This window comes from Rhinolophus ferrumequinum, chromosome 16, assembly GCF_004115265.2.
Source record: "Rhinolophus ferrumequinum isolate MPI-CBG mRhiFer1 chromosome 16, mRhiFer1_v1.p, whole genome shotgun sequence".
NCBI classification, from domain to species: Eukaryota; Metazoa; Chordata; class Mammalia; order Chiroptera; family Rhinolophidae; genus Rhinolophus; species Rhinolophus ferrumequinum.
The window spans coordinates 23,545,398-23,607,381 of NC_046299.1; the positions used below are offsets into that span (position 1 = coordinate 23,545,398).

The 61,984-nt window shown below is 49.7% G+C and overlaps 1 protein-coding gene and 1 long non-coding RNA gene across 3 annotated transcripts; one reads left to right on the forward strand and one right to left on the reverse strand.

The window, feature by feature from the left end:
• Window positions 1-32,031: 32,031 nt before the first annotated feature.
• TLX1 (T cell leukemia homeobox 1) lies at window positions 32,032-37,747 on the reverse strand. Of its 2 annotated transcripts, none has more exons than XM_033129746.1 (3): window positions 36,898-37,747; window positions 34,627-34,864; window positions 32,032-32,291 (listed from the first exon to the last, which is right to left on the reverse strand). In XM_033129746.1, the coding sequence occupies exons 1-3, from the start codon at window positions 37,466-37,468 to the stop codon at window positions 32,069-32,071; spliced, it is 1,032 nt and encodes a 343-aa protein (XP_032985637.1). In that variant the 5' UTR covers window positions 37,469-37,747; the 3' UTR covers window positions 32,032-32,068. The 2 variants fall into 2 exon arrangements, with proteins under 2 accessions (XP_032985637.1, XP_032985638.1); XM_033129747.1 differs by having other exon boundaries at window positions 34,627-34,828; window positions 36,898-37,727.
• Window positions 37,748-37,942: 195 nt separating this feature from the next.
• Window positions 37,943-48,478, forward strand: LOC117035756 (uncharacterized). The gene is made up of 3 exons (XR_004425266.1): window positions 37,943-38,272; window positions 41,450-41,600; window positions 46,851-48,478. It is a non-coding gene; the product is annotated as an uncharacterized LOC117035756 (long non-coding RNA).
• The last annotated feature ends 13,506 nt before the right edge of the window (window positions 48,479-61,984 follow it).

The following is a 61,984-nucleotide window of genomic DNA, read 5'->3' on the forward strand; positions in this document are numbered from 1 at the left end:
GCCTCAGCGGGTCTGGGTAGCACTTTCCTGGGGCTTGGAGATACAGGTATTGCCAAGAGGCAGGAGAGTGAGCCAGAGAAGCATTCCTGCTTCTCAATCAGTACCTTTTCTGTTCGCAAATCCCTTAGCACAAATCACACTTAATACATGTGGACAAATCTGTCCAGACTCTCAAGGTACAATTCTTGGGAGTGAGGAAAGAGGAAAGACTGTCTTCCCCACACTCTTGGGCATCACTTCCTATTCCCCACCTCTCTGCTCTGGTTGGGAAGATTCTGAGAGGACAAAGGCAGAAGCTTGGGGATGTCGGTGAAATAAGATGGTGGGTAAAGACCTGGCCCCTGGGTCTCAGTGGGAGGCTGAGATTGCGCTGCCTTTGGGACCTGCTGTCCTGCAAAGGTGTGAACTAGCATCTATCAAGGTCTATGTTAGTGCCAGCCTGTGTTAATTCAGTAACTCCCTTTTCATTTTGAAAAAATTTAAACCTACAGGAAAGGTAAAAGAATAGTATAATAAACTCTCAAATGCCCTTTACCAAGTTCACTGGTAACTAATATTTTACTACATTCGATTTATTCTCTCTTTCTCTTGCACATACATACACAGAGAGATAATTATCTTAGTATTATTTTTTCTGAACTATTTAAAGATAAGTTTCAGACATCCTAACACTTCATCCCTAAATACTTTAGCATGTATCTCTTAAGAATGAGAACATTTTCCTACATATCCTTAGGACAGCTTCCAAATGTCACTGATACACACTGTTATCTACCATATGGTCCATATTCAAATTTTGCCCTTTGTCCCATATTGTCTTTTATAGTTTTTTTTTTTTTTTTTTTTTTTTTTCCTGATCCAGGATCTGATCCAGAATTATGTGTTGTGGTTATTGTCATGTCTCTTTACTCTTCTTTAATCTGGAAAAGTTCTTAGTCTCTTGCCTTTCATAATATTGACTTTCTGGAAGAGTTTAGATGTCTGACAGTTTTCTCACGATTTAATTCAGCTTACGTACTTTGGACAAGGATGTCACACGAGCAATTCTGTGTCCTCCTTGATGTATCAGTAAGGAGGCACAGGATGTCATTTGGCTCCATTATTGGTGATGTTAACTTTGATCGCCTGGTTAATGTGGTTCCTGCCAGATCCATTAAATTACCCTTTGAAATTAACAAATGCTCTGTGGACAGATAGTTTGAGACTGTCCTTTCCCCTAGTAAATTCTTGTCCAATAGTTTTAACATCCATTGATGATTCTTTCCTGAACCAATAATTACTAAGACAGTTGCAAAATGGACTAGTCTCCTTTCAACATCTAGAATTAGCTCTTATTTATTATCTCATTTTACAGATTGAACCACTGAGGCGCTGAAGGTCAAGTAACTTGCCAATGCCACAAAGCAGTGAGATTCAGACTCAGGCCTGTCTGATTCCAGAGCCTGTGCTTTTGCCCTTTTTCTATCCTGCTGTCATGTTGCCCCTCGAGCCATGAGACTGGGAGGTGATGAGATGTTCTCTCACCCCATCTCCTCCATATCATACACATCCTTGCTCCCCTCCTTAAATGTGAGCCTGAGGCTCTGGTCACAGCTGGATGAAAAGAAATGGGCTGCAGGGTTACCTTTGCACCCCGCCCCCACCCTTCAGCCTTTTCCTTTTAGTCCCCTCCTGAACGTTCCAAAGGTGATGTCCAGAGCAGAAATCTCACAAAGAAGTCATGTCAATTATCAATTATCCTGCCCCTTTTCCCAACACACACACACACACACACACACACACACACACGCACGGACGCACGCACGCCAGAGCTAAGAGGCTCTTTCCTCTCCTGATCTTAGAGAATAAGGAGAGGCTTTGCAATATGAAATAGAAGTGCCCGTGAGAGCCAGAGGCAAAGCTATGGGGCAACTGCAGTGTCACAGGTACGTGTGAGTGAGTGTGTGTATAGTTGGGAGTCCTAAAAGGGGAGTAGAGGAGAAAGGGAGGGGAATATGGGTAGTGCTTAAAAGTACTGAGTCTGGAGTCGGACTGCTGGAATTTGAACCTCGGTCCACTATTAACCCGTGTAACTTTGGGAAAGTCACTTGACCGCCCTAGGCTTTGTACCTGTAAAACACACCTGTAGGACATAATAGTACCTACGTCACAAGGTTGTGGTGAGGATGAAATGAGCTAACCCACGGAAAGTGCTTTGCCCAGGTGAGTTATTCTCCATCGATGGTGGAGGTGTGCTGAAGAGGAAAATGATGTGGGTGACAGCGGACAGCGGAGGAGACTTCAAGGGTCCCAGCTCCAGGACAGCATCGCCGGAGGAGAGAGCCAGTGGTTTGTTATCCCAGAGGCTGGTGCGTGAGACTGAGGCAGGAAGGCTATTCCTGTCATGCGGGGCTGGGGGGCCAGGAGAGCCAGGATGACTCACTCACTCACTTGTTTACACTTTGTCTCTCACCTGCTTCCAGAAAGGCTTTGAGGAGCTCATAATTAAAGCTTCAAGTGCCTCAGCCTGCTGAGACGGAAAAGACCGTGTCATCTGGAGCATGGCTTGGGCGAGGCTGCCATAGCTTGGCAGGTTCCGGGTTTACCCGGATGGATGGAGAAGGGCTGACTTCTGTGGTGTGAGGGATAGAGGACAGCAGGAATGAAAGACTGAGGAAGAAAAGCCAAACCAAGCCCTGACTGACCGCTGGCCCAGATGGACAGAAGGACTGGAGGCTAGGAATGTCTGATTTGGACAAAGAATTGTGGGAGGAGGAGTTTGGGGGATCACTGAGAAGGGGCTCCCAAAGCTCTTGTGATCTGTCCGGACCCATTTTGGTATTTGCTCAGTTACTGTCTTTGGGCTTAGACCATCCTGTTGGATATTCTTACGGGCCAGTCCTGAGCCCTCCCTCCAGCTGCCTCAAGGCTCGGGCCTTTTCCACCAGGAACCAACCACTTTACCAACTTCTCATCTCTGGAGGGAGGGCTTTTCTCTCCAGGTCCAGGTCCAGGTGCCTCTGGCCTCAGGGTGGAACACTTGTTGGAGGAAATCCTGTCTTCCCCTCACCTCCCTACCCGCACCTCGACTCCCAGCACGAGTTGGCCCCGCCATCCCCCTCTCTCTTTCTCCTCTCTCTCTCTCTCTTTCTCTCTCTCTCTCTCTCTCTCTCTCTCTCTCTCTCTCTCTCTCTCACACACACACACACACACACACACACACACACACACACACACACAGTCAGAACATCCTGATGGTCCCTGTGCCTTAGTCTGAAAGCAATGACAAGGCAGTTCCTGGCCCCACCCCGGGAGCCCTTCTTCCTCCGTCCACCCAGGACCTGAGCTGTGTCTGCCCCTCCCCCACACCATTTCCTGCCTCTTACCTTGAGCAGCCCCACCTGCCCCAGCTTCAGCTCAGCTCAGGTTTCCTTCGGAGGTGCACTGACAGCATCCCCATATCATACCAAGTTTTGGCAAGTCCAGCTCAACTCTGACAGTCTTTCTGTCACACTTCCCTCCAGCTACTTAAACCAAACTTTACCGGTTAATGGAATACCTTCCGTTTAGGGAGGTGGAGGAGGTCTCCCCCAGGCAGGATTCAACATGATGACAGTTCCTAAAGGTACGGGCTGGAATTCAGGCTCAAAGCTAAGGCAGCAAGACTGGGGGTGGGGGGTACGGTCAGAAGTTCCAGAGCCGGTCTGGCTTGTGGCGCTGCCCAAGCAGCAGAGGTGGACAGGACGCTGTGCAGCGTCTCCTCCAGGGTCCCTGCCTCCACCCCTGCTCTGCAGAAGGAAAATCCACCCCTGAGGTCAAAGGAGGGGGCAAGGGAAACAAAGTGAGAGGGAGCTGCACGAGAAGAGGAGGGAGCATCAGGACTAAAAATGCATTGGCCGCAAATCTTGAGACCAGAAGACCTGCTTTACTGTGGGGTGTAGGGTGGGGGGTGGGCAAGGCAGGAGGTACCTGGGTGGACAATCATTGCCACTGTTTGGAAAAAAAACCCTTATAAGTTGAGATACATCCAGGTGGGAACAAAGTTCCCTATTAGAAAGAGGAATCTGGCTGCAAGGAGCAGAAACTTACTCAACTTGCTCAATACTCAACTTGCTCAACCCAAACGAGGTGTTTACTAGAAGGAACAGCAGCATGTCACGGACTTCAAGTTGCAGGGATGGAGCTGAGCCCTCTAAGGGTCTCCATACAGGAACTTGAAAGGATAACTGGGGTTACTCTCTCCCTAAATCTCTTCCAAGCTTTCCCAGTTGTGTGTTCATTTCTCTCTCCCTCTCCCTCTCCCTCTCTCTCTCCCTCTCCGTCTCCCTCTCCCCCTTTCTCTCTTGGTTTTAGCTGCTTCTCTTCGCACTCATATAGCGGACATTTGTCATTTTGGGGCCACTCAGCATCTATATCCCCTTCCTAATAGCACTCTATTTCCTATGGAGGACAGTTTAAAATATACCCTGGGTTTTGTGTTTATTCAGGTGTGATTAGACCAACTGATCAGGAGATGACTGTCACTGAAAGGATAATTTGTTACTCAGAGTTCCCTGTGTGGGTCTGCCCACCACACAGGGCCACATGGGGAAGCCCCAGGGTCAGTCAGGAGGCAGAGGAGTAAGAGGAAAGCACAGGCACAAGACTTTTCTGTGGTTTCCATGGGAAAGGCAAGGCAAGGGAGGGTAAGTAGATTTAGGATTGGCGAATTCGCATAATTTGGGTGGGCTCCAGCCTACAGGGCTGTCCCTAGTTGTCTGGTACCTGGCCCTAGGGTGATTAGGGCACAGGAACATTGTCTCCTGGAGTGTAAGAGCCAGAGAGAGGAGGTGGTTTGGAGCATGGGTTCTGGATTCGTTAGTCTACACATGAAAGACACCCACCCCGTTTGCTGTCTCTAAGAATGAGTTAACCCCAGGATGAGCCGGCTCTCCCCAGTCAGTGAGGCCCCATTTACCAGAACATCAGGAATACAGGAAATAAGATATCATAGTTAATACAGGGACTGAGCCCTCTCACATTCAATGTGACCTTGGTGGGATGATAAATACAGATATTCCTCCTCCCTCTACAAAACCAGAGGGATGGGAGTGAAGTCAGAGCTCTGGGCACTCTTTCCGTGTCTCAGATTCACACTTTTCTTATGTATGTATGTATGTGTGTGTGTGTGTGTGTGTGTGTATTTATTTATTTATTTTCAGATTTATTCTTAAGGAATCGAGACATTCATCTTTCACAATGTCAAAAAACCTACGTTGTGTCCTACCTGCCACCCCAGCTCCTGCAACACAAAGGCCCAAGACACCAGGGTTTATGGGACACAGTCCATGCAGCCGTCTCACCTGCAGCTACAGGCAGGGAGGAACCTGGGCACTAACAGCCAGGTCATGGTGTCTTTTCGTATTATGAGTCCAAAACCTCAAAGGTAAGCCCCTCCTGCCCTACATGAGGTAGAGTAGAAAGGTCTAGGACCACGTAAAGTCTTCCAACCCTCATCTAAAGTTATGGGAGATTGTCAAGATTATTAGTGGCATATGGTAAGATCTCACTAATGAAGAGAAACAAGGCTATTTAAACAAATATGATGCAGAAAATATAGAGTAGCATGAATCTATGAAGCTCTATCGTAATTCCCCCACATACCGTGCTTACACAAGGGCCAAAAGTCATGCAGCAGCTGCTTTAGAGGAAGATAGAGACAGCCTCACATGGAGAAGGGAGACGCTTACATGAGCATTCAGCCTGCTGCAGGTCCAGGTGATTATGACAAAGTCTTTTAAATTAATTATTTAAATACTCCTCTTACGAGCAGTCTTTGGTTCACAGCAAAACTGAACAGAAACTACAGAGCGTTCCCGTAGACCCCCTACCTCCCCACAACCTTCCCACCAGAGTGGGTCATCTGTTACAATGACACATCATAATCACCCAAAGATCATAGCTTACATTGGGGTTCACTCTTGGTGTGAACTCCATTCCATGGGTTTTGACAAACGTATAATGACATGTCTTTACCACTGTAGTTATCACACAGAACAGTTTCGCTGCCCTAAAAGTCCTCTGTGCTCTGCCTGTTCATCTCTCCCTTCCCATTAACCCCCGGCAACCATCGATCTTTTTACTGTCTCCATAGTTTTGCCTTTTCCAGAATGTCGTATAGTTGGAATCATACAGTATATGGCCTTTTCAGATTGGCTACCTTCACTTAGTAATGTGCATTTAAGTTTCCTCCTTGTCTTTTTGTGGCTCATTTAGTTTTGGTGCAAAGGACATTCCATTGTCTGGATGTATACATTTATCCATCACCTACTAAAGGACACCTTGGTTGCTTCCATGTTTTGGCAATTATGAATAAAGCTGCTATAGACATCATGTGCAGGTTTTCATATGGACGTAAATTTTCAAATCATTTGGGAACCAAGATTGAAACACAATGGGCTCATCCAAAGGCATGTCTTCTTCACCTAAACAAACAGTTTGGACGTGGGGGCAAAATTAAGGACCCAGATAGTAGTTCTCTCCCTAGGCACACACCACCAGCCAAAGGAAAGATACCACAGGGGAACATGACATTTCAGAAGGGCAATCCCTATAAAATAAAATCCAAACACTGAACAACGCATGTGAGATGAAGCAGAATTAATGGACCAGTGAGAATAAGAACTTAAACAATCACAATAAAAATCCTCTAAGAGATCATGGAGAATATTATAAATTCAAAAAAGGGACTGAGAAAACTATAAACAAGCTATTGAGTATGAAAAACATAATAGCTGAGCCTTACCTCATACCATATACAAAACAAAATTTATTAAAATGTGAAAAGCAAAACTAAAATTTTTAGGAAAAAAATATAGGAGACTACTTTTCAATATCTTAGAGGTAGGGCAAGATTTCTTAAACAAGGAATAAAAGCTCAAATTATTAATAGAAATATTGACATATTTGCCTCCATTCAAATTTTAAAATTGCACATAAAAATAACATAGACAATACTGAAAGACAAGCCATGGGACACAAATTTGCTAGCACGTAACTGACAAAGGATCAGAACATAGACTACATAGACTACATGAGGAACTCCCGCAAGTCAACAAGAAACAAACAGCCCAGCAGAAAAGGACCAAACTCAATGGCCAATGCACATGTGAAAGAATGTCCAACCTCACTAGGAACCAGGAAAACGTACATTTAAAAAAATGAGATACCAACTCAAATAGATTAGACTGGAAAATTGTTGAGCATCTGACCAGACCAAGTGTTGTCAAGGCAGTAGGGAAAGAGGAACTCACATGTTGGTGGGAGTATAAATTCATACATTAGTTTAAATGGAAGATGTGCATGCCCACATCCAGCATTTCACTCTGGGTGTACACCCCAGAGAAACTCTCACGTGTGTTCACAAGAAGACATGTACTAGAATGTTCACCATTCACTGCAACAAGTTTAAAACAATCTAAACATCCATCAACAACAGAGTGGAAGAACTACAGTACAGCCACATGATGGACTATAAACAGCAGTTAAAATGAACTGGAGCAGCATCTATTAACGTGTAATCTCCACAACATAATTTGGAAAACCAGAGAAAAGTTACCAAATCATATACATGTTATATATTATTTATACTGAGTTTAAACCCCCCGAAACCAAAATCATATTATAGTCAAAATGAAAGTATAAAAGTGTACATGGGAATGATAAACACTATACTAATGATTGTGGTTTCTTCTGGTAAAGAAGGGAGTCGGGGTAGAGGAGAGGTACACAATAGCTATAGTGGTATCTATAATTTTTTCAATAAAAGTTCTGAAGCCAATATTTTACAATATTAAAATTTGACAAAGTTGGGAAATCCAAGATGGTGAAGTAGATAAACACTGCGCTTGCTTCCTTCCGTGAACAAATTGAAATTACACCTAAATTATAGAACAATTAACCTGGAGAACCATCTGAAGTCTGGCTGAACAGAAGTTTTATAATTAAGTATAAAGAAGAAGCCATGGCAAGACTGGTAGGTGGGGCAGAGATGCAGAACTGGCTAACCCCAAACCTCCGTGTGGCGACCGAGAAGAGGAAGGGATATCTTGGCCTTGGAGGTTCCCTGCAGAGGAGCAAGGGACCTCAGCCCCATACCAACCTGCCCAGCCCAGAGTACTGGTGGCAGGAAGAGGAGCCCCCATAACATCTGGCTGTGAAAAACAGTGGGGATTCCGACCGCCCAGGTGGGAAGGAAGGCTGCGGGAAACCTAGGTGTCCTCTTAAAAGGCCAGCGCACAGACTCTCTCCCAGGCACTTACCTTGGGTTCCAGCGAAGGGAGAGTAACTCGGGGGGATGTTGGAGACATACGGAGGGCAGACTGAGTTGTTTGGCTCCTGGACAAGGGCTGGAGGACAGTCAGCATTTTCCCTGTGAGGGGTCCTTAGCCTATGCTGCCAGCACACTGGCGCCATGTTTCCTGTGTTGAGCCCGCCCCCTACGCTTACGGCCAAATCTGAATGTGATTGGTCTGGTGAGCTCCACAGCCCCTCCCTGCTGACTCACTGGGACTCCACCCCACCCAATGCAGGAGGCACTGTCTCCAAGAGCAGCCACCCCCAACTGCATTGCACTCTTTCTTGGAAAACTATCAGAGTCTGGCAGACCCCAGGTGGGCAGCAACTAACCTCAGTGTGCTCTGAGACCTTTGCTGAGGAGCTTCAGGCTCAGCACTGGCACCAAACCAGAATTTAGCCCCATGAAGTCCATCCATGGCTGTGCTTCCTCCACCCAGAAATCCTTCTGCTGTCCCTTTTCTGACCTTGTCAGGTCCTGTACTTGTCAGTCCTCAACCTCAGCCAGACTCCTCTTGGGAGAGAGTTAAACAGGGAGTGTGCCGACTTCCTGACAGCCCCGACCTGAACCCAGGTTTATCTCTTTGGCTTTAAGCCATCTGTCAGGAAACAGCCCCCTCTCATTTTCAGTGTACGTCTGTCTCAGTGTATGTTTAAAGCTCTTCCATGGGTTAGGGGAGAAAAGAAATAAGGTGGCTTGTGAATATGCCTTTTTCCTGGGAGACATGGTCCTTTCAAACAGCTCATAAAGTAAGATGTTAGATCTTCTTTTAAGCTCTATCTCATGGATGATGACCATTGAGTTATGACTTGTCACCAGCAGAGTGAGGACGAGACAACAGAGCGGTCTCACTCCAGAGCATGTAGCTATTAAATCCTCCCCAGAAGCCACCAGGGCAGAGACCATGGGGTTCAAAACAAAGAGAACATTCCTAACTCTGGAAGGAGATCTATGGGAGAACACCTTTTCATCCCCTCCGGAGAGGGACTAGAGGCCTGGCTGGGGGTTGACAGACACAGAGAAATGAGGCTCTGTTGGCCTAGATGGCTCAGAGGCATCAGCAGCCAGTATCTGGCTCTCAATCAGTGCTGCTCTTGGGGATGGGCCAATGGATGCCAGTGTGGGTAGGAAGAACAAGGAAAGGTGAAAAGAACATAATTGGTGGCTATTTTGGGGAATTAGAACTATTTTGAGGTGGCAAGAGTTCAGAGGAACAAATCCTGGGCTTTAAGAGAAGACGGTAGGACAAGGCTTTCGGGAATCACTTAGGCTGTGGCACGCGAAAGACTTAGCAGGGGACCTTTGTAGATGTTTTGTAAGGTGCGAAAACCCAGCCTGTAATGGGGAGAACCGCTACATTCCAGCTGGAGAGACAGGAGCCCCAACACACAGTAACAGGGGGTGAGCGCCCCCTTGTGGCATTTCAGGGTGATGGCAGCCCTGAACTCAAGACTTGGGATCTGGGGACATTCCTTCTTCTACTGTCTAGAACTGATGGAGTGCTCACAGTGTGTTGGGCCTTGCAGTAACCATTTACATCCACCGTTTCACCTTCACAACAGCTGGCAGAAAACTGCTTCCCTTTACGAGGGTTTATCCTCCATCCTCTACCCTCAGGTGCGAGCTGAAGCCTCACTTCCTCCCAGAGGAGTCAGCTGACCCCTGCTCCTGGGTCCTGTACCTCTCCTTGGTACTTCCAGAAAGCCTGGCCATCTCTCTGACACTTATAACACTTTACTATGATTAGTTTATCTAATTGTTTACCTTCACCAATGGACGGTAACTTCCTCAGGCAACTTACTCTCCATTACATTCCTGGCAGAGAAAAGGGACTGAATTAATTTTTGTCAAATGAATAAATGATGAATGAGAGAGTATTCCTGGCATGTATAGCTTGGACACAGGGTTAACATAACAGCCTGGAGTTATGCAGTGCCCCAAGCTGCCACTCACCTTAGGGAGAATGTCTCTAGAGACCATTAACCTTGAAATCTCGAGCACTTCCCCTTGCAAAACCTCACATGACTACATGTTACATCCCTTTGTATCTTCACCATTCCCTCACTGGTAAGATATAGGGAGCGAAGAATCAAGGAAGGAATTTTATGATATAACCATCTGGTGTTGGGACAGAATCTCTGAGCGTTGGTCCTGAGCATGGCTGCTGAAACGGGGAAGAAAGTCCACCAGAGAGCATTACCCAACAGGTGAGCCCCAAGAGGACGTTTAAGCTGGCTCTCTGAACTTGGGGCCAAGATCAGTGGGGTCAGGGATCACCCATCGATTTCTCACTGTGTTACCTTTTGTGAGATTTTAATTAGTGACCTTGGCTTCTCCCAGTCAGAGGTTTCCCCTCATTTGTCATCTGTATGTAGTGGTGAAAATGGCAGCAGTGCCAGTAAATCCCTGGGCTCCCCAAATGTGTCACAGAAACACCTTTTGAACACTCTCAGAGAACTGGGAAGACTTCTAACAGTCTATTTTTACAGATGAAAATATTCAGACTCAAAGAATAATATAACTTGCTCACAGTCACACAGCTAGGAAGTGGCAGAGCTGGGATGGCGAATGCAGTCTGTGGTCTCAAATGTGTGCTCTTACGATACAAAATGCAAACAGTTCAGAGCAGTGGCAAGTCCACATTCCTTCCACCCCCTCTCTCAGGCTCTCTGTTGCTCTCCCCAAAAAGCCAGAGCTATAATTTTCTCCAGTGTCCTTCCTGAGCTTTTCTATACGTATTCAGACCTATGTATTTTCTCCCAACACATGCACATGTGGAGGGCAGCCTCGCATGCACCCTGTTCTGTATCTTGTTCTTTACACCTAACAATATATATTTTAGAGTTTGCTCCATATCAATGTACTTAGAGCTGTCTCATTCTTTTCATGGCTGCACACTATTACACTGATGGATATACAATAATTTATTCTCCCAGTCTTCTACTGATGGACATTTGAGTTGTTTCCAATCTTTCAAGATTACAAATAATGTTCAATTGAATATATTTGTATACATATCATTTCACACACGTGCATGTATGTATGGACCAAAGCCTCTTAAGTATTATACTTTGTTTGCTCATTTGCTTGTTTGGTCATTCATTCATCCAGGCCCTGAGGACACAGAGACAAATAGTACTGGGTCCCCCTCCCTGGAGGAGTGTGCACCTTGGCAGAGATGGTGAACAGGGCATGGAAGGAGTGCTGCCACTGTCTCTGGAAACCTGAGGCTGAGAGCTCGTCTGAGGACCAACCTTCTCCGAGTTCCTGGATGGATGCTGGGAATCATGCAGACCACACTCTTCTTCATACCGCACTGGATCCTTCCTAAGCCTTTCTGTGTGTGGCAGTTATCTGCTCTATTTGTCAGTCTTCAGGTGAGTAGCGTTTTGGAAGGCCCGGTGGAGACTAGAAACAGGTGCAGCATGGAGAGCGCCCTCGTGTGGACGCAGTATGGGAAGACACAGGATCACTGGCCTCTCAGTCTTCTGGCGTGGAGGGGTGCAGTCTCAAGACTCATCCTTTGGCTTGGGTGCTAAAGGCGGAGGGGACGAGTCCTTCCAAATCTGCCGTCCCCTACTAGAGACGGGAGGCTCAATTTTAAGCTGTGCTCTGGACTTTAGGGTGTGAAATCAAAGAAGAGATATGGAGTTCTAGAAATGGGAATATGGAAAACAAAAAACAAAAATGAAGGGAGGATCAGATATGGAAAAATGAGTCCACCAAAATGGGATGAGATCATCCCTAGAAGGAAATAGCAAAGACTGTGCTTTCTTCATTCTCCAGGATCACAAACCTCTGTGAGTTCCCGTATACCCCCTTTTCTGCAACTGAGACTGTGCCACTCAAACCAGCACACAGACAAGTGTGGCTGAAACCCAGCCAAGTTGGACATGGTCAGCCTTTGAGGGGAGCAAACCCTGCAGCCCCTCTGCATTTGGGAAAGACTCTGAGTTGGACTTATGGCTTAGTGTGGCTTTGCGCATCTAAGCAGGCCCAAGAGAGATAGCACCTCCAGGCCTAGTCTGGTCCCTGGTTCTTCTGCATATCCGGCCTGTCTGCTAACCAATGACAATAGCTATGATAAATATATTTATCTATTCCATGAGCCAGGGCACCTGTGTTCTGGGTCTCTAACTTCGGAGACCAAAATCCTTTTGAGGCTGTCCTGAATCCTCACTTGAGAGAGGCATCCTGGGCTATGGGGAGGCTGTGGCTTGTACAGCCAGGGTTATAGGGAGAGAATGGGGGTGCAAATGGGAAGAGAAAGGAGTTCGCCCTGTACTGGGGGCTTTTCCAAGTGAGGGGTGTGGTAGGTAGTCTCTGCAATGTCCCCCAGTGATCCCTGCTTCCCATGGAATCCCCCTTCCCCTGTTGGCTCACCTCCCCTTGAGTGTGAGCTGTACTAGAGACTTGCTTCTAAGGAATAGAATATGGCAAAAGTGAGTGGATGTCACTTCTAGAATTAGGTAACAAAAAGACTGACTCCCATCTTGCTTGCTCTATCAGGCTCTCTTGCTTACCTGCTCTGATGAAGCCACCTGCCATGTTGTGAGCTACCTTATGGAGAGGATCACTTGGCAGGGAACTGAAGGAAGCTACTTGCCAACAGCCAGTGAGAAATTTATGTCCTCAGTCCTCAGTCCAATTACCCACAAGGAACTGACAACCATGTAAATTAACTGGGAAGTAGATCCTTCCCCAGCCAAGCCTTCAAATGAGATTGCAGCCCCAGGTAAATCCTTGATTGCATGTTGGAAGAAGGTTGGATGAGTATAGAACAGGCTACTTCACAGTATCCACTGAACCTTCCAAACTGATGGTGGAACTCTATCATCTCTCCCCAAAATCCCATGGACTCAACCCAGCTAGCCCACACCCACCATCCTCCTCCATCTTCCCTAGCCCCAGCCTATCTCAGGAAGGACTCTCTCTATCCCACCCAACTATAAAGATGCCTTATCTGTTTAGTCAAACATGGCCTTGTCCTCCAGGTAGAACCATTGTTCATTCTACCTACCTTTAAAATGCAAAGGTCAGGCTGGTGGGCTTGAGGTAATTGTTATCCTTATCCCCAACTATTCTTATCAAAATTTCTGCCCTTATTCCACAGGTTCTACTTGGGAGGAACCAGAAAGGGCCCCAAAGGGAAGGGGATCTTGAGTCATTTTCACTCAGAGCACCCCCTTGACTCCAACCAGCCTTGGAGAATCTCATCTTTGGTCCTCTCCAACTCTTGTCTCCCAGTATCCTTATGTCTCAGTGATGGGGACGGCAATGTCCCTGCCTCTCTCTTCCCTTAAGATGTCATTGGTCTCTGTTGATGGGAGAAGGAGCCCAGTAACAACCATTTATGAAGTACCACTTCTGACAGCCCTGAGGCCAGCTCTGGGACAGAGCTGATCCCATAGAGGATGACCTCCCGATCCCATAGTCTAGTGGGAGAAGAAAACAAGTAAAGGAGCACCCAACAAACTCTGTGATAAGAGAAGAATACGAGGAGCATTTTGGGAGCTGGGAAGAAAGCATAATTCTTACCCGAGAGCAGGGAAGCCTTTGCAGAGGGTGAGTAAGAGTTTATTGGGTCCCATAAAAGAGGAGAACGCATTCCAGACAGAGGAAATGACATGTGCATGGCCACAGAGGTCTGAGAGAGTGCAGTGCACTGGAAGAATTGTTCGCTATTTGATAGAGATGGCACTTCAGTGAGAGGATGAGACAGGAAGAACCACTGCAGGATTTTTTTTTAACTATTCCCCCCCTTCTTGCACCTCCCACCCCCACTCCGGTTCAAGCCGTTGTTTTTCAGTCTAGTTGTGTAGGACACAGCTCCCTGGCCCATGCTGGTATTATGAGCCTTGCGCGCCCCAGCCCAAGGCAGCACTCAGCAGCCCAGCTCCAGGGAGAGCTGTTGTTCACAATCTTAGCTGTAGAGGGCACAGCTCACTGGCCCATGTGGGCATCGAACCTGTGACCTTGGCATTAGGAGCACGGTGCTCCAACCACCTGAGCCACTGGGCCAACCTTTTTTTTTTTTTTGACATGGAAAGATGTCCAAGATAGGTTATCAAATGAATAAAGCAAGTCACATGAGAGTGTGTGTGTGGTGTGATCCCTTTGTATTCTGTGTTAATAAATGTACCTGCTTGCATGTGAATGTCTGGAAAAATATTATTTTTGAATAATATTGGAAAAAAACACATGAAAGCAACAATTGATACTTTGAAGAGATGGACAGGACTGGAAAGGAGAAGAGAGAAGAGAAAGGAGAGGAGGAAGAGAAGTGCTTTCCCATTTTATTTCATACCACTTTGTACCATTTGCATTATTTTACAATGTTGCTATATTGAAATAATTTGATGAAGGAAGTGATATAACCGTCGTTGCCTTACAGAAAGATTGCCTTCACAAGATTTGGGGAACAGTTTGAATGTGGGGTGGATATTAGATGCTATTAAAAAATACTGTTAATTTTAGCCATGTACAAAAAGAACCTTATTTTTTTTTTTAGAGGTAAATATTATGACATCTAACATAAAAGAGTATCTAAGCTTTGGTGAGATTCAACAAAAGCTGAACCCTATGAATTTACCTGTCCTCCAGCAGTGTGATTTTCTCCAGCAAAGCTCTGTGGCCTGGTGAAGAGAGAAAGTAGGAGGTGGTGATACAGCTCCAGGCCTGGGGTTTGTCAGTGGCTTGGGTTAGATGAGAGGACAGGCTGAGTTGTAGAGGATACATAATGGATACATAAATTGGAGAGGGATTCTTAGGGGTGTGGAGAAGGAAGGGGGGAAAGCCAGGAATTCCCAACTACAGTGAACAGGTGTGTGTGTGTGTGTGTGTGTGTGTGTGTGTGTGTGTGTGTGTGTGTGTGTGTGGCTACTCCACATCTGAACACCCTCTAATTTGGGAGGAACCCCACGTCGTGTGCTTTAGTAGGGAGGCAGCATCGCATCTGCCACTAGAGAAGCGAAGAGGCCAGAGCTTTCTCTTTCCACCCGACTGTCAGGTAGCTTGTGGGCACATGACCCAAGTTGAGCCAATTGATGCTCCTACCCAGGATTACTCAAAGATATAGGGACAGGTGAAACCGTATTCAAAGTGGGGACCATGGGCCTGGGAACACAGAGCCAGCAGCACTGAGTGCTCGGAGGCTGTAACAACAGTAGGGACTCTCAGCCAGAATATTCTTGTGGTTTGACCTTGGCTGTATTTGCTGCCTTCCTGGTTCCTGCACACTTTTTTTTTCTAATGTGGATTCTATGAGCTACCTAAACTGTTTCCCCCAAACTCTCCTTACTCTTTTGTCTTTAGGGTAGCTTAAGTTAAATTTCATGCTTGCTGCCAAGAACCCTAACGGATACATAAATTGGTACCAGGCAAATGACGGTAGGCGAAAGATTATCAAGGAAATGGGGGAAATGGGGATCAGTTATTTGGTTTAGTTTATAGGGATTCTGGAATGGGAATTTGTAGCCTATGCCATACAATACAAATCAGCTGATTAAATTACTACCTGTGGTCACCTAGGATGAAGTGTCCACTGAGGAGAAGCATTAGACGACCACATGGGATAGATTGCCTGCTTCTAAAACCACAGGACAGCCTATAGAAATTGGATAATAAGCTCAAGCCCTAAATTCTCAGCTCGAAGTTATGACTTAAGCCCATGGAATTTCTATCGTTACTGGGAAATATACCTTATCTCTTGTAGCAACAGTGCTGACATAAATGAAAACCAATCTTGCAATTTGATCCTATGGTTTTTGAACTATAATGTCAGACAAATCACAGTCTTATAAAATAAGACATTGATTAGGAAACAATGGAATTCCAAGAACTGAATTGGACTATATAAGAAATATTTAGAGGAAACCCCCAAGTCTCACTGAGCTTCTCCTCCTAGCTAGCTGCTCCTCGCCATTGTCTGGCAATGCACCTCCCTTGACTGATGATGCTGTGACATCTCTGGCGGTCCCTTGCAAGAGGACACCATTTATCCTCACCCCTCCTACCCAGCATTTTCTTCAGATATGTCACATCTCAGCAGGCAAATTTTGGGGGGTGGTTCTGTTTGAAGAAGCAGTTGACAGAAACCTGGACTCCCAGCTGCTCAAACCAGAACAGCAACTCCAGAATCTTTGCTAAGTGCTTGCACATCTTTAAACTCAGCCTGATCCAAAGGTACAATGTCAGACAAAGTGTGGCTTCAAGGGAACCTGAAGTTCTGTGAAGATAGGAACATTAGAGAAGATTCATTGTGTGCAACTCTACCACCCACCCATTATGTCCCTGGAAGAAGGGGCCCCAGGTGTTTTGTTCTCAAAGAATTTGAAAAATACTTTGGTGAAAGGAATAACAGAAGAACCTGGCAGAGTATTAGTAAGTTGTTCTCTGTAGGCTAAGGATGTTAGTGGGAGATGGTGTGTGACTCTCTGTTTAAAAGAAAATGAAGGGGAGGTAGAAAAGGGTAAAGGGGATCAAATATATGGTGACGGAAATAGATTTGACTTTGGGTGGTGAACACACAGTGCACTATATAGATGATGTATTATAGAATTGTACACTTGAAACCTATCTAATTTTATTAACCAATGTCACCCCAATAAATTTAATTTAAAAAAGAAAGAAAATAAAGAACTCTGTGTGCTTTAGACCAAGTAACAACACTTAAGGAGTAGAGAATAATGAACATAAATAACACATTAGTCAATGGAGCTGACAGATACTCCATGGACAAAGATCCCTAACCATTATCATTAATTTTGCTTCTTCTAATAAGTGCCTGGAATCAAAATAGCCCATCCAGTTTCCACTTGATCAGTACTTTTTAAAAATGGTAAAAACTCATGAACAGAGGCTTGAGTTGAGTTACTGTATCAAAGAATACTAATTGTTTTCCGATACCTATTCCCCCCTTCTCTCTCATAGTAACTGGACCTTTGGATTTTAGCTGAACACATGGCTACCCAGAATACAAACTACATTTCCCAGGCTCTGTTGCAGCTAGGTATGGCCATGTGAATCAGCTCTAACAAATAGGATGTGAGTGTAAATAATATGTATAATTTTCAGGTGTGTCCTTAAAGGTAGGGGTTATCCTCTTCTTCCTCACCTTTTTCCATCCTGCTGCTCAGAATAAAGAAGCAGTTATGAGGTATTTTGGAGGGTGGAGAAGGAAAATACTCTAGTGATGGTGAGAGAACAATATAAAAAGGAGCATAGGTCCCTGGATGGCCCTGTGGAATAGAGACCAGCTCTGGACAACCTACATTTGGACTATTACATGAGAGAGAAATGAACTATCATGTATAAGTGACTATTATTTTAGGTTTCTATTACTTAGGTTTCTATGTACTATTATTTTAGGTTTCTATTACTTAGGTTTCTATGTACTATTCTATTACAGGTAAGTAAGTGATGATAGATAGTAAGTCCCAATGATAAAGAATGTAGGCACCTCCCTCAATTCCCAGAACTGAGTTATGTCATAGATCTAAGGTCCCTTAAGTAAAAGGGAGATTGAGCATCCTCAGAGAGGAACACTGTAATAGCATCAAAAGAATGTTCTTTGATAATTATAGCTATCATTTATTGAATTTCATTATGTGCCTTACAGGGCCCAGTGGGACTCCAAACCCATTCCATGGCTATCTTCTATTCTATCCTCAATAACTAGCAAAAAAACCACATACTGGCAATCCAGTAATTGGAAACGCAAAATGGAAGCCACTAGAGCTCTCACTTCCTGCTAAAATAGTAGATCAAAAGCTACGTCCTGGGGGAATTGCAAAGATTATACCATAAAAGACTATAAAAGCGAAGAGTAATGATTCCTATCATATCTCTATTAATTATCAAGAGAACATGGATGAGTCTTGGAGAAAGTTCAAAGTTTCTATGGCACATCAAGGTGCTACATGGAGCCTGTGGCACGTCACAAGAGATGAATCGCAGTAGAGGCACCTCTTATGGCCCAATAAAGAACCAGGAGTCTTTATTTTTCCTGAAAGAAAATAGCTACTTACAGAAGGGGCCTGGGTTTGCTCGAAATCACTAGGTGTACAAGAGACACTGAAATGGATTGAGCTAGCTGCTAGCTGATCTACCTAGCCACGTGTCAGCTGTGCCCTTTAGAGTCCATCATCAAGTGGAAGTGGAACCTATGGAAGAAGGTCCATGGAGGTCCTGAAGGCGTAAACAAGTAAGTGTCCAGTGCAGGCCACTCACCATGGCCTGGACAGGATGAGGTTGGCACGATGCCAAGGTGTGAAAGTTAAGGAGGTACTCACTCAGGTGCTGACCCTGTATTTGCATGACACTAAGTGTGAGTGTATCCTTATATTTCTCACCATAAGCAGCCAACTTGCCTCATCATCACACATATCACAAAGTGCCACCCATCGCTCCACATCTCCGATCTCCTAGGAAATATACTAACACCGGATGATGGAGGGAAAATAATGTCAAGTCTAGTTTATAGTGCAATATACCAACCGTGGCCAGAAACAGACCACTGCTGTGTAGTCCCATTTAGGGATGGCTCTGAAATACAACGGAGAAGATAAACCTCCCCAGTATGCAGAATGTTGAACAGTATATTTTGTGGCTCACTGTCTGGAAGGGGAGATGGCCTGATCTGCAGTAAATGTATGGGCAGAGGCTAATGGTTTAGACAGATGGTAAAGGGCTTGAAAGGAATGAGATTAAAGATTTGGGGCAAGGAAGTAGAAGGAAAAATACAAAAAAAGAATCTTTTGGAGGGTATATAGAATGTGAAAATACTTGTGTTTTATGAAATGATCACCAGAAGACTCCCACTATGAAAAGCATTCTCAATAATCAGGTGGACAAGATGACCCACTCTGGATCTCAGCCAGTCCCCTTCCCTCAGCACCCCAGGGCTTGCTCAGTGTTCTCCTGAACAGATGGCCACAAGAGTGAGATGAAAGCTATGCATGAATCACCATCTCAGCAAAGCTAACTTGGTTACCATCACTAAAGTGTCCAACTGTCAGCAGTGGCAATCAACCCCAAGTCCTCTATACTGTTCTATAACCGCAGAAGGCCCAGTGAAGTATCTAGTGGAAGATCTGGGTATGTCTTCTCTAAGCATCAAGCTTCTGCCAATACTATCATCCACTGACTTACTCTATGACTTATAACTGTCTGATTTCCCACACAACATCGCTTCTTAACAAGAATTCATTTTGCAAATTTAAAAAACAGGCTAATATCCATGAGATTCACTACTTTATTTATATATTCCATCATTCAGAAACAGCTAACTTTATAGATCAATGGAGTGGTGTAATAGAGATAATGGCTTGTCCCCTCAAACACTTTCTCCCTTTCTCCTGAGCATATGGTTGTCCACCTAAGGACTACATTTCCCAGCCTCCCTTGTAGCTAGTTCTCCTCAATGGATGTAAGTGGAATAGGTACAGCTTTCAAGTCATATTATTAAAGAGCTTACCTTGGAGTTGCTGAATCCTTTCCTTCCTGCTGCACAGGACTGACGACTTTGGAAGGTACCTCTTGAAGATGGCAGAGCTTCCTCTTTAGTTTGGGTTTCCAGATGTGTCCATAGAGCAGAATGACCTCTCTTCCCAGATATCTCTCTTCCCTGGATGTAAGAAAAAGAGTAAACTTTTATCATGCTTAAGAAATTGCATTTATGGACTCTTTGTTAGCACAGTTTGGTATTATGAGGGTATGGTGCAGCACTTCAAGGATGAGGTCCATGCTGTGAGCTAGTGATTAACTCGTAGGATGTTATTTCACCCATAGCCTCATGGGCACTTCCTACAAGTACCCAATGACACCCTCACTTCCTGTGACTCTTGTTTCTGCTGGATTAGGATTAGAGAGTCCTCAAGGGAAGAAAGTTCTCACCAGAAAAAACAATATTTTTATAGAATTGGAAGCAGAAATTGCTACCTGGTCACTTCTGGTTGCTCATACCAATGGATGAACAGATTAAAGGGGGATTACAGAATTGGCCAGGGTGGTTGATGCAAAATATTAAAGTCAAGTAGGATGTTTTTCTCTGGGTAATAGGCAAAAAAAAATATTCGTGAAACCAAGGGGCTTCCTTGGGGTGCCTCCTAGAACTGTTATATCCAGTGGTAAAAGTTAATGAAAGACCCCTACAACCCTTCATAGACAGGACAACCCAGGGCTCCAATCCTTCAAGGAATAAAGGCTTGCTTCTCCCCCAAAGAATGCAAAGCAGGGCTGGCCCGGTGGCTCAGGCGGTTAGAGCTCCAGGCTCCTAACTCCGAAGGCTGCCTGTGCGAGTCCCACATGGGCCGGTGGGCTCTCAAACACAAGGTTGCCAGTTTGATTCCTCGAGTCCCCGAGTCCCGCAAGGGATGGTGGGCTGTGCCCCCTGCAACTAGCAACGGCAACTGGACCTGGAGCTGAGCTGCACCCTCCACAACTAGGACTGAAAGGACAACAACTTGACTTGGGAAAAGAAAAAAGAGAATGCAAAGCAGCTCCTGACCTTCTGTCATGTTAGACATTTATATGTTTTAACTTATTTCCATTTATTTCAGTTCTTATTCCCTTGCTATTGTATTATTATGTGTGATGATGATTAACTTTACACTTTAGTCCACAGGTTGCAGAATACTGACACAGGATTCCAATAGAACTAGAAGAAGAATAGAATGAAGATCCTAAACTTAGAGCTGTGAGGATTTGGGTTGTCTCCCTTGGGGGCAAGTTGAATACATTCTGTATGAGTGACGTTGGATGGGAGCATTTTGTAGGGGAAAGGACTGTAAATTTAGGGGGAAAAGGCATATGTGGAATATTGGGCAACTAAAGGAGTGGACTGTAGTGGCATTTATTTTCCTTTTTTTTTTTTTTTAATCTAGCATCTGAGCACTCTTCCTGATTGGGGAGACTTTCTCCAAACAACGTAAATATTGGTGGAGGAGTTTTATAGGAAAACATAGGAACCTAAGGAACTTTGTTCTCTCCCTATCTTTGACAGCCAGTGCCTGGGATATGTCTTACGTTTAGCCAATCAAATTATCTCACAGGAGCTTTGAATCTTGAGGGAGTAAAGTAAGAACAGGAGACTTGAAAAATTACACCTAGTGATGTTCATGCCAAGAGTTTAGTACCAGGGGTGCCAGCAGCAGTGCCCTAACCCGCTTTTCCTACGGTGTGACCTCATGATATTTTCTGAAGCCAGTCTTCCTTAATTCTTCAGATGTTCTATTGATTCTGTAAACTACTTAAAATCAAGGGTTCAAGGAAGGGGAGTCTTCTCTGCAGTCTAGTGTTGAGAAGTATTTTCTTCTGTAGGTAAGAAGTCTCCTGTCCTGTATTGGTTGGAAAGGGATACTGTTTCCTACAGTTCTCTTTTGTGGACTCTGGTCACTAAAAAGACCCATTTGTCAGGACAACTGCAGTGATTGTTGACAGTTGCTAGGCCTGTGGCCCAGAGAGATCCAAAGGACTCAGCACAGCTCCTCCTGCTCTGCATCCAAGACCCATAAAGGCAGAGATGGAGGGTAAGTTCAGCTCTCTGGGGAGGAGCAGTCAGAGCGGAGTTAGCTCTTCCTTTTCTTGGGATTCCTGACCTTTCTAAGGAATGTGAAGAGGAGGCAGCAGGGCTCACTGCTCCCTGAGATGAACCCCACAGCACAGTCGCAGGAGGGCTTCCCAGGGACACAGGAGCCTCAGTGTTTTCTCCTAAACAAAAAGTAACAGCACCTGAACTCTTCCATCAGCCTTGCCCTTGCCGAGATCCGTCATAGATGCCACAAGCTGGGTCATGTGACGGGAGAACTCATTGGGGGGTGGGAGGATGGACATGAAGCTGGCTGATTCCATAGTTGCCCCCTTGGGGCTGTCATCTATCTAGAGTGGAGTAATGCCCTCTCTAGGTCCTCCTGGAGCCTCACAGAGCCCAGGACCGCAGAGAGGAAGCTGAGTGGTACTTATTTGCCCCCGAAAGCCATGGGAAAGTGTATGTTTCTCCTTCCAGGTTCTCGCCTTGGGACCCTGTAGCCTCCTCCTCCTGGTTACAGGATGAATCCTGACCTGAAGGACCTTGCCTCTCCCATGGGCTTCCAAGCACCTGCCTTTCTGCTGCTAGGCGGTCGGGATCTCCAGTGAGGCGCGATGTAGGATCACGGTACGCTGAGCTCTGCTCGTGGGTCTCTGCCCCAAGCCCCCCGGGAGCAAATCCGTGGTCCCGGCGCTCCCCAGGTCATACAGAGCGGGGCACAGACGCTGGCTTCCCACAATTTCTGGAGGCGGGGAGAATCCCAGAGCCGCAAGAAAAAGCTGGCGCGCCGCGCACTGTCCTGCCCCGCTCGGGTCTTGGGTCCCCAGAAGGGATGAAGCCGACAGGAGAAACCGGTGGCCGAGCTCGCTGAGTCTGGAGCCGCCAGGGACGTGTGTACCTGGAGCGCTGGGATGAAACGAAAGCCCTTCTCTGCCAGGACTGAGGGCGCCGCCTCTCAGGCCGCTCTGCAGCTCAGGACAGGGCCGGGTGGCCGAATTCACTCTCATCTCGGGGCGCGGCGGAGCAGAGCGACTCACCTCGGGAGAAATTCCAGCTCGGCCGAATTCTCCAGCTTCTGTGGCGACCTTGCAGCTGGGATCGAACCACCCCAAGCCCCCGAAGTCTGGGTCCGAGCTAGGTGGAGGCTCCAGTTTGCGGAGGGGTTAGATCCAAGCAGTTGGACGCAGGCTGCGTTTTCTTCCCTGCTGCCCCGCCCTTGGAAATCCCCGGAGGACCCGATTTGGGGGCGGTGGTGCAAGATGTCCTTTCTCACCAGAAACCTGTTTATACTATGAATCCCGGATCCTGGCGGGACCAGGCTTCAAAATGAAAGCCCGTTTCTCACCTTTTTCTCATTGCTGGCAAATGCCCACTGGGCATCCCCTGCCTTCAAGTATCCCCAGCTGTCCAGCCCCAACAATCCCAGTGGCTGCACGGGGCGGGGGTCGAGGAGGGGGCAATTCTGAGTTGTTCACTAACCGTCCCTACAGAGCTCTCCGCCTGGACACTTAGGTTTGAGGCGGCTGAACGCTCTGGGCTGTCTCCAACGCACCGCGCGGGGCAGCTCCAGCTCTTTTTTTGGTGTCGCCGTGGCTCACTGGAGTCCTGTGAACTCCTACGAACTGGCAGTGACACCCCATGACAAACGAGGAAGCAGGACTGCGGTGTAGAGGGGTGGGTGGAACCTACCGCAGGGCAATAAACTCAGGGATTGATGGAGGGTTTTGCTCATTGGTGTAACCAAAGGCCCCAGGCCTTCCAAAGATCTGCTACTTCAGTTGACCCCACATGGAGAAACATCCTATCCCTCACGCACCACCCTGGGCACACTCTCTGCGCTAGAAGCCTCTCCTACTGGGCTTAGACTGGTTACTAAGGCGCTGGCACGGTAGACTGGGCGGTGAGGTGTATTTGCATCCCAGAGCTCCTGAATGCAGAGGAAGGCGGGCACCTCACTCTGCCCTAGGACAAGTGAGGGTGTAGATCTGGCTTGGGGCTGCTGTGGGGTTCATAACTGTCCCCTCCCTCTCCTCCTGCCTAACCCACTGCATAATCCACCCCAGGGCAGTATCCACGCCTTTTTGCACTGACCAGAAAGCACCCAATTTCTGGCCTGAGATGGGAAAGGGAGGGAAGCCTGTGGATACAAAATGCGTTCAAGGGTATGACTGCATGTCTGTGAGCTCAAGTGGGGGCTCCTGAACAAGTGTGCCAACGTGCAGAAGCTGGTTCTCCCTTGAAAGCAAGTGAACTGGTGAAAGCACGCCAGGGAAATCCCCTAATGTTTTCCTATGAACCTGTGAGATCGCTTTGAGGTCTGTGTGCAGTCAGGCATGACAATGTGGCCATCTGGGAACAAGTGGCTGAATGCATGCCATCCTCCGTTTCCCTGGACTGGAGGTAAACATGGGAGTGAGATCTGGAGAGAGCAGCTGGTGTGTAACCCAGCTATGGCCCGGGAAAGAGGGGGTAAATGTCTAAACATGCAGCAGGACTGTCCCCTGGTATGGACCCAGATACAGGGGTCAGCCTGAGACCCAGCCAGAAAGTGATACAGAAAGTGATACAGTGTGTCCCTATGAGCACATGAGGAAGTGTGGGGTGGGTGTGGGTGGGTGTGAGTGTGGATGGTAGGGGGGACACATTGCTCTGCAGGGGCCCCACCCGCCAGGCTCTTCCAGCCCTCTAGGACTGGGCAGGTCCTCACACAGGTTCCCTCCCTGGGGTCTCCACACATCCCGGCAGGGTCTCTACCAGCTCGCTCCCTGCCAGCCCCACTGGACAGTTGGGCGCCTGTGAACAAGGGGACTCGCTAATCTATCCCCTGCTCCAAGAACGGGCAGGAAGTGAGGCACCTAAATACACAATAAGCCTCCTTTTGAAGTTCTGTGGAGGGAAAGCTCCCAGAGAGGAGAGCAGCCACTCAACTTTCCCCAGGAAATCCAGGATCTGGAAATGAGGTGGGGAGAGCAGATTCCCTTGCAGTTCGTATCAACCACCCCCTACAGCTCCACCCCACCTGGTGCGTGGACAAACCAGGTCTAGCCACCCTGGGGCGCCAAGCACCTTACCTGGAACACCTGTGTAGAGCCAAGTGCTTTTGCCTGCGTTATCTCCTTAATCCCTTCCGTAATCCGGGGAAGGACTGGCCCTATAACTTGGGCAATGAAAGTTGAATAAAATAACTGTAATGAAAATAACTTTAATCAAATTTAATTAACTTGCCGGAGGTTAGGAAACACAGAAGCCAAGCTCAAAACTTAGTCTGCTGTCCAAAGCCACCCCAGCATCCTCCTGGGAGTGAAAGAGGGTTTTGGAAAGAGAGACAGGTGCAAAAGGAGAGGGAATGGCGTTTTGAAGAGGCCACGAAGGTAACAGGGAAGGAGCAGGACAGGAGAGCCCAGGGAGTAGTGAGGTCTGTGGCATGCTAGAGAATGAATTATCAGAAACATATCAAAAGGAGTATTGATTGTGTCTGTATCTTTTCTTTTCTGTAAATAAAATGGAAAAATACTCTAGGGCAAAGAAAACAAGACTGCAGGGCATATTTGGCAAGTTTGAGAACCCAGGATTAGCTCTCAGACATAGGGTGGAGTTTAAGACCTTGATTCTCAAACTGGCATTAACACCACAGGAAGCTTGTTGTTCTCAATCTGGACTCTCAGGCCCTACCCCAAATTTAATGAGTGAGAATCTGCATTTTAACAAGATCCCCAAGCGCTTCTTCCACACCTTAAAGTTTAAGACCATTTCAGGGGCATTTACATATAAATGAGTATATCTTACGTTGTATATAAAAGAGTCTCCCTAGGACACCTCCCTTACCCCCACCTCTACGACTGTGGAAGTGGGGAGACTGGATGGCCGAGCTCTCTTTTCTTTTCATATTCTGATCGATTCTTACAGCCTAAAAGGTCAACAAAAACTCCTGCTAACTCTCCACCCTTCGGGCTGTACCCTCCTAACCCACCTCAACGCACCCCTCATTCTCCAGTGCACGGCAGCCTCCCCAGCTACCGTCTTTGCACAGAGCAGATGGAAAAGATTTTCCTTCCTGGTTCTCCATCCCTTTGTCTAATAAAGTGTGATTCATTGCTTCTATTTTTAACTTTCTGCTTGTTTGAGTCCTCCCATTTTGCCAACCCAGAAGAGGGAAGGGGAGGAGTGGAAGCGCACAGAACGCCCTTCCATCCCAGAAGGAGGCAAAGCCCAGGCTGGGAGGGCCAGAGGGTGGCCGCTAGATAGGTGTGGAGGAGGAGGGGGTCTCATTGGCCTGACGGTGCTTCGGAGATAGTCTTGGATAGTCAATCAAAGCCTGAAGGGTCCCAGTGGACTGGGTGGCTTGGAAGCATTATTTTCCCCCAGAGTCCTAGGGGGCAAACTCCCAGCACACCTCTGAGCTAAGAGCTCTCTCCACAAAAAGGCTGGTAGGGTCTCACCTCCAGCCCAAATCCATCCCTCCCAGAGACGTTGGTTCTAGGGTTAGACCGTGAATTAAAATGCTGGCCCCCACTTATTATCAGCCACGCGCTCTTAGGCAAATTGCTTAACCGCCCTGGACTTCAATTTTCCTGGTCTATAAAGTGGGATGAAAATACCACTTACGTCATAGGGTGGTTGTTAGAAACGTATTACTACTTTTAAACTAGTGCAGTGCCTGGAACACAGAAAGCGCTCAATAATGCCACTTATTAATATTATTTATCGTTATTATTTTCCACTCAGGCTGGAAGCAGCCACCCCTGCTATCCCAAGTGTCCCTCAGACCCCAAGTTCCCAGGGCCGGGGCTAGAGGCGCTTCCCCCCACGCAGCCTCTAGAGGGCGCCCGGAACCCACTTGTCCTGCGTTTCTGCGTTGAAGCCTCAGGTCCCGCTCCCACTGTGGGCGGTGGCTGAGTCGCCGCCGCCGCCTCCAGCTTTTGAATTTGCGACTCCTCCCTCAGGAGCCAAAAATATGTGGGTACTGGGACCATAGGGCGGAAAACGTGAGGGAGCAGGAGCAGTTCCCACCAAGCCTCCCCTTTAGGGCAGCGCACAACACTGGGGGCCTCGCATCCCCACGCCCTCCACCACCTTCTAGCATACACAAGGATACCGGATTTCCGTAGGCTTCGGGAAGGCAGCGGCGGCCACTGGACTTTCTGGGCCTTGTTGGGGTCCTGGCCAGAATCTAGGGAGGCGCGTGGCCCCAAAGCCCAGTCTCAGGCTCATGGGGTGTGTGGCCGCCGGAGCTGCAGGGCTAGAAGCTAAGGCGAGGGCCTGGGAAATCCCCACCCCTAGGCCGACTAGCAGTCGAGTTAGACCCTCCTCCCTCCGAGCTGGGGGCAGAGGAGAGAGGAAAGGAAGGAGGGATACCCAAGACGGGGTGGCCTGGTGTAACCGCCCCTAGGAGCTTGGTGGGGCCCTGAGGAGCTGAGCTTGTGAGAGTAGCTGCTAACGCCAGCAGTGGAGATTGTGTATGTGTGTGTGTGTGTGTGTGTGTGTAGCACCACACACCTGTAGCTCCCCTTGAGTAACATGGCACACCCCATGCATAGCTGGAGGAGGTACGTGAGGCTGTACACAGTGCAGGTTGTGAATGAGAGGGTATGAGTTTGTACCCACCCCTCAACACAACATGGATACCCGTCACTCCCTGCACTCATCCCTATCCCTCCCCCCCCATGGAACACACTATCTTCTGAGTATGCTCTGAGCTCCTTGGAAAATGCAGACTGGCTCCAGCCCTCCCGCTTGCTCAGTCTGTTTCTATTGAACTCCCTGGGATAAGGAATCCAGGCGTGGGTGCAGGCGAGTGGTGCCACCCGCCCCCCTGGGACGACTTTGGGCAGTGGATTCGTGCCATTTGGAAAAAGCCCAGGCAGCTCCTGTTAGTTGCCCAGGCAGCGGCTTGGCCAGAGGGGCTCCAAACTGGGAGCTGGTTAGAGAGAGCCTAAGAGGGGGATTGCCGTTTTGGAGCAGGACTCTGGGGCTGCGTGGGAGTGAGAAGTGTGTGAAGGTGGGTGTGAGGGGAGCAGGAGGAGCAGAACATGAGGGAGGGTGTTTCCTCCCACATCTAGCCCGAGGGGCCCTTGGGGCGGCGGGGGCCACAGCTTCCTCCCCCTCCCACCACCATAGCTTGGCCTCCGATTCCCAGCTGCTCCAGCTCCTCAAGCAGAGAGGGAGGTACCTGCTTAGTCGTCTCATACACCTGGAACCTACTTTGTCACTCACACCACAAACAGGATGCCCATCTCAGTCCTGAGCTTAGAACAAACCCCACACCTGCCACCACGGTGGGGCCCTCGCAAGGCAATGCTCAGGCCATGCCCACACAACCCCCAAGCACAGATCAGGCCACACAAAGCTTCTATTATAGTTAACAGGTTGAGCCAGATTCTCTGTGTGCCACCCAAGGCACAACACGGCGTCTGGGACCCCAGTCCTGCACGAGTTTCTGGGCCCTGCAGGCCACTGCCCACTGAGTGACCTCGCTGGCTGTTCGGGGCTCACTCATCCGGGAAGTGCAGTCGGCTCACTCAAGCCAAGGAAGAAAAGCCAAGGCCTGCCCTTCTACCCAGGCAGGTTCGTTAATTCCTCTTCTTTCTCCTCACCTCTACGTACAATTATTCGGATAATTAGTCCCTTTTCTATTTTCGAACAGAGACCGACCATTTCTAGCAGGCACGGTGGCAGGCGGGGAGTTGTGAGCTTTCTGCTGTGACCCTCGCAGTTGCCTCCCCTCCGGGCCTCCGCCCCACGCGGGACTGAATGTGTAGGGCCCCGCAGCAAGCCTGGCCTTTCCCGGCTGCAGCGGCCCTCGGCCGACGCGGGATTTGCCGAGATTCGGTCCCAACGAATTCTGGGCGGAGAGAGGGAAGTCTTGCGTGGTCCCTTAGCGCCAAGAGCCTCAGTGCCCTGGGAAGTCTGGTACCCGTGGGACTCCTCGCCCGAGGGCTTGGGCGCGTGGGAGTGGCCCCGAAGAGCGCGCGACCCGGGCCTCCAGCGAGCGCAGGGAGCAGGCACGTGGAATCGGGTAGGACATCAGGGTAGCCTGGTGGCCACCCGCAGTGGGCGCCAGAGCCGGGGAAAGTGCTCGCGATCCCGGGATGTGGGGGTGCCACTTCCCCGCGAGTCCCAGACAAGCTGGACAGGAACCGAAAGCTGCGGGACTGAGCAGGCATTCGCCGGCGCGTGCAGGAGTGTGAGCCCTAGCTGTTTGTGAAGATGGGGAAGTAGGAAATATTTGGGGGGAGGGGTGCGTTATGCCTAATTTTGCTTGCGTTTGTCTTGCAAGAGGGGTCGAGGGGTTGGCGGTGAAGAGCCCGGACTTCAGAGCCGGTTTAGGGGTTTGTGTTTGGGCCGGGCAGCTACTCCCGGTTCCTACCTCAGCTCCTCAGCTGGACAGTGTTCGCCAGAAAATATCCAGGAGCCTTCGGAGCACAGCCGCTTCTCCAAGGGGTTCCAGGAACTGGGAGATGGGAGGGAGGCCCCAGTCTCCCCTGAAGTCCTGAGACTCTGGAATGCTGGGCTGGGGGTGGGGGGGACACTGAAGGTGAGCCTTAACGCCCGCAAATAGATACCTTACCTTATGAAGAGTGAGGGCCGGGAGGCTCCAGTCCCCGCGGGAGGGAAGGGGACAGCCGCAGGCAGGAGGAGACGAATTCTGCGATTCCAGGAAGCCATTTCTGGATTTCACTCAGCCCGGCACTGGGCGCTGCAGCCACTGCAGGCTGGAGACCCACTGCAGACTTGGCGTTGGGACCAGAACCTTCTCCCCAAGACCAATAACACGCAGCCTGACAGGGCCTGGCTTTGGTACCCCTTGGGCCTGGGGGATGGGAGCAGGGGACCAGCCTATGAGCTTTGGACCCAGAATTCTCTCTTTCAGAGGTCGGGCTCCAAGGGAACCACTGTTGAGGAATGGAGGAGCACTGCCCATTCCCCACACAGTCAAATTTCTCTTTGGGCCTCCTTCCTGTGCTTTGTTTCCATTTTATAGGGCAGGTCCAGGATGGAGCCTGGGCAGGGGTGAGGACAGTGACTCTGCTGGTTTCCGTGGTCCCCCTCCCTCAGTCCCATTGCACACACAAAGCCCCCAATACCACTCACTTCTAGTTTCTAGCCACAAAGTTCTCTCACTCTCCTAACCCAAAGAAGAGTCTCCTATCTCCCCACTCTGCCGCCCCAGGATGGCATGTTCCCCAGACCCTCCACCATCTAGCTTCTTCCACAAAAGCAGCCCCGAGTCAGTTTTGTGCAGCTGAGATTGGTCTACTATATGCAGGGTGGACTTGTCTGGAGGATTGTGCACTGTGGCTGCTGTCCTGGGCAGAGTGGTCTGGGGCCTCCCTGAAGGTCCCTAAGAAGTGATTTTATTCAGATCCCACCTAGGGAAGGGTAGTGCTCGCTCTGCGAAGTCCCGCTTAGAGCACCACACAGGATCCTGGCCCCCTTACTGACTCAGTGTGCCCCAGTCTCTGCAGCTTCCTGGGCAGGGGCCTAGAACCCCAGAACTCCTAGCAGGTGTTGGTACCCCGACACTATATCTGCATACCCCACCTTGGACCCCCAGCACCATGTACACCACCAGTGCACAATTACACCCACTCACACACTCCCCACAGGGACAGTCACCCACAATGATCCACACTCCCCACTAATTCACTTCCCCAATTACATACTGTCACACACAAGTATATACAGTAAAATACACATCTCATGCATGGTTACATCTCATACACAATTACATGCATACATTTACAGATGATACACAATGCCATTCATACATTTAACACAAAAACAGATTCACAAGGAGAAACTAATATGCAGTCTCATAAACATTAACACACGATTCATTCACAATCACAAATACAGGTCAGTGATCACACAATTATCCAAAAAACACAGCCCCATTTACACATGGTTACACACATACCACTACAAGTTCGAGTGCATAATGATAGTTTCGATTTGTAACTTAAGCAGAAACAAGCACTTACACACAATAATTGCAAACATAATTACATACTTAAACACTATTACAACCATTCATTATCAGTAACATCCTGATTGCCACACTATCACAAACACACAATGCACACACACAACTCTCACACGCAAAAGACATTATATCTCCTCTCAAGCACTAGCTGTCCCAGGAGAGCCTGGCTCTCTCTCCTTTCCTCAGCTCTGCCCTCTCTCTGTTTGTCCCCTTCCTTCCTCTCTCCAGAACCCTCAGGTCCTGGCCCCCAGATGTCCCTCAAGCTCAGGCACCGGTGACTAACCCAGCAGCACCAGCTCATACCAAACAGAAGTAGCAGCAAGGTGCTGGGCTCAGCAAGGAGTAGGCAGCCCTGACTCCGGATCCGGAGGGTTTTATTATTTTTTCACATAAATTACACAAGCACTTTATAAAATGGTTACACAGAAAACACCTTATAAGTGCATAACTTAAACCCCTCCCCCCTATGAACAGGATCTGGAGAAATAGGCTAAGTTTGTATGAAAACCTGCCTGTGCGTACCTCGGTGCAGCTAGGATGCATGATGGCCTGGTAGGCCAAGTGACGCTGTTGTGGCTGCTGTGTGTGGGATGGTGTATCACAGTGTGGCCGTGGCCTTGTGTTTGTGAGAAGTGCCATGCTGTTCAGAATGAGTCTGGGTCACCCCTGGCCTATACCTGATAGTGAGGGTCAAGGGTGAGAAGGCTACACCCTGTGGATGCATGACACTCTGCCATAGGTCCCCTGTGTGTGACTCTGGGGTGACACCAAGAGGGTGAGGGAAATTGCTTCTGTGTGGGCTTATGGGTGTCTGTGTGGGATAGGAGTGGGATACAGAGAGAGGGTTCAAATGACAGCCCATGCTGTCCTCTGGGGAACCCAGAAGCTCTTCTTCCCCCCACCTCCCCTGCCTCTCGTTTCCATGTGAAAAATCAGAATAAAATAAAATAGACGCAAACTGAGAGGACTCTGAATAGTTCCAGCAGGCTCAGGACCGCATGGACATCTGGGAGGAAATCGCGGGTCCCTGTTCTCCGCTCTCTTTTCTTCTTTTCCGCATAAGAGAGAACAGTTTCGGTGAGCACGCGCGCGCGCGCGCGCGCGGGCCCCTGCGGAGGGGCTCGGCGTTCCCCTCCCTGGTGCAGTCTGAGGCGGGAGGGGTAGGAGAGAGTCCTGGCTCTCGGGCCTCTCCTAGGCTGGGCGACTCCTAGGCTGGGCCCCGGGCCTCTCGCGGTGGGCAGGCTCACTCGCAGGCCGACGCCACCGACGTGACGCTGGTGATCTTGGTGGAGTCGTCAGACCATGGCTGCAGGTTCTGCAGGGCGAAGAGTGAAGAATTGTGCACGCAGAGCGGGTCGGCGGGCAGCGGCTGTGCCAGGCTCTTCTGGAAGGCCTCTTGCTGCAGCTGCAGGAGGATGCGGTTCGCCTGCTGCCTCTCGGCTTCACGCTCCTCCGCCGTCTGCCGCCTGCACGGAGGACAAGCCGTTATCCACTCTTCTGGTGCCCTCCCAGGAGATAGCCTGAGCGAGCACTGCTCGGCTTGGCAGCGCCCAACTCCAGCTTGGGCCCCTCTAACGCATTTCCCTATCTTGAAGTTCCTGACGCCAACAAAGACTGGAAACCCGAAAAGTACGTCGAGCGAGCTATCCTGGGGAAGCTGTGGGTAACTGCTAGGCCCAAGCAGCTGGGGCACCCACACCCCCACCAGCTTCGGAGGGCGCAGCCAAGGGTAAGACGGTGTCTCGCCTCTCCCCAGCCGAGGAAGACCAGGGGCCGCCGTCCTCAGCCTGAGGGGCCTCACCCTCCCCATGAATCCAGGACAGAGGCAAGAGTCAGTGGATAAGAGCTGTCCCACCGGACCTCTCTTCTCCCCGTTCTCTCTGAGAACGTCTCCCAGGCCTCTGACCTCGTGTGCCAAGGTCTGTGTCCAGCCGAGACTCCCGCCCGACCAGTCGGCTTCCTCCGAGGCGGTCCAGGGAGGCGATGACTCACTGATTCCTTTTAATGCCTCCCCTCCACCCCGTCAACTGAGATCAAACGTCTGTCTCTAAGGTGAACAGACCTAATGGGAGTCCCCGGGGCCTCCAGAAGCAATTTGTAGGCGATCGATGAAGCCGCGCGAAGCCGGCGAGGGCCTCTCCCAGCGGCGGATTCCGGCCTCCTTCCTGCCGCCCCTTTTTGCTTTTCGCTCTGTGTGTCTCTCTGGCTCTCTTCTTTCTCTTTCCTACACTTTTAACTGCCGGTTCTCTTTCTTTGGGCTTTGTATTTTTATCTCTTGTTTTTCTTTCACCCCTACCGCTTTGGTTGCCTCAGAATTAAGGGAATGTGTTTGAAATGAAAATGGAGGATTTCGTCATCCATCGCTTTCCTTTATTATACATAAGACTTCGTAAGGCTGTGGGTTTTTCTTTTCTCCCTGGGGTGAGGTATCTATCTTTGCCCCCTCCCCTTTGTGCTTCAGTTTCTCTCAGCCTGCCACTGTTTTCTCTGTTCCCTACCTCCAGGGTTGGGGCGGGGGAAGGGCGCGGGGGGGTGGGGGGGAAGCTTGCCCGGCTCCGTCCCCTCCCCTAGGCTGCAGCTCTGGGTGGGCCTTGGGAACACCAGTGTCCCCCTCCCCCGTACCCAGCTAGCCCTTGCTCCCTTTTTAGCTTTCCAGAGGTCTGAAGTCGGTCCCCCACCCCCATCCCAGTGGCAGGAATGTGGGGAGGAGAGAGCAACAAACTCGAGGGGCAGTGGCTTCCTTTGTGGCCACGACGGCGGAATCCCGGGCAGATTCCTCGCGTTCATTCAGAAAAAGAGGAAACTCCAATTCCTTCCTCCTGCTCCAGGCCCGCCCGGCCCGGCGCCGCCACCTTCGCCCAGACTCTCTTGCGCTCCCCCCTAAGGCCTGAGCTAGTGAGAAACTCCTGGAGGACGTGGAACTACGCGGGCCAAATGTACCGGAGGGTGCATGGGTCCAAGAGGGCGCAGCAGAGAAAGCGCCGGTGTGTGCGGGGAAATAAGATTGCCTAGGAGTGAGTGGGACACATTGTGTATGTAAGGGGGGAGGAGGGAGGGAGACAGGGGGAGAGAGAGACAGAGAGACAGAGAGAGAGAGACTCTCTCTCTGTCTCTCTCTCTCTCTCTGTCTCTCTCTCCCCCTTACACACACACACACACACACACACACACACACACACACACACACAAACATCTGCTCCTAATTGATCCCGGGTTCTGTGGGACCCTCGAAAACCCCGCCGCAGCAGGCGCGGATTGATTTTCCCCTTCCAGGGTGTAGAACCCTCTGCGTAAAAGCCGGTCGTCTCGAGAGCAGGGAATCAGCAGAGCCCAGGCTGCCGGTCTGGGGCCCCAGACGCTCTGCCGGGAGCCCGGCTGGGGCGCAGAAACAGAATGCAGGCCATTCTGTTTCCAAGCTCCGGGATAGAGGAAGCATCTCTGTAAGCGCGAGTTTGCGCAAACCAAAAGCCCCGCAGGACTCACTGATTCAGGAAGCCCGGACAGCATAGACTGCTCTAACCGGGTATTTCCCCCAGCAGCGGCGAAGACCAGCCGCATTTGCGCCGGCAGAGTGTGCGGGCCAGAAAGCCAGGAAGCCTCTGGTGAAAGACAGCTGGGGCTCTCCAGCCCCATTTCGGTCATCGGCCTCTCTTGCCTCCCGCTGCCCGCGAGCCTAGCTGGAGCGGCCGGCTTCCCCGAACCTATCGGAAACCCGGAGCAGAGGCAGTGTGAGCGCTGGTAGAGGCCCGGAACCCAGAGCGACCCGAGACTGCACCGCCCGCGCCCGCCCTGCGCGCTCACCTCCACTTCGTCCGCCGGTTCTGGAACCAGGTTTTGACCTGCGCGTCAGTCATTTTGAGCGCCTTGGCCAGGGCGGCGCGTTCGGCTGAGGCCAGGTACTTCTGGCGGTGGAAGCGCTTCTCCAGCTCGCAGATCTGCAGGCGTGTGAAGGACGTGCGCGGCTTCTTCTTCTTGGGGGGTGTCCGGTTCTGATAGGGGTGACCTATACGGCGTGTTACAGTGAAGGGTGAGAGGGCCACTGGAGCGGGAGACAGACAGACGGCAGAGGCAAGCGGCAGAGCGTCAGGAGGTGTCCCAGGCCCGGACACCCCGCGAATCAGCGAGCGCAGCGGCTAGACGCCCTGAGCAGGGCCTTGATCCTCCCGTCAGCCCTCAGGTCCAAGCCCTGGCAGAAAACAGCCTCCTGCAGCCAGGTCACGGCCAGTCACCACGGAGGCCTACCTAGCCCTGGGCTCCCACGTGCCCAACTAGACACAGCTGCAGTCGCTTCCCCCGTCTCCTTGAGGGACATGTCTGAGGCGAACTAAAGATCGCAGTCCCCCCACCCTCAGCTTCAGGCCTCCAGCCTCAGAGAAGTTGCCCAACAGTAAGAGGCCATGCTTGGTCAATACCCTGGACCCTATGTCCTGACCAGAGCCTCCATCACACAGCAACATACACAGACTCATTACATACAACAGGGGCACATTATAGACCTATACACCCAAAGAAGCCGGTACATAGGTACAGGCACACAGGCAAACGCACACAGAACACAGGGGAACACAAGGTGACACAAAACAACAGCCTTACACTCACTCTCTCAGGACCTTCTTCAGGCTGAAGCAAGATTAGAATGGGCTGGGGTCCCCTAAGTAGGCCCTGTGTGGAGTACCTTTCACAAGATATCCAGGACCAGTGGGCCCCAGGCTGGGGTTTCCAATTGAGCCCTTCAAGACTGGCCTGGGCTGGGGCGGGGGAGTAGGCACCAGGCCCTGACTCATCAGGCCCAAGAGGACTTGTGTTGAGGCATTGGGGCTCCTTAAATACAGGGCCCTTCCTGGAGGCCCAAAATGGAATGGCTTTTCTGCCTCTGTGCACCCCACCCCAAACTTCTGCCACAGACCCAGAGTCCCAGCCAAGGTTCCAAGGCTGGAACAGGAGCAGAGGGCCTGGGGCGCCTTGGGGCCTCCTAGCCTAGGGTCCAGCTCTAAGCTGCCCATCGCCCTTTAACAGTTGGGCCCTGGATCCCAAGCCCCACGGGAGTCCCATGTCTCGGCAGCGGCCTGTGCCTGCTGCCTCTTCTCTCTAAGGCCCGACAGGGAACCCAGACTCAACTCATGGCTGCTTCTCAGCGGGCGTGGGGGCCTGGCCCGGCGGGAGGATCATGCTCTTGGACCCAGGGAACGCTAAGGGCAGCGGGAAGTGAGGCCAGGGAAAGGGGCCACCGCAGGAGCTAGAGCTGAACGCCAGGAGCGGAAGCAGTAGCGGAGGGAGCTGGGGCAAACGGAGGAAAGCGCGGAGTAGGCAGCGGAGAGGGCGGCAGCCGGAGCCGCCGAGTGCGTAATCGTCCCAGGAATTGTCCTTTGGTGGCTAATCGATCGTGGGCCTCGCCGGTGCGTTATTCACGCCCGAGGGCCGTGTGTTGGGGGAGGAAGCCGAGCCCGGACAGAACGAAAATGAAGCGGGAGGCTCAGCCTCAACGCTGCCACCGACCTGGACGAAGCCCGCAGTCCAGGCCCACCAGCTCTGTTGCTGTACTCGGGCTGGTGGCCTCTGCCCGCCTGGCAGCGCAACAGACACTGGACCTTGGTGTGTATGTGGGGGTGGGGGGGACGAGCGGTGGGCAACCCGTTCTTATCTTGCGTCTGATTCTGGGGCTTGCCGCCTGGCCAGAAAACATCGGCCCGGACGGAAGAAACAGTTTGTTCACTTCGCGCCCCTTCCTCCGAGATTCCCGAGCCCCAAGTGCCGGCGGAAGGGAGTCCCGAAGCTACACTCCCCTTCCCTCCGCCTGATCGGGCCTCGGGACTCCGAGAGCGGATCAGGGAGCGCTCCTCAGAGCAGAGGTCCTGCGAGAGAGAAGCAGAGGGGCCCCGCGGCTGGGAGAACTCTTCCCGCGTGGCAACTCCACGAGCATAGAAAGGTGGCGGGCGGCTGAACTTGGGGGAAGCGCCAAGAGGAGCTGGGCGACCTGGCGCGCAAAGGGGGCTGCAGGGAGCCACTGGGCCGGGGAGGGGTAGCGCAGAGCCCGGGCCGCGGCCAGGCGGGGCGCGCGCGGGCCGGACTCACCTGTGAATCTGTCCTTTGTGTATCTGCGGTTACTTTCCATCCAGGGGAAGGTAAGGCCGGTGAGGTTGTTGACTCCCGGCACAGCAGGCACGGAGGGCACGGTGGGCAAGCCGGTAGCCAGAGGCTGGGGGTGGGCCACCGCTCCCGCTAGCGGCCTGTGCGCGGGCACTCGGATCACCCCCGCAGCGCTCAGAGCCCCTCCGCCGCCGCTGCCTCCGCCGCCGCCGCCGGGACCGGGGCCGCCCGCCAAGGCCATGTTCACGTTGTAGGAGCCAGCCAGCGGGGCCATACTGCAGGCGCTACCGCCGCCTCCCGCCGGGCCACCAGGACCGCTCGGGCCACCAGCGCCGTAGGCCCCCGCGCCGCCTGCCCCGGCCCCGGCCACTGGTCCCCCGCCGCCGTAAGCGTAGGCGCCTCCGACCAAACAGCCAAGGCCGTATTCTCCGTCCTGGAGGCGTGAGTTGGGCCCCATGCAGCCGCCTTGGTCCGGGCTGTTGAGGATCTGGTCGATACCGAAGCTGATGGGCTCCGCGTGGCCCGGGTGGAGATGGTGCGGACCCAGGTGCTCCATGCTGGCCCCCGGCCCCGGCCCCGGCCCCGCGGGGCGGGGGGCCTGGGCGGCGGCGCTCGCTGTTCTTGGCTCTGGGGGCAGCGCACCGGGGCGCGAAGGCGGCAGCGCGGCTCCTAGCTGCGTGGAGACTTGGAGGCGAAGTGCGCAGAAGGGCTAAAGTAGGGGGGAGGGGAAGCAGAGAGGGGGCGCCGTATTCTACCCTTCTCTGGCTGCTCCTTCACCACTCAGGCTGCTCGCTAGCTGTTGACTCTGGGACATCAATCACCGGGCGAAAAAGCCCGGTGCGAGCTAGCCTCGCAGTTTCGGCCGGGTCTCTCCATTGGCTGTGCGCGGAGAGGAGCGGGGTGAATGACAGCGCGGGGGAGGGGCGCAGAAGAGGAGCGGGAGGCCGGGAGCCCAGGCAGATGCCAGAGCCAGAGACAGAAGGACGGAGACCGAGGCTCAGAGAAGTAGTTCAGGAAGAGGGGAACCAGAGACTTAAAAGGAGAAAGAAAAAGAAAAAGAACAGGAGGCGGCCATTCCCTGAGACCGATAGACAGATGGAGCCCAGGAGATGGAGGTCACAGCCCTCTTCCCAGCCAGGCAGGAGCCGCCCACTCATTTTGAATTGGACCAAAGGGGTCCAGCCCACTGGCCTCAGGGGAAGAGGTGTCCCTGCACTACAGGAGAATCTCCCCAAGGGCTCAGCCTGGAAACACCTGTCCATCAACCAGAGGATTTACACCAAACTTCAAATCCAGCTTGTTAAAAAGTAGAGGACTGTCAACTCCCCAGGTATGGAGCCCAGGCCCCTGAGGCAGGAAGGTGAGTTCAGGCTTGTCCTTCTTTAAAACATGGGCTTTATGAACAACTGGCTATAAGTTGGGGGGGGGAAATCAACAACCTCCAACTCAGCTGTTTAGAGAAACTAAGGAAGGGAAGACGTCTAAAAAGGCAGGCACAAGACAAGGGAGTTGGCTTGGGACTTGCTGCCAGAGTGCCCATGCCTCAAGATACTCTTTTCCTTTAAAATAAACAGATGTTTCAAGAAGCAATTCCCACAGTACGTGAATGAATTCAATCAGATTGCTTTCACCTAGCAACTAGCCCAGGACTGGCTATTCCAAGCAAGAAACCTTTGGACTGGTGAAGGGAAGGAGTTATTTTCTTTTGGAATCTTGGGAGGCAGGCCTAGGGGCTTAAGGCAGTGGGGGCTGGGGGATGGTGAGACCAAGATGAGGGAAATGCATCCTGGACAAATTTAGGCCTTTTCAAAGTTTTGCCTGTGGCTGACTGGCTTAAAGCCCAGGAGAGAAGGAGGAAACTCCCTTTTTCTGTTTCCTCTCTTTCTCCTCTTCAGTATGGAAAGGTCCTCTCTCTCTCAGGAGCCAAGCTCTGGGAAGGGCACACGTTGGATCACTTGGGATCTATTTCTGGTCTATTCCAGATTCAACAGGCCTTCAGAGAAGGGCTGTTTCTATCAGACAAGATGCTAGAATGCAAAGGTGCACATTCTACTTACCAAATCTTATTGCAGTGTAATATTTGCTTTGGCCAAAGTATTGGTTCCTTCCACTTGAAGAGATCTCCTTGGAGGCAGGAATGGCTTACTCATCTCTATTCCCTCCTGTGGTGTATAGCCCCAATCCACAAAATAGACTCTTCTTGAGTGAATAATACATGAATGTCTTTATTCAACAAATTTATGTGAGTACCTACTATGTGTCAGGCATGGTTCTTGGCATTGAGAAAACAGCAGTGAACAAAACAAAGTTCCCGCTTTCATGGAACTGACATTCCATAGAGGGGGTCAGACAATAAACAAAGAAGGAAATAAAATAAGCCAGATGTTAATACGTGTTATGGAAAACACTATAAACTCTACATCAACTCTTTAAGATGAGTATTACCCCTAATTTACAGATGCAAAGAAACCAAACTTCAGAGAGGCTAAGTGGCTTGATCAAGACAGAGGAGCTGAATTGGACTTGCTTTTATGGGTTACCCGGAAACCTGACTGCTGGTTGGAAGGGCATCTCTATGGGGAAAAAATTGTCTGGGCTTCAGGCAGGTAGACAAAGGCCTACTCAGTACAAAGCCGGATGTGGTGTTGTTTGTAAACACTAAGCAGAAACATGAGGAGAGCTCCATTGGGTGGGTAGTACCCACCCAATATGGGTACTACACCTCTACCCAGGAGGTTCCATAACTTTCTATGGAAGTTGTTTGAACCTGAATGTGTCTCTTTCCTGCCTCTTCTCTTGAGGGAACTAGAGATAGACATAAATGTTTCATTGAGAAACTACTATGTGCCTGACAGCACACCACACTGATCTCACTGAAGACTCACAACAACCTTGTGAAGTTAATAGAAACATCTCCATTGTTTAATAATTAAGAGAACAAAATGAATGTTCACAACTATACTATTCATAATGGCCAAAAAGTGGGAACAACTCAAATGTCCATCATTTGATGAATGGATAAATAAAATGTGGTATAGTCATACAATTGAATATTATTCAGCCATAAAAAGGAAGTCCTGGTTCATACTACAACATGGAAGAACCTAGAAAACATTATTCAAAGTGAAAGAAGCCAAGCACAAAAGGCCACATATTTTATGATTCCATTTATGTGAACCATCCAGAATAGGCAAATCCATAAAAGCGGAAAGTAGATTAGTGGTTGCCCAAAGCTAGAGGGGAGAGGGGTGAGAAGTGACTGACTGCACATGGATACAAAGTTTCCATTTCAAGTGATGAAAATATTTTGGAATTAGATAGTGGTGATGGTTGCACAACTGAATATACTAAAAATCACTGAGTTGTATGATTTAAATGGCTGAAATTACAGTATGTGAATTACATCTCATTAAACAAAAACTGAGACTTGGTAAGATGAACAAAGTTGCCAAAGTTCCACAGACAGAAAATAATTGAGCTGGGATCCCAAAATCTGAACTACTTTCCCTGTAGAGGGTGAAAACTATGGGGAGAGGCCCTTCAGCATCCTTTGAGGCTGGGTCCCAGTTGCCTTGCTCTGCCTTGCTCCTTTCAGTCAAGAAGTCACATTTGTGTCTAATCACAGTTCTGTATGCTGCAATTAAAACCCTATCTTTCTAAGTTATCCTCAGAACAATTTCTCTTTGTCACACTGACCAATGCAGAAAATCCTGAATGTTCCTAACAGCCCTCCTTTCCTCCCTTCCTCCTCCAGATGCATCTTTCCAGCTCCTATGGCTTTCCAATCCTGCCTGTTCCACCCTGTGGACATCTGCTTCACTCAGCTCTTGAACTCCTCAGCTCTGGCGCTAGTTGTCCAGGGTACCTGGGAGGAGAACTAAACCTTGCTGGTCCAGTCTAAGTTTAGCAGAGGTGACAGCTGCCTAGGGACCCACTAAGGCTGTCAGGATGCTCTACTCATCAAATCCAGCAACTCAGGGCCATCCTGCCTTTCTCCTGCCCTCACTGCTGTCTGCCTGACTGATCTCTTCTGGACTTCCCACCCACCTCTCCTGCTTATCAGAAGCAACTTTTATCCCAATCCATTTCTGAACTGCTGGCTTCCCCCCAGTCGGGGCTCTTTGAGTCTAGCTTGACCTTGGCCTTTGTCTTCCAATGGGATCGTGGCTGAGGGCAGGGTTACCCTCTTAGTCCCTTCTATGCCCAGGAAGATGAGACAAGAGGTCCAGGATACTTTGGGTTCTGGCCCCCGCTTCTCCCCAAAGCAGTGCTACCTGAGCACAGTGCTGCAGGTTGGAAAGTTTTCTGAAATGGGGAGGGAGACTCACACAGAGCTTATATTTGGTGCAGTTTTTGTGTTTCCACAGTGCTTTTCCATGCCTTGCAGAGTAGCCCTGTTAGAAAAGAGGAGAGGAGGTAAAGGAGGAGAAGGCAGGATTCACAAAGCATCAGTTATGTCCTAGGCATCTTCAGTCATACTTATTATCTCATCCTCCAATCATCCTGTGATGTGACTTTTGTTGTCTCCATTTTACAGATGAGAAAACTGAGACACTGAAAGCTGGAAAGAGACAGAGACTGGACTCCAATGGTGCTTTTCTGACTCTATTCATTACAAGCTGCTTCCTCAACACCAAACTTGGCAGATGAGGTCCTTGCCTTGCAGGAGTATCTTTGCACATGTCTAGGTGAGTTCCAGCCCTGAGGCCACCTGGTAACATCCCCTCTCCCAGTGCCACCCAATCCCCGCCCCCCTTGCCTACAGAATAAAGAAGTGCCTCCAATTAAAAGAGGAGCAGCTGGGTCTGAGGCTGAGGCTGGGGTAGGAGAAAAGGGAGGGCTCAGCCACCCGGGAGGCCGTTTTGGATCCCACACAGCTCCCTCTCTCCTCTGGGAGAGAACCCTGGGCCAGGGGTTGTCCTTTAGCTTAGGGGTGTGTGTGATAACTTAATTACTTTCCGTTTGTGGGACTGTGTGTCCATAAGGGGAAAGCTGGATATGGAAGTGTGCGTGACAGGGAGGGTTGTTGTGCAGATATACTGGGCTTGTTTTTAAGGGATAATTTTAAAAATTTACCCAGCTATGTGTTTACCCAAATATGTACTGAGTGTCCATTATACGTCAGTGTTAGGCTGTTGGGACACAAGTGCAACCAAAATGCATGTCTGTAAGAATCCTGGGGAAGAGGAAGGGAGTCGGAGTTATTGTTACAACTGGATTTGTCAATGTAAGGATACGTGTGTCAGTGAGAACGCAAGAATGTGTTTTCTGTAACAGGATCAGTGTGTATCTCTACAACTGTCCCTCTGTAATGGACACATACGATGGTGTCCCTCAGCTACTGTGTGCAAGTGTGAATGGAATAATGATGTGTGCTGCGGATGGTGTATGTATCTGTGGGAGGGGTGTTTTATTCTCCAGTGTAGTTGTCAGGGAAATGGCCTTATGTGGGCCTGTGGGTGTGGGAAAGGGGGCTAGGGTATGCCCAATAGGTATTTAGCAGGGAAAGGGTGAATCAGGCTGAGAGATATGTAAGGGGACATATAACATGAAGCAGTCCATGGTGGGACCATTGAGGTCAGATTCCCAACACCAAAGTGCACCTTCTGCCTCAGGAAAGACAGCAGAATGTTCCTGTTCTGTGGAGGACGCCTGCACAGCAGGTGACTTAGGGGCGTAGAGACCCAGTACAGGGCACCCCACCTTCCCAGAACCCTGGGGGTAGGGGTAGGGGTTGTCTCCAGAAGATTAAGTTGGGAAGGAAAGAGTGAGCAGGTCAGGCTGGTTCCAGCCATGTGACTCAGTGATTCTTTAGGGCTGGGGGAGGAAGGCAGGGGTTGTATAGGGCCAGCCCCAGGTGTCCCCAACCCAATCCTTCTAGTAAGAGGAACCAAGGAACTCTCCAGCAGGCACACATTTCCTATCAGTGGAGGGACCCCAGTGGGTAGAAGGAGACAGACCTTCCTTGATACAGAACATACCTTAGTGTCACCTGGTTTAGGGGCCAGCACCTCTCTCCTCCATCCCCACCCCCCTACCTCAAAGCCTTCTTTAGCAAGGGAGTCTTATGTTTGGCCCTCCTTTCTAAGGCTCCCCTCTCAGTTTCTGACTGAAAGGAAGCTGTTGGCCCCATCACCCCATGGCACTGACCAACTCCCTCCCAAGGGAGGGCCAAAGACCCTCAGGTCCCACCATCCAGCATTAGTGCCCTTGACAGGATGTACCCTTTGATTCTAGGTCTCCTCTCAGGATGCCAGAATGGAGGAAAGCGTAGGGCAGAGGGTGTGTGGAGAGAAGGTTCAGGGCAAGACAGACCCCCCACACACACCCTGTTATCCCCTCACAGCTCCTGGAGGGCTCCCTGAGCGTCGCCCAGGAGGGCACCAAGTTGGGCCTCCCACCAGTGGATCCTAGTAGAGCAGCTCCGCTTAAGACCCAGGGCACCGGGGACAAGGTCCAGCTTCCCATCCTTAGCCTCTACCTTCGGCTCTACTCCGCGGCCAGTTGGGTCTGGGCCTGTCGGAGGAATTTTGGATGGCAGAGGGCACCCCAGGTAGCCACACCCAGAGCGGGGGAGGGAGGGGGACGAGAGAGCGCTAGCCCACCTCGCGCCTGGCCTCCGAGGGCCACCGCCGTCTTCCAGGATCTATCCTACGGTCTGAGACGAGGGAGCGAGGGGCTGGCCGACACCCTTCGTGACCCACCTCTGCGGCTGTGCGCGTTCTCCCACTACCGCCTCCAGGAAAGCCAGAATGAGCGATCTTTCTGGCGGCGCCAAGATCTTGCAGTGCCCTTATCTATCCATTTCTCGCTTCCATTCCTTGCCCCCAAGAAGCATAGATTTGACCTCAGAGGAAGGGCAGATGGAGACCCAAAGGAAAGATGGGAGTCCCGAAACCCGGACTCCCAGCGGTCCTCCATCCGAGCTGTGGAGGGGAAGGCTGAGGTGGAGATCTCGCGGTCTCCGGCCACCTTGGCATGGACCAATCTCGTTGTTTGGGGGGCACGAGAGGCGTGTCAGAAGCTGCGGGCCCCCGCTGAGCCACGGCCGCTGTTCTGGGAACGGATAACCTGACCGGCTGGGGCGCCGCCGCGGGTTAAGAGGGCCTGGCCGCCTGGCGAGCCTGGTGGATTCGGGAAGTGTCGGGAAGTGCCGTCGAGTTTGAAATGAACCGTCCAAGCTTCTTCTCCATCAGGAAAGCAAGGGGTGGAGTGGGGGAGGGGGACGAATTCGGTCTGGGAGACCCAGCTGCTGCGGGGCTGCTGCCGGTAGTCGTGGTGGTGGGGTGACAGTGTTCCATATCCAACTTGACTGCACAGGGACTCCTGTCTATACACAAATGGTTGTGCACAGATCCACGGGATACCCGAGGCTTCCCCGGTAGAATGCCGGAGCAGCTACAACACCCTCTCACAACAGCTCCCAGACCCACACTCACATTGCACACAAAACGCAGTCCCCACGGACACCCAAAGCCTCCTGCACACATGCACACACAGGTGCCACAGACACACCCAGCCGCACTCACATCCCCTCGGCACAGAGGCAAAACAAAACAAAACAAAACCTTCACACACACAGCCTACAGGTCACACTGCACAGGTACACACCGACTCTAGGAACCTGCTGGTCCACCCCTCCCACGGCCCCTCCTGCCCCCTCCCTTCACACTCTGGCGGCCACACTGGGCGTACAAGGAGCCACACAGTTTCCCAACTTTTTTGGGGAGGCCAAGGTTGCTTTCTCTCAGAGGGGGGTGGGGCGGACAGAGCCGCAGGTGCCAGAAGTGGAGGGTGCCGAAGGGTGAGGAACTGTATCCATATGCATGGGCTCAGAGCACAAAGAGCAGCTGCCTGAAGCTCAGCCCCCGCGGGCCCAGAGCTGTGCAGAGATGGAGGCGGCCCAGCTAATTGAATTAGGCTGGCCGGGCCCTGCCACCGGCACGCCACCCGTGTCCCCTCTGCCACCAGTCCCCAGGCGCTGCAGGCGCTCATTGGGTGCTGAGGGATGGATTGAGGGAAGGAGGCACCACCGCCTGAGCCCCTGCCCGGGGCGGCCTCCTCCCCACCCCCCAATAATCCCATTGTCCCGTAGACTACGTGTGGTACTGTGTACCAAGGATCCCCAACCGGACTGTGACGCTATGATTGATGGCACAGCAGCAAAGGAGCTGATATGGCCCTCCTCCACCCACTCTTCTCCCTGGTTCTCAGCTGCTTCTGATTTGGGTACCCCTTCCCTGCCAGGGAAGTGGGGTGTGAGGAGGAGAGAGGTGAACCATTGCTGGGAATTGAACTGTCTGGATGCCTCAGTGAGGGAGACGTGTTCCACGTGGGCCGACAGAGTGCAGCCTGCGTGAGAGTGGGGCGAAGGGGTGGGTTGGACTTTGCCTGACTTCAGAGTGTGCAAAAGCTTTGAGAAATGTAAGCTCCTGTGCAGTGAGTGCTGTGTGTGTGTGTGTGTGTGTGTGTGTGTGTGTGTCTGTGTGTGTGTAGGGGAGGTGTCCTAGAGACTGAGCCAGGGGGATCCCAGGAGTGCGGAAAAGGGCCACCACCCTGGGCACCTAGGGCTGCTGCGGGCTTTAGGGACCATCCAGTCGCTGGCACTGCTGCTGAGACCCTGCCCCAGCCAGAACAGCCCCCCCACCTGCTGCTGCCCTCCACTGCTGTCTGCTGAGTGTTGCCAAACCACTTAGGATACATGGTGAAGTGAGGTCCCCTAGAAATCCAACTGGGGGTGGAGCAATCCAAAGCTGGCAGCCTTGTGCCCTCCAGAAGGGCTCAGTGCATTGGGCAGGGACTACACCTTTGGGAGGAGTAACGCCAAGGGGAAATCGTAGCTGCCGCCTCCAAAACCCTTTGCCCTGCTGCCCAAGGCTCCTGAGATGGAGTGGGGGTGGGTGTGGGTGGCAATAATCTGGGGGTAGGCCTGACAGGCCACCCAGAGACGCTAGGCACAAAGGAGCACTGGGCTCTCTTGCAGGCTGGGGGCCAGGCCTCTGCAGCCTGCACCGTGTTTCCCGGGACTTTTACTGCATCACCGAGATGAGCAGTGACATCCCCCTCTTCCCTTTCATAAATATTGCATCTTCCCAATGCAATTACAGGAGACGGAGCGGCATGAACATTTACTAAATAAGATTATGGGGTAATGCTAATGCAGTTTATGTCTGCGCTCTGACACCAGACAAACTCCCTATTAATAACCTCTCAATGAGGCGGGAAGCTCAGAACGCAGAGCCTGGGGCTGCCCAGGCCACACACTCGGGAAGAATGGCCACAGCATGGCTGCCCTGAATTCCAGGGCTCCATCAGCCTGTGTCCTCTCCTGGGCTGCCAGGGCCACCCTCTTCTCTGGGCCTCTTGGCTTGGAGCTCCCCTTCTCCAGAGGCAGCCTCGCTAGCTACCCGCCTCTAAGCTGGGGAGCCTCATTCACACCCTCACTTCTTTCTTTTAACTTCTTTTTGTGCAACACTTTGGTCCCAGCTCATGCTCTGCCCCTCTCTTCAAAATCCACACTGCTGGAGGGACCCAGTTCTCCTCCCTTAAAGGGCATGCAGGGCACGTAGACCGTCCCTGGCTTAGAAACTGCTCACCGTTGCCTATAGAGAAATCGAAACCCTTTATCCTACCATTCCAGGCCCACAACTGACTTTCTGCTTCATCAGTAGTACCCTCCCCCAGTCTCTGGCTACCATTAGCCTTTTTGTGTCAACTGAGATAACATACTCTCACACTTGCAACCAAGTCTTGGGTGCAATGCTCTGACAACACCCATGTCCCCACCACAAAAAAAGAAAAGAAACAGAAAATTCCTACTCCTACTTCAAAACCCAGCTCAAATTTCTGCGTCCCCAACATTCTCCAGGCATAATTCACGAGTCCCTCAGGTGGCCAATAGCACACAGTTCTAAAAATTGCCTTTTTTGTTGTTATAGATTTGGAGTCACAGAGACATGGATTGGAGTCCCAGCCACACTGCTTTACAAATGTGAATTAACAGATCGATTGACTTCTCTGGCCCTTGCTTTTTTCATTGATAAAACATGCACAGTGGACTCTGCCTTCTATTTCATCAAGCCATTGTCAGAATCGACATAAAGATGAAACAATGTAAACGTTTCCTAATTCAGTGGATGTATCTGCTTTACCGTCTTTCTTATTGCATTAACATTTATGTAACATGTTTGTCATCCCTGCAGGTCTGGGAGTCCTTGAAACCGAATGTAGTCCAGCCCTGCTCATGTTCTCAGAGCTCCTCAGACATATAGATGCCCTTTTCCTTGCGTCCCTAACTTCCCTCCTCTTGAGGGTCCCACTGAGAGGACAAGGCTAAGGCAGTAGAGATAAGTTCTGGAGAAATAGGATATGGATGCAACCGAAAACTGTAGCTAGGATTTCAAGGTCAAGAGAGCCAGCCCCCTGCCTCAGGCCTCACTGGTGCTGGCTGGTCATTAACACAGCTCTGGGTTCTTCTTGGCCTTCAAATGAAAAGACATTTCATGCCCAAGGACCACAGTAATGAGGAACCAGGGAGGGGCTGGGCAGCCTGCAGCCTCAGCAAAAGCTTCCGCTCCTCAGAGGCCTACCCTCCTTCCTCCCCCCTCCTCCATCCCTCTGAAGTCAGCGAAAAGTTTGAACAGCTTCTGGAAGAACGAGGTTCGGTTCGTTTGTCTTTGGAGCAGCCAGAGGGGTGAGGGACACTGGCAAGGCCTCTGCTCCCACCTCTCTACAAAGGCCAAACCATCTTTACGTCAGAGAGGTCATAGGGCCTGTGGGGACAGGGCCTGGAAGATGGGGGCGTGGGGGCGATGCTTTACCATCCTTTACCTTCGTCTCCAGCCCTCTTTCCCTTCAAACTGGGGCTCTACCTGGTCAGGCCAGCACTACCAACTGCAACCTGCCATTCCTGCCCTGGGCTACAAGTGACTTTGCTGAATGCTGCAGACCTGTCTGAATCTGTCTGGGGCATTGCAGACTTACGACGACATCCCTTCACGTATTTACGAAGCATTAGGCTTGATGCTCTTTTCTCTTTTCTCTTTCTCTCCACCCTACCTCACCTGTTCGGTCTCCCTCCTGAGTGCTCTTGGAAACCTTCTTAACCAGCCCTTTTGCCCAACTTGTACAGTGTGCGCACACAAACACATACGCCAGCTCACAGGTACATGCAGACCCTCACCCTCAAAAACACATGTAAAACTCCTGAACATAGTACCTCAGTCTGTCCTCGAGGTCCTGAGTCCCCCTCTGCAGACATGCAGCTGCGCTGTCTCCCACTGAAAAACGTGCACCCAGAGAAGCACAACCACACAGGTTGACATGTTCATACAGAAGGACGCACAAACACAAATACACAACCAATCAAATGCCAAGCCAGTTTCTGAAGTTGATGCTGCCATCGAATCTTCCAGAGATTGTCAGGGATCAGAGAAATGCCTTCTTTTATCCTTGGCGGGAATTCTGTGTACAGAGCGTAATATATGCTCAGGGTATTTGGGGCTCCTACAATTGTATGACAGGATTGGGAAAAACCACTCCCCAGAAGGTACCTGAGCTCTGAGTCATCTGAGAGGACCTGAAGTAGTAGGAGGAGCGTAAATCTGAGCGGGGGCGGGGGGGGGGGGGAGGGGGGGGTGTGTTCTGTTTATTGGAACCAGAACCCGCCCATCATCTGTACTCAGTAAACCAGATGAAGCTCCTAAGGCAGGAAGTAGGAACCAGTGCGCAGGCACCAGAGGGGTGTGGACTTTGAAACAGGAAAGGAAGGAGCTATTTGGGCCTCTCTCAGGGAGTGGCTCTCAGTTCCAAAAAGCACAAGGTAAAGATGGCACTTTGCTTAGGGCTGGCTCCTTGGGCTCTGGTGAAGCCAGGCCTGGCAGTGACCAGGAGGAGCAGAGGAGCTGTACCAGAAAGGGTTTGTTTCCACCTCAGTGTGTTTCAGGAAAACCAATTAGGGCAAAGAGAAACACTAGGGTAAAAGGTGGAGTTTTGGGGGCAAGAGAGGGGCCAAGAATAATGGAAAGACCAAAGGCACTGATGTTTAAACAGGATTCAAATTTTCCCTCTGCCACTCTAACACAGCTGTGTAATCTTGGACAACACACTTAACCTCTCTGATCCTCAGTTTGCTCTTTTACAAAATGATGATACACTACCTACTTTGTATGATTGTGGCGAAAATTTTAAAATGAAGTAAAAGTGCTTAGCTCAATGGCTAATGTGTTTCCCCGAAAATAAGACCTAGCTGGACAATCAGCTCTAATGCGTCTTTTGGAGCAAAAATTAATATAAGACCTGGTATTATATTATATTATATTATATTATATTATATTATATTATAGACCCGGTCTTATTTTACTATAAGTAAAATAAGTAATATAAGACCTGGTCTTATATTAATTTTTGCTCCAAAAGACGCATTAGAGCTGATTGTCTGGCTAGGTCTTATTTTCGGGGAAACATGGTAGCACATGGCAGGATCCAAAACATGGTGGCTATATATGAAAAGGAGGTAACTAGAAGGCCTGAAACCCAGGACAGGAAGATTTAGGGTCTTCCTTCCCTGCAGGGTATTGGGGCTGCTGGTCCTTCCAAGGAAGGACCCAGAAAAAGAAGGGCAGCTACATGCGGGAGTAATTTCCTAGTCAAGGGAGCAGTACACAGTGGTTCATAATCTAATGCCAGACTGCTTGAGTTCAAATCCTACCAGCTCTATGAACTATAGCAAATTTCTCTATGACTTGGTTTCTTCATCTGTAAAATGGGCATGATAATAATAGACTCTACCTCTTGAACTTATGAGAAGTAAATGAGTTAATAATTGTAACGTGCTTAGAATAGTACCTGACACATAGTAAATGCTATACGAACATATGCTAAGTAAATGAAAATAAACCAGGTTCACATGCAGATGAGGAATCTCGTTCTGAGAACAGCCAGGCAGCCACAGGCCAGGGGCAGCCTGCGCCTTTGGCTGCAGGGTCAGTGTTCTTCAGAACCCTGCGCTCTCAAACTCCCTCTTTTTTCCTCCAGTGGCTGTGGTTTGTTTACCTTAGGAACAAGTTACTCTTTTAAGTCTTCAGGTTGCTTAGGGACTTGTTAAAAGCAAAGTAGATATTTCTTTATATGTTGCTGGTGGTGCTGTCAATTGGCCCCATTCTCCCTGGGTTCTATAACAAAAACCATGATACTGTTCATATTCTTTGATCAGATAATCCCCCTTTTGGGACCATATCCCAAGGAAATAAAAAAGCAATTTGTACAAAGATGTGTATAGCGGCACTATTCATAATAGCTCGATCTTGGAAGCAACCCAAATACCTGACACTAAGGGAACGGGTAAGCCAGCGAGGGAACATCAGCACGAAGGAATAGTCCACAGCCATTCAAACTGCTAAATGTGACACAGATGAAGTGGTGGGTCTTACCATATTCCTAGGTGAAGATGCTAAACATTGTAAAAATGTCAATATTCCCCAAGAAAATGGATAGACTTAATGCCCTAAACAAAGTCACACTAGAAATTTTCTTGGAACTCAGAAAAAACAACAAAAGATCCTAAGTTTCACATAAAGGAGTAAATAGGTGAACGTAACAAATAATTTTCTAAAGAAGAGCAAGTTTGACCAGCTGTTAAAACATTTAGTTATGTTTTATCATTTAGGACAACTAAACGAAAGCAGTGTGGTATAGACACCAAAATAGACATTTAAATCAGTGAGGCAGAAGAGAGCCCAGAAATAGACCCAGCCACAAAAGAATTTAATACAGATGTTAGAAAACAGGGACAAGGCTCAATAAATGGTGTTGAGAAAAGCTTTGCCACTTGAAAAATAAGTTATTTTATATCGTATAAAATTAAACACAAGATGGATTAAAAAATTAAAATAACGACTAAGAGGAGTGTAGCTGCAGGGAAAAATGGAACGTTAAATTTAAAAAATTCAAGAGAGATTGTATATCCTTACTGACTACAACGCCAGAAAAGTACAGGTCTTAATCTTGATATGGATCAAGGGATGAAACTTTATGATTGACGTAAAGAGTTGGTGTTTCACATTGATGGAATGTTTTCTTGTTGAGAAGGTAGTTGTTCAATGAAATGGGGAAGGAGAGGAGCCTAAGTGCTTCCACCTTTCCATCAACACAGAAAAGAAGTTGGTGCTGCTTGTGGAAGGGCTGGGACTATATCTGCTCCAGATCAGATGGAGTCACCCCTCAGTGGAGATCCAGGACAGCTAGCTATGGATACTCACTTCCTTGATTTGACTCCTGAACCCGGGCTTCCCTGCCCCCAAACCAGACTCAGACACCTTCCAGCTCCCTAGAGGCCAGACTTCCTGGGTTCCAATCTCAGTCCTCCACTTACAAACTGGGTCACCTTGGACCAATAACTCAATCTTTCAGGATCTCAGTCTTCTCATCTGTACAATGGAGAGCATGACAGCACCTATTCATAGAATTGCTGTAAGGATTAAATCTTTTAATCATGTCACAGAACAGTGTGTGGTCCAGAGGAACTTCTCAGTAAAAGTTATGATTGAGTTGGGGTTGAGGAAACTTTAAGGGAGGAGGTGGAAAACAGTGTTTGATTTCCATGCTGCCTATGTCTTCGGGGTCTCTGGCTGGTTTTGAAGCTGAGCCCACCTGGCTTTCTCCTTCATCTCAGCTGACAAGGCAAGAGAGACTTGGCCAAGAGGGGGTCTTTGGTGCAAACCAAGAACCCAGTGCTGACACACAGGGCTCAGCTGCCTCGGATTCCTACCCCCTCCATGGGGGTTGAACCCTCCCCTCTCCCAGGGACAAAGACCAAGCCAAGTCTCCATCAGGGATGTGAGAAAAACAGGCTTTGTGCCTGGGGGATAAACAGGGCCAGGTTCTGGGCATTTGGCTGCAGGCCATGTGTCACTGGGCAGAGGACTGTCCGCAGGAGGTGCTCTCTGTCCTGCTTGGAGCGTTCTTGCATTCAATTCCCTCCAGCGATCACTCCCTGCAATTGAGGATTGTGGTTCTCACCATGAATCTCCAGGTTTACAGGAAAATGGGGATGCTTTTCTTGAACTGTCTTTCTCAAACCTTCTTGCTAAGTCAGGCACAGATGGGGTGACAGGGGTGAGATGTGTAGTGGCCTGTTTCCCATCATGTTTCCCTGTTTATTCCTCATATGTAAAGCTGGGAGCATCCGTATCTTTTGGTGGAAACTTCTGTGCTTATTGGTATATGTTACTGTTATCATCACTCTCATTATAATTAGCCAAGGTAAGACTTCCCAGGACCTACTTAGTGGCCACTCAGTGGCCCCCAGGAAGAGCAAAGGGAGTGACCATTGGGTCTTTGCAGGATGGAGAGACAGGCAGGACATGGGTCTTTGAAAGCCAGATTGCAAAGCACTTTCTTTTCCTGGGGAATGGACCAGGTGAACCTTTAAGAGCTGTGGTGGCTACAGAATAAAATGAATGTCATTTCTGGGGAGAGGGGGTCCGGAGGGTCATCTGCAGCAGGAAGAGGAGGAGGAGGGCTGGAAAGGGCCAAGGAGACTTCCTGAGCCCACAATGAGGCCGACCCCACATATGTATTCAAAGAGCTTTGAACCTAGGCAGAGTTGGGGAGGCTGATTACCAAGAAACCTTTCATTCATTCACCATTTATTAATTTATTTTTCCACGCAGCCAACTTTGTAGAGATTTGCTCTGAGCCAGGGACTGTGCCTGCTGACTGCTGAGCTGGGCGGGCTTCTTGGGAAAGGGGTTCAGGAGGGGCCCATGGGGGCAGGCCCAGCACCACTCTCATTTCTGTCAAAGCCAGAACCAACCACGTTTTCAACCTTTCTGGAATACTTGGTGACTTTGTACTTTGCCTGTGTTTGTTATTTTTGCTAACCCCTGTTTGCCTGTAGTTCCTGGTGATTAGAAAAACAAGCAAACCAATCCTTAAACACAGAAGCGGGATGTAGGCTTGTTTCAGAGACCAGGAGCAAAAGCGACCTGAAGAGGTGCTGAGACAATGAGAGGGAGAGACAGACAGAGAGACAAAGAGAGAAGTACAGGGAGGGAGAGCCAGAAGTCAGAGCTCTTCTCCCTGTCCCTCCCCTGTGACCCTCACCCTCTCCCATTGTCCCCACCCTCCTTCCTTATTCCCTACTCCTTTCTCCTCCCCCTCCTCCCTTTGCACGTCTGTCCGGGAGCATCTTATAGGTTTTCAGGTCCCCTGCTCCTCCCCCTTGGGCGTCTGGCCTTCAGTCTGAGGTGCTGGAGAACTTGGGCTGGGCCTGAGCAACGGCCCCCACATCCCAGTGGGCATTCGTTCTGGGATGAGCCCTGACTTCCAAGGGTCAAAGGTGGCAGCTTTATTTACTTACAGCCATGCTCTCACTGTGCCGGTCCTTTCATCATTTTTTATAATGGAAACAGCCCAATGGCCACAGGCGCCCTGGGAGACCACCCCACCACCTTCCTTCTCCCCCAGCCTCCAGACACACAGACACTTGTATCCCTCCAATAAAGGCTCCGGTTTCTCAACAAAGTACAGCTTTGCTCTCAGGACAGTTTTCAGCTGTCGAATTGATCACATTCCTCTGTTTGTTTAGAGCCTGAGCCTGAGAGGCTGGGATTTGGCCTCTGTGTGTGTGTGTGTCTGTGTGTGTGTATGTGAGTGTGTGTGTGTGTGTGTGTGTAATGGGCAGCAGCGTGTGAGTTTGAGGTGCATGGTGTGAGAGAGTGAAAACCAAGGTACGTTTAATGTGTGTCTTGCAAATGCATTTGTGTGTGAGAACCTGCATGAGTGCGTATAAGCATGAGTTTCTGGGTGTAAATATATATATATCTATATATATGAAAGTCACGTCTGTGAGTGCAGTGAGAATGTGCGTGTGTGCATGAGAACCTGGGTGTGTGTTTGTGATTGTGTGTGAGCAGTTTAAGTGTGCATACTTGTGGCAGAGCCATATACACACGAGTGTCCTTGTGTGTGAGCTCTTGTGCGTGTATATATCTCCAGGTACAAATATTGTTTAAAAATGTGTCTGCACAACAACATGGATAGATCTCAGAACTATACTGCTAAGAAACAGAAACCAGGCCCAAAGTTAACATACTGTATGATTCTAGTTATTTAAAATATAAAAACAGACAAAATTAATCTATGGTATAAGAAGTCAGAATAGGGTATTGTGCCTGCAAAGGAGGCATAAAGAGTTCCTGGCTATTGATAATATTCTATTTTTTGATCAGGATGCTATTGTGTCTACTTTGTGGAAATTCATTGAGCAATATACTCATATAACAAGCCATAAAGTGCATATATAATTTATGTACTGCCTGGATTTATGTTAGACTTCAATGTAGGTCCCCCCAAAATTGAACATGAAGAATGTCCCTACACCTTCTCCCAAGTCCCTCTCACATGCCCACATTGCTCACCTTCTTCAACTTCTCTGCCTCCTTTCCCTCCTCATGCCCCCCTTGTGAACGTGAGGGTGTCTGGGTGTGTAAGAGGCACATGAATCTGAGTGGCCGAGTCTGGTAAAATGCCTGCCCAAATCACAGCTCACCTCCAAGCTTCTCCCAGCCCCACAGTGCTCCTCTCACCCCTATCTCACCTTCCTAGGCCTCCCCTTGGAACCCAGTGACTTCTTTGAAGGCAGTGTCCCTGGGGGCACAACTCAGATGAGGAAAGACTTGGCCCTCCCCTCCAGGAGCCCCCAGCTGAGGTTCTGGAGTGGGTTAGACCTCAGGTGTGCACCCCAATGTGGTAATAGTGGAGGGTCAGCCACTCTATGGAGGGACACGACGTATATGAGAGGGAGTGTGTGGGTAGGGCACGGATGGAAGATGGCTTTTTAGGAGAAAAAATCCTTAAGAGGGCCTCTCTTTGGAGACCCCCAAAGGTCGACTATAGCAGTGCTATTGAAGCTCCCAGGATCTGGTTTCTTACTTTCTGTGCTAGTGAGAGAAAGCGCTTTGGGTTCTAGCACCGTCCCTGTGATTGTCTGCCTGTGTGTGTGTGCGTGGACATGACTGTGTGCATAAGCCCGCACGTGATATGTGTTACTGTGCATGTGCTTGTGCCCATGTGACCGGATATGCACACGAGCCCCTGAGTGTGACTTCATGGCTACCTGTGATCATGGTCCTTCATGGTCCTGCTCCACAGAGGAAGCAGAGGAAGTTCATCCCACTCCAAATTCTCTACCCTTTGATTTCTACAATCACTTGCCTACGAGGTATCCCAGTTTGGGGTTCAGAACTGATTTCTGCAGGTCTCCAGGACATAGGGGCTCCACTGGAAAGGGCACTATGTCTCTGAAGGGAGAGGCTCAGCCTGGCTCAGCTCCCCCACCTGCCTCCAGGCTGGGCTCATTCCCCCCCCTTCAAAGGTTGGTGCCTGCCTCAGAAACCTGAGGAAACTGGCTCTGTCAGCTCCATCCCAAGCCCAGTTCCTTCCCCCAAGGCCCCTCCCACCCCCTCCCAAACCTGCTCAACCCGCCTGGGCGCCCAGCATCCCCCAGAAATGCCTCCAGTGCCCCTTTTCAGGGGAACAGCCACCAGAATCAGAAGAGGCAACAAGAGCTGGGAGTAGAGGAGGTGGCAGGGCAGGCCGACCCCTTCAGAAGGGGTTGGGGAAATTCGGCTTGCCATTGCCAGAAGCTGCCTTGATGCTTCTCTATGATCTTAGCTTGCAGTGCCCCTTCCCCCGCTGCCCCTGCTGTCCTGAACTAGAGAGTAACCTTCTTCCCACCTCCACCCTCAATGGCTCAGTCCTCCCTCCTGGCTCAGCTGACACTTTATCTGAATGACCCATGGGGCAATTGGGACATGCCACCCGCAGGAAGCATGGGAGGGATGAGAGCTGGATGTGAGTCACCCCTCCCCGGGGCTCCCTTTAAGGATGGGGATCTGGCTCTGGACTCTCAGAAAAGAGCCACCCAGTCTCCTCAAATACCCTAGATCCCCACGTTAGGTATCTACAAACGGACCAACAGTGCAGACAGAACCCCCCAGCCACCTCCACCTCCTTGATGGGGGTGAGAAACACTAACATGTGTACACAGATACACAAAATAAAAAAAAAATTTGTTGAACACTTACTATGTGCCAGGGGCTGTTCTAAGAATTTTACCTAATTTAGCTCATGTTTACCTTCATAGCAATGCTATGGCAAAGGTACATTCAGTATCCCCATTTTAAAGATAGGACGATTGAAGCACAGAAAGGTTAAGTAACTTGGTCAAGATTGTATCGTCAGTAAATAGTGGGCCAAGATTCAAACCCAGGCAACGTGGCTACTGAGCCAGTGTTCTTAACCACCACCTACAATATATGCATAATTACCCTTAAGGATATATACACCTACTCACCCTTAGGATAAGCCATCTCAGATTCATAATTGTGCGTAGAAGTATATCATTACCCAGATGTTAATCATGCCTAACATTTATATAGCAGTTTATTTACAAATCACTTTCACACCCAGACACAGTGCCCACAGGAGGGATTGCTACCCGTTAACAGACAGCAATTAAGGCTGCTGTTCACTGACTCCTAGTTCACTTCAGCTAGTTGGCTGGAAATGGTTCATCTCTCTCTCCTTCCTTTCTTCAAATAAAAGTAAAATATGCTTTGTAGTAAAATCAAAACAGTATCCAAGAGGATAAAGTGAAAAGTGGCAGTGCCCTTCTTCCTCCTGTTATTCCCGTTTCTGGAGGTAACTGCCGTTAGCCGTTTCTTTGTATACCCTTCTGGAAATGGTCAGTGCGCACGTAAGCAAACAGCATGAAAGACTGTAGGTAGCTTCTAATACTTGCAGCAAAATCCTTCTGAAGAAGCTCTGGTTCTCCTCCTTTTACAGATGAAAGATCTCTTAAAAGTGGGGTAGCTCTGCAAGGTCACTCAGGTATTAAGTGGGGAAGTTCAGTTGCTAAACCAAGTCTTCCTGACCTGGAGCCCGTGTCCTCCACTCCGTCTGCCCCAGGGCCCGTTGCCGCCTCCATCCCACGTTTGCACCACGATGGCCCAACTGAGGTGAGAAGCTCTATCACCCACATAAGCAGGCCAGGACTCTGCTGCTCCATGCTTTTAGGGCAGGGTGAGGCGCTGTGCTGGAAAAGGGCCTCCCCTCTGGCAACTCAATCTAGGGGAGAACTTGCCGGGCTGAGCCGTGCGGAGGGGAGGGCAGGGCAGGGAGTGGGCCTGGGAACCTGCTAGAGACTATTAGAGGTCCACATCGGCCAAGGGATGGGTCCCAGGATGCCCCTCTGGAGTCCACCCCCGGTTTCACTGAGGCCCTGAGGGTTTCAGAGAGCTGCAGACAGACAGGCTTCAGTCTTCACGGTACCTCCCAGCCAGAGACATAAGATCAGGAAGAAGGGGGGTCTGGAGCTCCCAGGGAGAAGAACAGGGACCTTTAGATTAAAAACTGCAGCTCTTCTACCACCTGCCTCTTGGAAAGAGGGTTGAGGGGGGCAAGGAAAGTACTATTTTTAGCTCCTGGGTTTGAGAGCAGGCTGTGGAAGTCCCCTGCCCCCTGGGTAAAGTTTCTGTGACCCCTCCTGGGAAAGTTTTCAGAAGGACCTCCCCAAGACCTGTCCTCAACTCTGCTTTCATACAGAGCCTGCAGGGTTGGGACCTTAGGAAATGTGAATTGTCAAGGCTCAGCCATAATCCTAGCTGCTGAGGCTTTCCCAAGTGGCTGGGCACAGAGGTGCCAGGGTATTCTGATCCGGGTGGCCTGGACTATCCCCCCTACTAGGGCCTGCATGCCTCAGGCCTGCAACGCAGTTCTCACTTTTCCATCTGATATGGAATCTGGAGAAGGGGCGGGAGCAGGTCCAGGCTGGGACCGTTCCTTCTCAGTCCTCAGGAGACACCCTTTGGAACAGAATCCACAGTGAGATGCCCCCCTCGTATCTGACCAAGAGGGAGCTTACCTCAGGGATCCCTGAGGTCAGTGCTCGGAGGAGGAGAGAAAACCAAGGCAAGGCTAGTGAGAATGAGGGGAAGCACTGAGGTTGAACCCATCTCTCCAGTTTCCAGGCCAAGTAGACTCCATGGGATGAGGCAGGCCTCCTGAAAGCTCACTCTCTCCCTCCTTTGCACACTGCAGAGCCTGCCCAGGTCGCCGTCACCTCCAGGAACCTGTCCACACACCTTTTTCCTTTTGAAGCCCCACAGCTCTGTTGAAAACTGGGCAGGCATTTGCGGGAACCCCATTTCTTTCTGTTAATAGCAACAGTGTTGGACTGGGAGTCCGAGGACAGGGAACCATTGCCAGCTTGGCTTCTAAATGATCGAAGGACTTTGTACAAGTCACTTCCCCACTCTGAGCCCCGGTTTGATCATTTGTAAAATATGAGAGAGTCGGACTCAATTTGGAATCATGGGAATCTGAGAACGAGCTGGGGTGAGTGGGCTTGGCGGTGGGTGTTCTGCCTGTTGAATTGAGCAGGATCTTTCTTTAGGGGCCTGGGAAACACTATGGACAGTAGGCATCCCTAAAAGGATATTTTTGGTCAAGAAGAAAGGATGCATGTGTGTTGTTATAAGTGTATATGTGATGTGCACCTATGTACACGGGGGCACAAATACGTGTGCAGGGGTCTGTGTGTGTGTATACAGCAGCTAATTGATCCCTCCCTCCCAGTTGGCGTGGGGGAAGGGACCGAGGAGGCGACTGATTAGGAGGCAGCTAATGGGCCCAAATGGCCACGTCAGCAAAGGCTGAGCGCAGATAAGCTTCCTCCAGGAGGGGGAAGGGGAAAGATGTGAAATAGGAAGAGGAGGGGAGAAGGGAGGAAGGAGGAGGGGGAAAGAAAGAAGCTTTCCTGGGAGAAGCTATAAGATGTGCCATGTCCTGACTTTGTCCCCATTAGTAAAATCTCCCACTTGAGAGGAGAAAAATCTTCATGGCCAGAAAAGCAGAGGGTGGAGAAACTGGTGGGTGAGGGAAGGAAAACACACCTGTGTTCCTGCGCCCACAGACGTCGGTACGCCAGCCTGCACTCACAGGCCCACACAGTCTGAGACACAAGGACATACACTACCCATCATGCACTTGTAACACGCACCCATGCGTGGGGCAGAGAGGGGATGCCATGTGCTCACCCAGGGACAGGCTCACCGCGCATCCCGCTGGTACACAGAAGTGCGGGCACATACAAACAGGGATGTATACGAGTATATGCATCCACCTAAGGGTGCCAGCTCTGTGTTAGGTGTGAGGGAGTCAAAAACAAAGAGGACACAGTCTCTGCCCCACTAGGGGCTAACATTTTAGTGGGGGGCAGTGCTAAGGAAACAGACCATTCATATGATCTGACACGTGCTATACACCAGGTACACACAGAGATGCCCCTTTTAGGATCCTCTGGGGATTGATCACCTGCCGTTCTCTTTACCTGGAGCCATCTTCATACTGAGGGGTGGAAAGGGGGAGCCAAGGCCAGCATCCCATACTTATCTTCACTCAGGTGAGCCCTGTGTGGGGACCCCTCACATCACACTCACTTACCCCCCCCAACCTTCCTTCACCACACTAGGTACCTGTCATTGCTTACAAAGGCCCTCATTACAAATTGTGAAAACACTAATGGTATGCCTTGATATTAGCAAATCATATTCATAGTCTAGATATCCAGTGATGGTGGATACAAACTTTACCAACGGATTATTTCTATCACGCACAAATGAAATAAAAGGCCTGATTCTAAAAATATTAGAAGACAATTTAAGTTAAAATTAAATAATTTGGGGTTAGAGAAGGCTGTTTAAAATAAGACCCAAACTATAAAAGCCATAAAGGAAAATACTGACTAATATACTACATCTAAATTTAAAACTGCTGTATGATAAAAGATTGAAAATGACAGAAAGACAAGCAACTAAAGCATAACAAATATTAACATCTAGAATAAAGAATTCTAACACACCAATAAGAAAAATATTGTTAAAACCCCATTAGAAAAATGGGCAAAGAATGTGAACAGGCAATTTATACAAACAGAAATACAAAATGTCCAATAAACTTAGGAAAATATGCTCAGAAATGCAATCATAATTAGCAAAATGCAAATTAAAATGAACATAAGACTTATTTTTGCTTGATTCATTAGATTAATAAAAATTCAAAATATTGCTAGTGCCCAATGTTGGAGAGAATGTACAAAAAGTGGGTTGTCCAACCTCATAGATACAGAGAACAAATTGATGGTTGCCAAATTGGGGTGGGGATGGGGAGATGGGTGAAAAAGGTGAAGGCATTAAGAAGTACAAACTGACAGTTATAAAAATAGTCATGGAGATGTAAGATACAGCATAGGGAATTTAGTCAATAATATTGTAATAACTATGTATGGTGTCAGGTGAGTACCAAACTTATCAGGGCGATCACTTCATAAGTTACATAAATGTCTAACCACTATGCTGTATGCCTGAAACTAATATGTCAACTGTAATGAAAAATAAAAATAAATTTAAAAAAAAAGTGGGTTGTCTCATCAGCAATTGAAGCACATACATTGATCCAGTCTTCCTGGAGGGTACCTTGGCAGTTTCTATTAAAATTAACACTGTCCATCTTTGTCTTAGCAACTCTGTTTCTAGATAGCCATTATCCTAACGAAATATTCACATCTGCCCACAAAAGCACATACCAGGGAGTTCACGGATCATTATAAAACAATGAAAAATGAGAGGCAACCTAACAGTCCACTGGTGGGGGGTAGCTAAATAAACAATGGCACCCCATGCTATGGAATACTTAATACGCAGCAGTTAAAAATAATGAGCTAGATTTATGTGGATTCATTCAGGAGCCTCTCCAAGCCATATGTTTTTCCAAGCCATATTTTTAATTAGAAAAGCAACTTGCAGGAAACAACACTTGTGTGCAAAGACAAAAATATACCCCCAAAATGGTATGTTTCTCTATGTCTGATATATACATGTATGTAAATGCATAGGAAATGATTTGAAAAACTGACCAATAAACTGACCATGGCAGTGACCTCTGGGGAAGACTCTGAAATTGGAAGAAGTGCTTCATCTATGTTTTTTACAGCAAAAATGTATTCATAGCTAACTTTTGAAATTTAAAATAAATTTTAATAACGGTACATTGACTGAATTAATAAAGGCATCAGCAATGAGACACGACATACACACGTGAGGCACCAAGAGTCTTATCCATTGAATGAAGAGAGGAGCCCCTCTTTGGCAGTAATTCTGCTTTGGCAAGTGTCCCAAGGATTTGCCTTCCATTCCCCACCTGGAACGTTAAAATTGAGGAGCTGTCCAGACTTACTGGATAGAGCCCTCCATTTCATGGATGTAAAGAAAGATGACCATGGCCCAAGCCATTGCTGCCATAGAAAGATCACAAAAGGTTCATGGAAGGCAGAGAGTGGCAAGTTGCATGTATGAGGTGTGATCAAACAATACGGTGAATGTTTAAATTAAAAAGTTTTTATTACAGTAAAAGACACATTGCCATTAATCCCCCTCAAAATACTGCCCCTCACTTCAAACACACTTATCCCATCTTTCTTGCCATTTTCTGAAGCAGTTCTGTACGTCTTCTGTTGTGAGTGTCTTTAATTGTGCTCTCGTGGCTGCCTCGATGTCCTGAATTGATTCAAAACGTTTACCTTTCATGGTCATTTAGACTTTGGGGAAGAGCCAGAAGTCCCATGGTGCCAGATCCAGTGAATAAGGTGGATGAGGACACACCGTAATGTTTTTATTTGACAGAAGTTGAAACAAAATTTCATGTTAATTCATTGTTCGTGATCCATGATTTATGGCACATTTTAAAACACACCTCTCAACCGTAGCTCACACCTGACTGACTGCACTCAACAAGTTGAAACTTGTCACACACTGTTACTAAGGTTCAACCTACCACTTTCCATATTAAAGATCCCTGCCTTTCCATTGGATGGCACTTGGCAACAGCATTCACTGTATTTTATGAACACAACGGAAAGGCTCCATGTCACGCATCACTTCTGGTATGACAACTTCTGTCAAGTAAAAACATTACAGTGTGCCCTATCTACCTTATTCAGCGGATCTGGCAC

Coding starts and splice junctions, on each gene's coding strand:
- TLX1 (XM_033129746.1), bottom strand. CDS start 37,468: ATGGAGCACCTGGGTCCGCACCATCTCCACCCGGGCCACGCGGAGCCC. Junction 34,865..36,897: donor CACAAAGGACAGATTCACAG/GTGAGTCCGGCC, acceptor CTCCCGCTCCAG/TGGCCCTCTCACCCTTCACT. Junction 32,292..34,626: donor AACCGGCGGACGAAGTGGAG/GTGAGCGCGCAG, acceptor TCCTCCGTGCAG/GCGGCAGACGGCGGAGGAGC.